Genomic DNA, 72,089 nt, shown 5'->3' on the forward strand with positions numbered 1-72,089 from the left:
GTGTGTATCGAAGGACTTCACGTTTCGTTCGTTGTTTTGATCGGGTGATCTGTTTAATAAATAATATGTACGCATTCAACGCTGCGCATTGGTCCTCCTCCTTAAGCGATCGTGACAGGCGCAAACCCAACACCTCTCATCACCCCGAGAACACCATCCCCACAGTGAAGAATGGTGGTTGCAGCATCATGCTGTGGGGATGTTTTTCATCGGCAGGGACTGGGAAACTGGTCAGAATTGAAGGAATGATGGATGGCGCTAAATACAGGGAAATTCTTAAGGGAAACCTGTTTCAGTCTTCCAGAGATTTGAGACTGGGACGGAGGTTCACCTTCCAGCAGGACAATGACCCTAAGCATACTGCTAAAGCAACACTCGAGTGGTTTATGGGGAAACATTTAAATGTCTTGGAATGGCCTAATCAAAGCCCATACCTTAATCCAATTGAGAGTCTGTAGTATGACTTAAAGATTGCTGTACACCAGCGGAACCCATCCAACTTGAAGGAACTGGAGCAGTTTTGCCTTGAAGAATGAGCAAAAATCCCAGTGGCTAGATGTGCCAAGCTTATAGAGACATACCCCAAGCTCTACAAAGTATTGACTTTGGGTGGGTGAATAGTTATGCACACTCAAGTTGTAAGTTTTTTTGTCTTATTATTTGTTTGTTTCACAATAAAAAATATTTTGCATCTTCAAAGTGGTAGGCATGTTTTGTAAATCAAATGATACAAACCCCCCCAAAATCCATTTTAATTCCAGGTTTTAAGGCAACAAAAAAGGAAAAATGCCAAGGGGGGTGAATACTTTAGCAAGCCACTGTATTCCACACCCAGCTTTAGGGACACTCTGAAACAATGACAGTTTTAAGGTTGTCACCTCCCCTTCTCTAAGAAACAGTCTCATTGACATGTCAACATATGAGGTTGAAGACATCTGATTATGTCTATTTGCCAGTGGGTAATTGATTCTAAAAGGTCTATTCATTATGTTCCAGCTAGTAGTGTTTTAAATGAAATAATACAGTGGGAGAATACAGCTGAAAAATGCAACTGAATAATACAGTGGGAGAATACAGTGGGAGAATACAGCTGAATAATACAGTGGGAGAATACAGCTGAATAATACAGCTGAATGATACAGCTGAATAATACAGTGGGAGAATACAGTGGGAGAATACATCTGAATAATACATTGGGAGAATACAGCTGAATACTACGGCTGAATGATACAGTTGGAGAATACAGTGGGTGAATGCAGCTGAATAATACATTGGGAGAATACAGCTGAATAATACAGCTGAATGAAACAGTAGGAGAATACAGCTGAGTAATACAGTGGGAGAATACAGCTGAATATTTCAGTGGGATAATGCAGCTGAATAATACAGTGGGATAATACAGTTGAATAATACAATAGGAGAATACAATTGGAGAATGCAGCTGAATAACACAGTGGGAGAATACAGCTGAATAGGAGTTATGACATAACTGTCATTGTTACAACATTCAAATGAATGGGGCACAATCACTCACCAGAGAATAGAATGTTCTAGGCCTATTTATCGTGCTCGCCGTGTTTTACCTCTAGACACCGCCCTCACAAAGGTCAATGGCAACAGAGATGTCTATTGAATCGACCTGACAAGATATTTAGCCATGAGCTTTTCTCTCTCACACAGTGGAATTTGCAACTCCACTCGATGTACCCTTCTCTTCACCTGCCTTAGTCCCCTCAGCGTCAGCACAGGCAGGCTTGATAAGCACAAGGCTGCGGGCCAATCAAAATCAGAGCTCTAGTTACAAATTGAGGTCATGGCTGGGATAGGGATGGAGGTGTGTGTGTGTGTGTGTGTGTGTGTGTGTGTGTGTGTGTGTGTGTGTGTGTGTGTGTGTGTGTGTGTGTGTGTGTGTGTGTGCGTGTGTGTGTGTGTGTGTGTGTGTGTGTGTGTGTGTGTGTGTGTGTGTGTGTGTGTGTGTGTGTGTGTGTGTGTGTGTGTGTGTGTGTGTGTGTGTGTGTGTGTGTGTGTGGGTGTGTGTGTGTGTGTGTGTGTGTGTGTGTGTGTGTGTGTGTGTGTGTGTGTGTGTGTGTGTGTGTGTAAAGATGGCACCGACAGTGATTTTTATCTTATTTATCTTGACTTTATCTTGACTTTTGTACAGAAAGTTCATACTATTATCACATATTACCGTCAAGCACTTCTGGACATTAGATCGACAGTTACTAACCTCGATTTCGACTTCAAATATGACTCAGCTGTTTCTCTGTTCATACCGGACCCTATTCCTTTGATCCATGGACCAAAACACTGCAGGTGTAGACATGGGAGATGAGGTGGAGTCCTGGTGAAACTGAGGCAAAGAGAAAACCGGCACTGCCCTCCGTTCTATTGGCAAATGTCCAGTCACTCGAGAATAAGATGGATGAGCTTCGCTCGAGAGTCTCCTATCAGAGAGACTTGACAATCTCCAATAGTGTGTCTTACTGGAACGTGGCTGGATGACGATGCTATGCACATAGTACTCAGTGGATTCTCCATGCAGCAGCAGGATCAGACAGCGGCTTCGGGAATGTCTAAAGGAGGAAGAGTGTTTTTCATAAATAACATCTGGTGTGCTGCTTCCTGTGTGAAGGAAATCTCAAGCTTTTGCTCACCTGATATAGAATACCTCATGGTAAGCTGCAGACCCTTTATCTACAAAGAGAGTTCTCCTCCGTAATTATAACGTCTGTCTACATCCCTGAACCAGCCAACACCACTCTGGCACTCAATTAACTGTATGTGGCCATAAACAAACAAGAAACCGCTCACCCAAAGTCAGCGTTTCTGGTCGGCGGAGACTTTAACACGGAGAGACTTAAAACAGTCCTACCTCACTTCTACCAATGTGTCTCCTGCGCCACGAGGGGCGCTAAAACCCTAGACCACACTTATTCTACCCACAGAAATGCATACAAGGCCGTCCCTCATATTCCCTTCAGCAAATCTGACCATGACTCCATTCTCCTGCTTCCTGTTTACAAACAAAAGCTCAGACAGGAAGTACCAGTGATGCGCTCAGTATAGAAGTGGTCGGGAAAAGCAAATGCAAGGCTGCAAAGACTGTTTTGCTAGTGCATACTAGGATATGTTCCGGGATTTATCCGATAGCATTGAGGAGTTTACCACAACAGTCATGGGCTTGATCAATAAGTGCATAGACATTGTCGTTCCCACAGTGACTATAAGAATGTTTCCAAACCAAAAACCAGGGATTATGAGCAACATCCCAGCTGGGCTAAAGGCTAGAGCTACTGCTTCCAAGGAACGGGACATGGCATGGACGCATACTAGAAAGCCCGCTATGACCTCTGACAAGACATCAAACATGCAAAAAGACAATATAGAGTGAGGGAAAAAAGTTTTTGATCCCCTGCTGATTTTGTACGTTTGCCCACTGACAAAGAAATGATCAGTCTATAATTTTAATGGTAGGTTTATTTGAACAGTGAGAGACAGAATAACAACAAAAATATCCAGAAAAACGCATGTCAAAAATGTTATCAATTGATTTGCATTTTAATGAGGGAAATAAGTATGAGGTGAGAAGTTGACAACAGTTGGTGCAATTATTTGCAAATGGAAGAAACACAAAATAACTGTCAATCTCCCTCGGCCTGGGGCTCCATGCAAGATCTCACCTCGTGGAGTTGCAATGATCATGAGAACGGTGAGGAATCAGCCCAGTACTACACGAGAGGATATTGTCAATGAGCCCAAGGCAGCTGGAACCCTAGTCACCAAGAAAACAATTGGTAACACACTACGTTGTGAAGGACTGAAATCCTGCAGTGCCCACAAGGTACCCCTGCTCAAGAAAGCACATATACAGGGCTGTCTGAAGTTTGCCAATGAACATCTGAATAATTCAGAGGAGAACTGGGTGAAAGTGTTGTGGTCAGATGAGACCAAAATCGAGCTCTTTGGCTTCAACTCAACTCACCGTGTTTGGAGGAGGAGGAATGCTGCCTATGACCCCAAGAACACCATCCCCACCGTCAAACATGGAGGTGGAAACATTATGCTTTGGCTGTGTTTTTCTGCTAAGGGAACAGGACAACTTCACCGCATCAAAGGGACGATGAACGGGGCCATGTACCGTCAAATCTTGGGTGAGAACCTCCTTCCCTCAGCCAGGGCATTGAAAATGGGTCGTGGATGGGTATTCCAGCATGACAATGACCCAAACCACACGGCCAAGGCAACAAAGGAGTGGCTCAAGAAGAAGCACATTAAGGTCCTGGAGTGGCCTAGCCAGTCTCCAGACCTTAATCCCATAGAAAATCTGTGGAGGGAGCTGAAGGTTCGAGTTGCCAAACGTCAGCCTCAAAACCTTAATGACTTGGAGAAGATCTGCAAAGAGGAGTGGGACAAAATCCCTCCTGAGATGTGTGCAAACCTGGTGGCCAACTATAAGAAACGTCTGACCTCTGTGATTGCCAACAAGGGTTTTGCCACCAAGTACTAAGTCATGTTTTGCAGAGGGGTAAAATACTTATTTCCCTCATTACAATGCAATTCAATTTATAACATTTTTCACACGCGTTTTTCTGGATTTTTTTTGTTGTTATTCTGTCTGTCACTGTTCAAATAAATCTACCATTAAAATTATAGACTGATAATTTCTTTGTCAGTGGGCAAACGTACAACATCAGCAGGGGATCAAATACGTTTTTTCGTAAAAAAAATAGGAGAAAAAAAGGAAGGTGGAATCCTTTTACACCAGCTCCGACACTCATCGTACGTGGCAGGGCTTGCAGACAATAACAGATTACAAAAGAAAACCCAGCCGTGAGTTGCCCAGCGATGCAGAACTCCCAAAACGAGCTAAATGCTTTTTATGCTGGCTTCAAGTAATATAACACAGTGCCTTGTGTGAAAGCCCCTGTTTTTCCAGATGACTGTGTGATCTCGTTTGCCATGGCCGACGTGAGCAAAACATTTAAACACGTCAACAATCAGAAGGCCAGAATACCAGAGTGCATTCTCAAAAGGTCTTCATGGACATTTTGAATCTCTCGCTGTCCCATTCTTTAATCCCAACGTTTCAAGCTGACCACCATTTTCCCTGTTCCCAAGATCTCCAGGGTAACCTGTCTACATGACTATAGCCCTGTAGCACTCACATCTGTAATTAAATCAATTCAAATTAAATCACATTTTATTTGTCACATGCGCTGAATAAAGCGAAATGCTTACTTACAAGCCCTTAACCAACAATGCAGTTTTAAGAAAGAATAACTAAAACGTACAAAAAAATAAAAGTAACAAATAATTAAAGAGCAGCAGTAAAATAACAGTAGGGAGGCTATGTACAGGGGGTACCGGTACAGAGTCAATGTGCAGGGGCACCGGTTAGTCGAGGTAATTGAGGTAATATGTACATGTAGGTAGAGTTATTAAAGTGACTATGCATCTTATTCTCAAATGACTGGACATTTGCCTCAGTTTCACCAGCACTCCACCTCGTCTCCCACGTCTACACCTGCAGTGTTTTGGCCCATGGATCAAAGGAATAGGGTCCGGTATGAACAGAGAAACAGCTGAGTCATATATGATGTCGAAATCGAGGTTAGTAACTGTCGATCTAATGTCCAGAAGTGCTTGGCGGTCATATGTGATAATAGTATGAACTTTCTGTACATCACTAAATAGCAAATGTAATTATGAAGTGCTTTAAAAGGCTGGTCATGACACACATCAACACCATCATCCCAGACACCCTGGACCCACTCCAATTCACATACCGCCCCAACAGATCCACAGATGATGCAATCTCAATTGCACTTCTCACTGCCCTTTCCCAACTGGACAAGAGAGGAATAACTACAGCTCAGCGTTTAACACCATAGTCCCTTCTAAGGTCATCACCAATCTAGGGACCCTGGGACTGAACCCCTCCGTCTGCAACTGGATCCTCGAATTCCTGACAGGCCAGCCCCAGGTAGTGAGGGTAGACAACAACGCCTCCGCCACACTGACCCTTAAAACAGAAGCCCCTCATGGGTGTGTGCGTAGTCCTCTCCTGTACTCCCGGTTCACCCACTACTGTGTGGCCACGCATGACTCCAGCACCATCATTAAGTTTGCTGATGACACAACTGTGGTAGGCCTGATCACCGACGGCAATGAGACAGCCTACAGGGAGGAGGTCAGAGACTTATCAGTGTAGTGCCAGGACAATAACCTCTCCCTCAATGTCAGTAAGTCCAAGGAGCTAATCGTGAACTATAGGATAAAGAGGGGAGAGCACGCCCCCATCCACATCGACGGGGCTGTTGTGGAGCGGGTCGAGAGCTTCAAGTTCCTTGGCGTCCACATCACTAAGGACATAACATTGTTCACACAAACCTGCAGTGTCATGAAGGGAGACTGAAAGATTTGGCATAGGCCCTCATATCCTCAAAAAGCTACAACTGCACCATCGAGATTATCTTGACTGGCTGCATCCCCGCTTGGTATGTCAAATGCACCACCCTTGACCGCAAAGCGCTACAGACGGTGGTGCGGAAAGCCCAGTACATCACTGGGTCCGAGCTCCCTGCCATCCAGGACCTCTATAGTTGAAGTCGTAAGTTTACATACACCTTAGCCAAATACATTTAAACTCTGTTTTTCACAATTCCTGACATTTAATCCTAGTAAAAATTCCCTGTTTTAGGTCAGTTAGGATCACCACTTTATTTTAAGAATGTGAAATGTCAAAATAATATTAGAGAGAATGACTTATTTCAGCTTTTATTTCTTTCATCACATTCCCAGTGGGTCAGAAGCTTACATGCACTCAATTAGTATTTGGTAGCATTGCCTTTAAATTGTTCAACTTGGGTCAAACGTTTCGGGTAGCCTTCCACAAGCTTCCCACAATAAGTTGGGTGAATTTTGGCCCATTCCTCCTGACAGAGCTGGTGTAACTGAGTCAGATTTGTAGGCCTCCTTGCTCGCACACGCTTTTTCAGTTCTGCCCACACATTTTCTATAGGATTGAGGTCAGGGCTTTGTGATGGCCACTCCAATACCTTGACTTTGTTGTCCTTAAGCCATTTTGCCACAACTTTGGAAGTATGCTTGGGGTCATTGTCCATTTGGAAGACCCACTTGCGACCAAGCTTTAACTTCCTGACTGATGTCTTGAGATGTTGCTTCAATATATCCACATAATTTTCCTTCCTCATGATGCCATCTATTTTGTGAAGTGCACCAGTCCCTCCTGCAGCAAAGCATGATGCTGCCACCCCGTGCTTCACAGTTGGGATGGTGTTCTTCGAGTTGCAAGCATCCCCCTTTTTCCTCCAACATAACGATGGTCATTATGGCCAAACAGTTCTATTTTTGTTTCATCAGACCAGAGGACATTTCTCCAACAAGTACGATCTTTGTCCCCATGTGCAGTTGTAAACCGTAGTCTGGCTTTTTTAAGGTGGTTTTGGAGCAGTGGCTTCTTCCTTGCTGAGCGGACTTTCAGGTTATGTCGATATTCAGGTTACGGACTCGTTTTACTGTGGATATAGATAATTTTGTTTCCTCTAGCGTCTCCTTCCTGAGCAGTATGACGGCTGCCTGGTCCCATGGTGTTTATACTTGCGTACTATTGTTTGTACAGATGAACGTGGTACCTTCAGGCGTTTGGAAATTGCTCCCAATGATGAACCAGACTTGTTGAGGTCTACAATTGTTTTACTGAGGTCTTGGCTGATTTATTTTGTTTTTCCCATGATGTCAAGCACAGAGGCACTGGGTTTCGAAGGTAGGCCTTGAAATACATCCACAGGTACACCTCCAAATGCCAAAGACTCCAGCCACCCAAGCCCTAGACACTTTGCCACCATCCGGCAAACGGTACCGGAGCATTGGCTCTTGGACCAACAGGCTCCCAGACAGCTTCTACCACCAAGCCATAAAACTGCTAAATAGCCAGACTGCTAAAAAGTCAATTAATTTTACCGAAACTATCTGTACTGACTCTATCTTCCACTGACCCTACGCACACTCACTAGACTATACAGTGCCTTCATAAAGTATTCACTCCTGTTGACTTTTTCCACATTTTGCTTTGTTACAGCCTGAATTTAAAATTGATTGAATTGAGATGTTCTCTCATTGATCTACACACAATACCCCATAATGTCCAAGTGGAATTATGTTTTTAGAAATGTTTACAAATTAATTAGAAATGAAAAGCTGAAATGTCTTGAGTCAATAAGTATTAAATCCCTTTGTTATGGCAAGCCTAAATAAGTTCTGTAGTAAAACATTATTAACAAGTCACATTATAAGTTGCATGGAATCACTCTGTGTGCAATAATAGTGTTTAACATGATTGTTGAATGACTACCTCATCTCTGTAGCCCACATATACAATTATCTGTAAGGTCCCTCAGTCGAGCAGTGAATTTTGAGCACAGATTCAACCATAAAGTCCAGGGAGGTTTTTCAATGCCTCGCAAAGAAGGACACCTATTGGTAGATAGTTTTTTTTTAAAGCGTTTCCATTTGAGCTCGTGTTGCCGTTTTATTTATTTTAATGTTTAAACTCTGCATCGTTGTGAAGGGCTCTTAGCAAGCGTTTCATGGTAAAGACTACACCAGTTGTGTTTGGCGCATGTGACAAATAACATTTGATTTGATCTGTGTGAGTATGTATCTACATAGTATATAACACATATTTAAAACTGTGGTAGCCTCTAACCCCATCTCACCTCTTATTTTGCAGGTTTGGAAATGAAAATGCAAAACTTGCACAAGAGAGTGGTTCGCTGGCACCGCACCAAATATTGAATCATAATTACCCAAACAATTACAACCTAATTGTAATTGGTGAGATGGGAACACTGGAGAGAGAAATGTCAGGTGTATTGGCAAGAGACTTCTCTTTCTCTCTTCCGCTCTCCTCCTCCCTGCAGTGTTTTTATCCTCCCATGTTGAACCCTTGGACCCTCTGTGAAGTTTTCTCTTGCCTGAGTGTCTTCAAACTCCCCTCTCTCCCTTTACATCCCTACTTCATTCCCTCCCGCCTCACCCCCTTTCCTCACCCTGTCCCCAATGCCCGCGGGGGTGCTTTAGTAATTGGTGGGGAGCTAATTAGGCCCACTGCCACCTCTCTACACTGCAACCTCTCTACACTGCATCCTCTCTACACTGCAACCTCTCTACACTGCAACCTCTCTACACTGCAACCTCTCTACACTGCATCCTCTCTACACTGCAACCTCTCTACACTGCATCCTCTCTACACTGCAACCTCTCTACACTGCATCCTCTCTACACTGCAACCTCTCTACACTGCAACCTCTCTAGCACTGCAACCTCTCTACACTGCCACCTCTCTACACTGCAACCTCTCTACACTGCCACCTCTCTACACACTGCAACCTCTCTACACTGCATCCTCTCTACACTGCAACCTCTCTACACACTGCAACCTCTCTACACTGCAGGCTCTCTACATTGCAACCTCTCTACACACTGCAACCTCTCTACACACTGCAACCTCTCTTCACTGTATCCTCTCTACACTGCCACCTCTCTACACTGCCACCTCTCTACACTGCCACCTCTCTACACTGCCACCTCTCTACACTGCCACCTCTCTACACACTGCAACCTCTCTACACTGCATCCTCTCTACACTGCAACCTCTCTACACTGCAACCTCTCTACACTGTAACCTTTATATTGCAACTTCTCTACACTGCAACCTTTCTACACTGCATCCTCTATACACTACAACCTCTCTAGACTGCAACCTCTCTACACACTGCAGCCTCTACAGTCTGCAGCTTCTACACACTGTGGCCAAAGAGAGAGAGAGAGAGAGAGAGAGAGAGAGAGAGAGAGAGAGAGAGAGAGAGAGGGTCAGAGCGATGTATTTCTACAAGTACAGTCTTGGTATACCGCATAATGTTAGCCATATTTTATTCTTGGCACTGATACACCATTAACACATGTGATTCATCTTCAAAGTTGGATATCATCAAAAAGTCACCCACCCACAGCAATAAGTTTACTAACACAATGAGTTGTTTCCAACTGGTAAGAAATCTTGCCAGCTAGCCAACTTTTAACCATTATTCCGGCCGCTGGAGCACTTGTCCAATCATAGCTAAAGCAGAACACGTACAATTGCTGTGGCACAGAACGTGTCAGTGTCCCAGAGTTGGGCAGAATGTGTCTGTACCCTGGAGTTGGGAAGAATGTGTCTGTACCCTGGAGTTGGGAAGAATGTGTCTGTACCCTGGAGTTGGGAAGAATGTGTCTGTACCCTGGAGTTGGGAAGAATGTGTCTGTACCCTGGAGTTGGGCAGAATGTGTCTGTACCCTGGAGTTGGGAAGAATGTGTCTGTACCCTGGAGTTGGGCAGAATGTGTCTGTACCCTGGAGTTGGGAAGAATGAGTCTGTACCCTGGAGTTGGGCAGAATGTGTCTGTACCCTGGAGTTGGGCAGAATGTGTCTGTACCCTGGAGTTGGGCAGAATGTGTCTGTGCCCTGGAGTTGGGCAGAATGAGTCTGTACCCTGGAGTTGGGCAGAATGTGTCTGTACCCTGGAGTTGGGCAGAATGTGTCTGTACCCTGGAGTTGGGAAGAATGAGTCTGTACCCTGGAGTTGGGCAGAATGTGTCTGTACCCTGGAGTTGGGCAGAATGTGTCTGTACCCTGGAGTTGGGCAGAATGTGTCTGTGCCCTGGAGTTGGGCAGAATGAGTCTGTACCCTGGAGTTGGGCAGAATGTGTCTGTACCCTGGAGTTTGGCCAAATGTGTCTGTGCCCTAGAGGTGGGCAGAATGTGTCTGTACCCTGGAGTTGGGCAGAATGTGTCTGTACCCTGGAGTTGGGCAGAATGTGTCTGTGCCCTGGAGTTGGGCAGTATGTGTCTGTGCCCTGGAGTTGGGCAGAATGTGTCTGTACCCTGGAGTTGGGCAGAATGTATCTGTACCCTGGAGTTGGGCAGAATGTGTCTGTGCCCTGGAGTTGGGCAGAATGTGTCTGTGCCCTGGAGTTGGGCAGAATGTGTCTGTACCCTGGAGTTGGGCAGAATGTGTCTGTACCCTAGAGGTGGGAATCGTTATACCACACTTTGTCCCTGTTCCTCTCTGCACCAGATGTGTGCCCTGCAGCAGGGAAGAAACGCAATTACGATGAAAAGAAGGGAAAAAGGGTGAAGGAGAGAATGAAAGAAGGTTGTGTACGGTCATGATGATTGCTATTTAGCACAGAGAGGGGATTAGCTGAAACTCAGAGGTTTCACAGGACCAGTCCTTGAGGCCAGGTGGCCTTTAGACAGTGTGGATAGTGTAGTGCTGCCTGTACTTCTCAAGGGGAAAGAGGGATTTCATGTTTGTTTCAGACTCTTCCCCCCTCTTTTGATAACTTTCTGGGTTCTCTTGGATATACACTTGTACTTTCAACCGTAAAAAAGCGAAGATTTTTTAAACATGATTAATGAGATAGGTGGAAATGACAGCTGCCAGGGCGCTTTAAGATTGGAGAAAAAAAAGCCTATCGCAGTTACCTAAAATTATCTCCCGCAACATCATTCACTGTCTCTTTCCTGCAAATTCACCCGTTGTACTGAAGTAGCACACAGGCTTCTCACGATGCATCAAAAATGTCAAGTCTATATCTTTTCATCTCTGTTTCTCCTCCACTCCCTGCTCTTAGGCTCAGTTGAGTCACAGCGCAAGAAGAAGAGGCGTTAAAGACACCACAAAGGCCAAGGTGAAACAAGAGGCCTTTGCGTCCAGACATTGTGTTACAAAGCAGTTGAGAGGTAGAGTGCAATCACTCAGCAGGGCTGATATGCCTTGAAAGGATGTCTTTCAAAGATGTGACCCTCGGTTACATAAAAAAAAAATAATGTTTAGTCATTTAGCAGACGCTCTTATCCAGAGCGACTTACAGTTAGTGCAAACATTTTCATACTGGCCCCCCGTGGGAAACGAACCCACAACCCTGGCGTTGCAAGCGCCATGCTCTACCAACTGAGCTACAGGGGACTACGTTCCTGGTTACTGGTTCCTGTGATAGTGAGAGGCTTTTCTACAGATAGGCCTCACTCCTCCACAAACTCATCTGATGCACGGGCCTACTCAATCTTAAAATCTTCACACTTTCAAAAGTGTAAAAATTAACTATTGTGTAGAGTAAGGCAATATAAACGCTTACTGGGTGTTCAATTTAACACATATTGTCCAACACAAACATTTCTCAATCTCTCGCCTGACATAATGTATGCACTCACTAACTGTGAGTCGCTCTGGATAAGAGCGTCTGCTAAATGACTTAGATGTAAAAAATGTAATAATACAAATGTTGTGTTATTCAACGTTTGAAAGAGATTGGAGAATAGTAGTAGATGTTTAGATTTCTAATTCACTCTGTGAGATACAGGTTGTTTAATAGGATCAGTGCCAAACCTACATCTAGACTTTTAAAACACCTGAATGCGATTTAAATTGAGTGTAATTGTGATTAATAAACCACATAGATATGGATGTCATACTAATACTAATACACTCATGTAAACAGTCTGAGCACGTAGCCTAATGGAAACAGTCTGAGCACGTAGCCTAATGGAAACAGTCTGAGCACGTAGCCTAATGGAAACAGTCTGAGCACGTAGCCTAATGGAAACAGTCTGAGCACGTAGCCTAATGGAAACAGTCTGAGCACGTAGCCTAATGGAAACAGTCTGAGCACGTAGCCTAATGGAAACAGTCTGAGCACGTAGCCTAATGGAAACAGTCTGAGCACGTAGCCTAATGTAAACAGTCTGAGCACGTAGCCTAATGTAAACAGTCTGAGCACGTAGCCTAATGTAAACAGTCTGAGCACGTAGCCTAATGGAAACAGTCTGAGCACGTAGCCTAATGTAAACAGTCTGAGCACGTAGCCTAATGTAAACAGCGGTAATTACACACTGTCGCTACTGTACTCTAAGATGTGGCCATTGTGATATAACCCTGAGATAAAAAAATATATTCAACCATCAGTGTGTTGGTTTATGGCTCACAGCACTGTCACTAGTTTATATGATTAGCAACGGACTGTAGTTTACAACCATGTGGACCTCTAATGAACTATGAGGAAACCTTGAACGCTAGGTTCATTCTGTTTATCATGGCCTCATGTTTTCTATATACCTATGTACCTGTACTGTAATGTATCACTCCAGTGCTGCTTTGGTTAAGGTTGGGGTTAGGGATAGGTTTAGGGATCAGGACAGGGTGACCGGGATAGGGTGACGGGTAAGCCATACAGTGAGGGAAAAAATAATTTCATCCCCTGCTGATTTTGTACATTTGCCCACTGACAAAGCAATGATCAGTCTATAATGTTAATGGTAGGGTTATTTGAACAGTGAGATACAGAATAACAGCAAAACAATCCAGAAAAACACATGTCAAAAATGTTATAAATTGATTTGCATTTTAATGAGGGAAATAAGTATTTGACCCCTCTGCAAAACATGACATAGTACTTGGTGGAAAAACACTTGTTGGCAATCACAGAGGTCAGACGTTTCTTGTAGTTGGCCGCCAGGTTTGCACACATCTCAGGAGGGATTTTGTTCCACTCCTCTTTGCAGATCTTCTCCAAGTCATTAAGGTTTCGAGGCTGACGTTTGGCAACTCGAACCTTCAGCTCCCTCCACAGATGTTCTATGGGATTAAGGTCTGGAAACTGGCTAGGCCACTCCAGGACCTTAATGTGCTTCTTCTTGAGCCACTCCTTTGTTGCCTTGGCCGTGTGTTTTGGGTCATTGTCATAATGGAATACCCATCCACGACCCATTTTCAATGCCCTGGCTGAAGGAAGGAGGTTCTCACCCAAGATTTGACAGTACATGGCCCCGTCCATCGTCCCTTTGATGCGGTGAAGTTGTCCTGTCCCCTTAGCAGAGAAACACTCCCAAAGCATAACGTTTCCACCTCCATGTTTGACGGGTGGGGATGGTTTTCTTGGGGTCATAGGCAGCATTCCTCCTCCTCCAAACACGGCGAGTTGAGTTGATACCAAAGAGCTCGATTTTGGTCTCATCTGACCACAACACTTTCACCCATTTCTCCTCTGAATCATTCAGATGTTCATTGGCAAACTTCAGACGGGCCTGTATATGTGCTTTCTTGAGCAGGGGGACATTGCGGGCGCTGCAGGATTTCAGTCCTTCACGGCGTAGTGTGTTACCTATTGTTTTCTTGGTGACTATGGTCCCAGCTGCCTTGAGATCATTGACAAGATCCTCCCGTGTAGTTCTGGGTTGATTCCTCACCGTTCTCATGATCATTGCAACTCCACGAGGTGAGATCTTGCATGGAGCCCCAGGCCGAGGGAGATTGACAGTTCTTTTGTGTTTCTTCCATTTGCGAATAATCGCACCAGCTGTTGTCACCTTCTCACCAAGCTGCTTGGCGATGGTCTTGTAGCCCATTCCAGCCTTGTGTAGGTCTACAATCTTGTCCCTGACATCCTTGGAGAGCTCTTTGGCCTTGGCCATGGTGGAGAGTTTGGAATCTGATTGATTGATTGCTTCTGTGGACAGGTGTCTTTTATACAGGTAACAAGCTGAGATTAGGAGCACTCCCTTTAAGAGTGTGCTCCTAATCTCAGCTCGTTACCTATATATATATATATATAATCTTTCTGATTGAGAGGGAGTCAAATACTGATTTCCCTCATTAAAATGCAAATCAATTTATAACATTTTTGGATTTTTTTGTTGTTATTCTGTCTCTCACTGTTCAAATAAACCTACCATTAAAATTATAGACTGATCATTTCTTTGTCAGTGGGCAAACGTACAAAATCAGCAGGAGATCAAATACTTTTTTTCCCTCACTGTATGTTAATCTCACTACAATGGAGTTGTGGATTATCACCAGGTCAAAGTTTGTAACCATGCAATTGCACTAATGGGGGAGGGGCTAATTGTTTGTCAACCTTGGAGAACGGAGACGTGAAGAAAGAAAATAGGATAAAGGTTCTGTTCGAGGCTTCTAGTCATGTCAGGGTTTTACCCATTCTACTCTTATAATGACTCTGGTGCTGTTGTTGTTGTACTTACTGAGGTAAAACAGTTCTGTTGTACTAATCACAGTTTGCAGTTAGAGTGGTTTCCCCCTCCAACTGCCATTCTCCTGGAACCTGTGATTATTCCTCCATTCATTTAGTCAACAATCTCTTTTTCACAATGTTGCTGAAAAAAAAATACTATCACTGAGAAACAATTTGCTGGGGCTCAGAATCAACAAGAGAGAGATTTAAACATACAATTAATTAATTCAGTGTTGTTTCGCTGCCTCACGTGGAATGTTAACTATATAGCTATTGACCGTTTGCTGATGTACACGCTGATTAGTTTAGTTTTCTCCCGTTAGTTTGTAATTAGTAGATCCTACTTTCAACAGCTTTTCGAGCGCTGCACATCGACCACATTTCAGAGCCAATGTACAGTGTGCCCATGTACTTTAACCATGCATAATTTCACTCAATACACTAGAGAGGGTTTTTGTGGACATGAGGGGTGTAGGAGGGCTGATCAGGAGAACAGATCTTACTGAGAAATGTAGGATTTCGTCTTGATTATGAGTTAATACTCCATATGCTCCTCGCAATTAAGCTGACCATGGATAACCTTCCACTAATTTGTGAGGAGTTCAATGTAGCATAAAATCTGGGGCAGGTCAGTCTCCTGTGTTTAATCTGTTCTTCAGAAAAACCAGGGCTCCCCATGCAGGCTAAGTAGCCAGCCCGATCATAGACGAGCGAGTACATAACGCCTTCAACTTTCCAACCTGGTCGCTCCCCCCATTCAGACACTTACAATTATAATCTCACCCAACACTCATAGCTTTTCTCATCTGCTTGCTTGCCTCCTGCGTTTAAAGGCCTGTCAAATGTAATAGATGTACTGCTGAGTTCTATATACCTTGAGGAGTGTGTGCTGGAAAGTCTACGTATACTGAACAAAAATAAATGCAACAATTTCAAAGATTTGACTGGGTTACAGTTCATATAAGGAAATTAGGCCCTAATCTATCGATTTCACACGACTGGGCAGGGGTACATCAATGGGTGGGCGTTGGTGGTCATAGGCCCACCCACTGGGGAGCCAGGCCCAGCCAATCAGAATGAGTTTTCCCCCACAAAAGGGCTTTATTACAGACAGAAATACTACTCCCTCAAAATGTTAGACATTTACATTTTAGCAGACGCTCTTATCCAGAGCGACTTACAGTTTTTTCATACTGGTCCCCCGTGGGAAACGAACCCACAACCCTGGCATTGCAAGCGCCATGCTCTACCAACTGAGCTACAAAGGGCCCACGACAGCTATGGCATTGTGTTGGGTGACAAAACTGCACATTTTAAAGTGGCCTTTTATTGTACCCAGCACAAGGTGCACCTATGTAATGATCATGCTGTTCAACCTCTTAAGGATCGGACCCTTTTTTTCAATTGTTTTCTAAAATGACATACCTAAATCTAACTGCCTGTAGCTCAGGACCTGAAGCAAGGATATGCATATTTTTGATACCATTTGAAAGGACACACTTTGAAGTTTGTGGAAATGTGAAATTAATGTAGGAGAATATAACACATTACATCTGGTAAAAGATAATACAAACAAAAAAAACATGCGTTTTCAAAAATGTTTTTGTTCCATCATCTTTGAAATGCAAGAGAAAGGCCACAATATAATATTGCAGTTTAGGTGCAATATAGATTTATGCCACTTGATGGCAGCAGTGTGTGTGCAAAGTTTCAGATTGATCCAGGGAAGCATTGCAATACTGGACTATTTTGTATCAAGTCTGACCAAATGTGCCGAATTGGTCAATTGATGCATTTTCAAGTACATAACTAAAGAGAACATACAAAAATGATATGATAATACAAAATGTAAGTATACACACTCCCAGGAATATCATACATGATGGATCATTAGCTTATACACTAACTTTCACACATCTAGATGGCCGGCTGGGGTGGGTGTGGAACCAGAGACAGCGAGGGTTCAAACTGTAGAACCCAGTTCCTACATTTTAATATAAAAATTGATTTTATCAAACAAAACTATGCTAAATTTTATCTCTGGGACCCTTAGGATGACAAATCAGAGCTAGATTACTGAATGTAAGTACATTATTTACCTTCAGAGGTGAATGTATCAAACCAGTTGTCATGATATGTTTTTTGTTGTTGTGCACTCTCCTCAAACAAAGGCATGGTATTTGTTCACTGTAATAGCTACTGTAAATTCGACAGAGCAGTTAGATTAACAAGAATTTAAGCTTTCTGCCCATATAAGACATGTCTATTTCCTGGAAAGTGTGCTGTTACTTACAACAGTCATGCTAATCACATTAGCGCACGTTAGCTCAACTGTCCCTTTATGGGACACCGATCCTGTAGAGGTTAATCAGCTTCTTGATATACCACACCTGTCAGGTGGATGGATTGTCTTGGCAAAGGAGAAATGCTCACTAACAGGGATGTAAACAAATTTGTGCACAACATTTGAGAGAAATAAGCTTTATGTGGGTATGGAACATTTCTGGGATCGTTTATTTTCAGCTCATGAAACATGGGAACAACCCTTTACATGCTGCGTTTATATGATTGTTCAGTGTAGTTAGCTTGATCCAGCAGCACTGATTGTAACAACCACCTTTGAGTGTGGTACACATCAGCTGAAGTTCCTCTCGCCAATATAAAAAATCAGACTGTCATTTGGCAATGAGATATTGAGCTGTCGGATAATATGTGGCTATAACATGTTTTCTAAAGTGTCCAAAGAGTTTGAAATAAGGAGTGGAGTTGTCGTTTAATCAAGGTTATGAGTTACATTTGATAGTTTGAATATCAAGAACCACCGCTGTTAGCTTTTACCTTGATTAAAATGATAGAGTGGGGAAAATGTTGGATCTCAAAATCAATTTACATGAAAGATTCAATTTTGTACCTGCGAGACTTTGATTTGGGTAACCTCGCCCTTGCACCGACACAGATTAATCTAATGCAGCTGTTGGCTGAGATGTTTTTTTTTCATTTTCATTTTTTCAATGAAATTATCCAAAGATATGTTATATAGTATAATCATCCGTATAATAATTTACAGTATAATCATTTTCCACAGAGTTAAATACCCTGTCACAAAACATATCCACCAGCATGATATGAACTTTAACTTGTTGTTAGCATATACTCCAACCACCATCATAAATCTTCCCGAGCCCGGGAAAGGGTTAGTTATTGGGAAGGAAAATAATGGGAGACAAATCAATGGTGAAAGCTGAAGGAGACCGAGCTGAGACCTGGACGGTACACACACCACAGGCCCATACACTACATCAAGAACTTACACTAAATGTACACATCCATGGGGAAATATCTGTTTTAGAGCAGTCTCAATGACTTATCGATTCGGGAATTAAATTACGCTAGCACACCTCCAGCTACTATTACACTCTACACCAGGGCTCTCCAACCCTGTTCCTGGAGAACTACCCTCCTGTAGGTTTTAACTCAAACCCTGTTCCCGGAGAGCTACCCTCCTGTAGGTTTCCCCAGTTGTAATTAACCTGATTCAGTTTATCAACCAGCTAATTATTCAAATCAGGTGGGCTAGATTAGGGTTGGAGTTAAAACCTACAGGAGGGTACAGTCTCCTGAGTGGCGCAGTGGTCTAAGGCACTGCATCGCAGTGCTAACTGTGCCACTAGAGATCCTGGTTCGTATCCAGGCTCTGTCGCAGCCGGCCGCGACCGGGAGACTCATGGGCGGCGCACAATTGGCCCAGCGTCGTCCAGGGTAGGGGAGGGAATGGCCGGCAGGGATGTAGCTCAGTTGATAGAGCATGGTGTTTGCAATGGCAGGGTTGTGGGTTCGATTCCCACGGGGGGCCAGTATAAAAAAAAAATGTATTCACTAACTGTAAGTCGCTCTGGATAAGAGCGTCTGCTAAATGACTAAAATTTAAAATGAGTTAAAACCTACAGGAGGGTAGCTCACTAGGAACAGGGTTGGAGTTAAAACCTACAGGAGGGTAGCTCTCCAGGAACAGGGTTGGAGTTAAAACCTACAGGAGGGTAGCTCTCCAGGAACAAGGTTGGAGTTAAAACCTACAGGAGGGTAGCTCTCCAGGAACAGGGTTGGAGTTAAAACCTACAGGAGGGTAGCTCTCCAGGAACAGGGTTGGAGTTAAAACCTACAGGAGGGTAGCTCTCCAGGAACAGGGTTGTAGAGCCCCGCTATACAGACATAGTTGTAGTTGTTGTTGTTGTTTATTAAACTCAGTCTCAGTGTTTCATTGGTTTATACGTATTACATAACAAATAATTACAAACTGTGTTTATGTGACATTCAATTGTGCTGTTAGATTGGTTTCTGCTGATTGTAAGCCCATTCTGAATTAGTTGGGTCCAGGCTGCTGTTGAAGATGTTTGGGATTCATTAGGAAGAAAATGTGATGCCGTAGCTTTTGGCAAGGGCACCCACTTAAGCTTTACTATCAGGCTTCAGACAGTGAAGCAATGTCCTTTCTCTAGCTCCAACACAACAAATCAGACAAGTTTGGTTCATCAATAACGTCATTCATGAAATCAATCAAACTTTATTGTTAGTTCGATGCCCAGTGTGGATCAAGCTGGGGGAATTGCAGCAATACCTTACCATCTGTGTCAATGTTGTGCAATCAAATTAATACCCCAAGTGTTAGTCACCCCCAAAGCAACTAATAATGAATCTTCAAATAACTAAATATTCAATTTCCTCCCAGATGTCAGCACAGTTAAAGGGATGGTTTGACATTTTCTCAATCAAGCCCTCCTTTCTACCCAGAGTCAGATGAACTCATGGAAAGCTGCTCCCATAGACTTCAAGTCATTGCGCTAATGCCAGTTAGCAATTGCTCCAGAAACTACCTTCAACTTCCTTCAAACTGCATGCAGAGACATACAAATGGTATCCATGAGTTGATCTGACTCTGGGTAAGTAGAAAACATTGCTTGATTGCCAAAATGTTGAATGTTGTACTACGACAAAATAAAACATGAAACAGTCACCTTACTGAGGATGGATAAACATTACTTTCAATACCTTATGAAGTCCTGTTGTGTATTCACCACTATGCGAGACAGAATAAATGACTGATTGAATCCATGGAACAAGTGCCCCACACAGAAGCCATGCTGCATATTGATATATTGAGGAGGGGATCTTCGAACTTAAAATAGGCCACCCGGAATATTAATTGAATCATTATCATTCAACACAGCTATGAGGAAATGAAATGGTGTGTCTTACTTAAAGGCCTAATTGAAATGAGCAAAGCCATTTTGAGTGTAGGAGTCTTAGAAATGTTAATTGCTATGTTTAGAAAATTAATAACGTAATTAAGAGATGATGAAAATACATTTGGCAAGTGAGCAAGTTAAATTGGGTGTTTGATTATGTTCTAAATGTAGCAGATCTTACTAATGTGCCATCATTGGCACTCAGTGTGCCAGGCGAGAGTGTGAGGAGGATATTTGGTGATACTTTTGAATGGTCTACCATATACACCTGCTGTAAGAATTGGGCATCAAGTCTAATTCGTATGAACGCTATCCCACCCTTATGTACCACACCAACAGCTTGGCTTCCATCCAAGAGGATAATTCTAAAGTTATGCCTCACCATAGCAAATACTTGCCAGTGTTAAATCAACTCTAAATGTGTTAGATTTAACAATTCAGAAACATCCACCGCCTATTAGAAATCAACTTGATCAAACGATCTGTCACACACACACATCCTTTTCTTTCTGCTGACATGGACAATCGGAGGGATTTCAGTAAAGGGAGAGAGAGTGCTGACTTCAAGAATGTCAAAGGATGGGAGGAGGAAGGTGTTTACTGTATGTCTGTCTGCCAGAATCAATACATACATCAAAGCCATTGGGGATGTTTCACTCTCCTTTTCACTGTTTTATTTATTCATCTCTTGTTTATCTCTAAGAAGCCTTTGGCTTACACTGCCAAAAAATAAAAAATAAAAAAAGCTGACAGACAATTGTCGGAGCAATTCAATGCTGCAATGTCTTTATTTGCTTTGAATCAAAATGGCTGCCGCCACGAAGGTCCAAAAAGTACAGCCGCAGCAGTGACCTCTGTCATTTGCGTACCTGGGTTGACCCACAGTATGAACCTGTCCACATCAGGGAAAACAACTGATTCCAGGGCCTTGTTCAGTAGGGCCCAATGTAGTGAAACATTTTGCAACAGAAAATGAGAGAGAGAGATGGGGGGAGAGAATGAGAGAGAAAGAGGAGGGGAGAGAGTGAGAGGGGGAGAGAGAGAGGGCGAGAGGGGGAAGAGCGAGAGGGGGGAGAGCGAGAGAATGAGAGCGAGAGAAGGGAGGGGGAGAGAATGAGATGGTGAAGAGAAAGAGAGGGAGAGAGAAAGGGGGAGAGAGAGAGAGAATGAGAGGGGAGAGAGCGAGCGAGAGAGAGAGAGCGAGAGAGGAGAGAGAGAGCGAGAGAGAGAGAGAGAGAGAGAGAGAGAGAGAGAGGGAGAGAAGGGGGTAGAGAGAGTGAGAGGGGGAGAGAGAGCGAGAGAGAGAGAGAGAGCAGAGAGAGAGAGAGAGAGAGAGAGAGAGAGAGAGAGAGAGAGAGAGAGAGAGAGAGAGAGAGAGAGAGAGAGAGAGAGAGAGAGAGAGAGAGAGAGAGAGAGAGAGAGAGAGAGAGAGAGAGAGAGAGAGAGAGAGAGAGAGAGAGAGAGGTTCATATTGTTCGACTTATTATGGCATGGCTAAAGTATAAACATCACTGATTGGTGACCGCTGTCTTTCCGAGTAATGCAGGATAGGTCAATAGACAGTCATACACAAGATACAGAAAACAATGACTAAGTCAAGGTCTGGTAGCATATGGATTTTCATTATCTCTTCTGAGAGACAGGGCAATCAATGGTGTTTTGACCAATCAGATTAGAGCTTTTGCCATCAATTGGTTTAAAGTTCAGAATTGGGCTGCCTGTGTAAACGTAGCCACTGGGTATGGTTTATTGAAAGGGGGTGCTCCTTTGATTTCGAGACCTTGGGACTATAAGGTTCTATCTGACATTTTTGTCAAAAATTAGTTAGTCACATATAATTGATCTTAAGATGGTTCTTCATGTATCTGTGAAGTTCTGGGGCGGCAGTTAGCTTAGTGGTTAAGAGCGTTGTGCCAGTAACCGAAAGGTCGCTGGTTCTAATCCCCGAGCCGACTATGTGAAAAATCTGTCAATGTGCCCTTGAGCAAGGCACTTAACCCTAGTCACTCTGGATAAGAGCGTCTGCTAAATGACAAAAAAAAAAATTTAGGTGAAATTTTCTGCAATCCAATCACAAGCCTGAACAAATACAGACGGACCAATCAGATCTAATTTATTTGCCATCTCCCTCTAAGTATGTTCCAGGCTAGTCTAGCCAGCAATAATTGCTCGCAAACAACAAAACAACACTTTCAGAAATCTTAAAGTAAATTATGTTGTAACATCGTTGTTCATTGATGACAGTAATTCGTCTGATGATCATAATACATTTCTTAATGTATTTTATGTTCTTTGACTCTATCTTTTATTTATATTTTTTTGGGGGGTATATTTCCCTATATTACTTTCCAACCCCACCTGCCCATCCCTAATTGGAGTAAACTAGTGAACAACAACGCTTAGGCCTCTACTTCCAGCCCATACATACTATATACATTTTATGGACACAGTCAATTTTACAATAATTATAATAATAATATAATATGCCATTTAGAAGACGCTTATATCCAAAGCGACTTACAGTCATGCGTGCATACATTTTTGTGTATGGGTGGTCCCGGGGATCTAACCCACTACCTTGGCGTTACAAGCGCCGTGCTCTACCAGCTGAGCTACAGAGTGTTGAATGGAGTTTTTGGTCACAGGTCCAGGAATTATATTTTGTATGTTTTTACTCATGAACTTCCTCTACCCTCAACCTCTCCGATCATTTTCATGATGTCCATCCGGTTTGCTTCTATATGCCATATCTTTCTAACTGTGCTCTTTCACAAAAGCTCTCAACTGTAAGTATGCTTTACATTAGTTATCTTGTTGTTATTAGTTGTTGTTAGTTGTTATTAGTCCCATCCTTCAGCGCCATTCAACACCTCCCATCTATCTCTTAACACCATCCATATTGTATTTCTATTTGCCATTTATTTTTCAACTGTATTGTGATTTTCAGAAAAGTTCTGAACCCTTCTATTTTCATTGTTTCTACAGATTGTAAATTCAAAATAAACATTTTTGCTAAAAGTGTTATTATATTATTGATCGATTGACTATGACTTTTCAGATCACCCAGTAGTGCTATCTGCAGGGTTAGCTCCAGGTAAATATTGCAATCCTTCAGCCATTCCTGGACCTGTGACCAAAAACTAGCTACAAATGGACAGTACCAAAACAAATTGTCTAATGATTCTGTCTCTTCGCAGCAAAATCTGTAGAGCTGGGAAGAATATATCCCCCAACTAAATAACATTCTGTTGGTAGCAAGAATTTTGTATATTAATTTAAATTGAAAAATTGTACGTTTTGTATCCGGCGTCATTTTGCGTATCAGTTCATAAACACTATGCCATGGAATCGGTACCTCAAAAATCTCTTCCCAACTATTTTGCAATCTATATGGGACGGCTGTCAATCCTTTGGTGCTAAAATGAAACTGGTATTCTGTTTTATTTATCACAATTTTCTTTAACCAATTATGTTCTTTAATGCAGGGCCTACAGACAGGTTCCTTACTTTTTCCCCCTTCCACTTTCCTCTTCCATTTTTGCAATTAGTATATTTAAGTTTAACCACAATATTTGTTGCATTATTTGTTCTGTCTTTTCTGGAGGATTATATTGAAATTGCAACCAACTTTCTATGGCTTGTTTTAGAAATAGTGATATTTGGGAGATTATTTCCTTTTCAAATAACTGAAAGTGAGAGGTTGTAATTTGAATAAAGGGTGAGACATTCTTACTAATTTGATAGAGAACCAGTTCGGATTTAAATATAACTTTTGTATGACTGAAGCTTTTAGTGATAGGTCTAATGCTTTAATATTTAATAATTTCTGTCCTCCGAATTCATATTCATTATATAAATAGGCCCATTTAATTTTGTCTGGCTTGCCGTTCCAAATAAATTGGAATCTTTTTTTCTAATATTTTTTAAAAACTGTTCACTAGGCTTGGCAAGACCGTAAGCAAATAGGTAAACTGGGATAATACTAAAGAGTTAATCAGGGTGATTTTTCCACAAATAGACAGGTATTTACCTTTCCATGGTAGCAAGATCTTATCTATTTTTGCTAACTTTCTATTAAAATGTATTGGAGTGAGATCATTTATTTCATTTGGGATATGTATTCCGAGTATATCCACGTCACCATCAGACCATTTTATTTTTAAACTACATGGTAATGTAATAATTGTATTTTTTTGTGATCCAATACGTAATATAGTACATTTATCATAATTTGGTTGTAATCCAGAGAGGTTAGAAAATGTATCTAGATCCTCTATGAGGCTGTGGTGGTCCTCTGTAGCTCAATTGGTAGAGCATGGCACTTGTAACGCCAGGGTAGTGGGTTCAATCCCCGGGACCACCCATACGTAAAAATGTATGCGCACATGACTGTAAGTCGCTTTGGATAAAAGCGTCTGCTAAATGGCATATTATTATTATTCAAGTTGTGGATTTAAAAGAAAAAATGAATCATCAGCGTATAATGACACCTTTGTTTTTAAGCCCTGGATTTCTAATTCCTTGATATTATTGTTGGATCTGATTTTAATAGCTAACATTTCGATGGCAATAATAAATAAATATGCCAATAGTGGACAACCTTGTTTTACTCCTCTTGACAGTTTAAAACTTTCGGAGAAATAGCCATTATTTACTATTTTACACCTAGGGTTACTATACATGATTTTAACCCATTTTATAAGAGATTCTCAAAAATGTAAATGCTCCAGGCATTTATATATAAACTCCAGTTGTACTTTATCAAATGCCTTTTCAAAGTCTGCTATGAATAGCAGGCCTGGTTTCCCATATTTTTCATAGTGTTCTATTGTTTCCAGTACTTGCCTTATATTATCTCCAATGTCCATGTAAAAAACCTGTCTGATTAGAATAAATAATGTCCGACAATACCTTTTTAATTCTATGCGCTATACATTTTCCTAGAATTTTTGCATCACAACACTGAAGTGTAAGGGGCCTCCAATTTTTTCAATGGACTGGATCTTTATATTTCCCACTTGTATCCTGTTTCAGTAATCTTGAAATCAAACCTTCTTCTTGAGTGTCTGATAATCTACCATTTACATAGGAGTGGTTAAAACATGCTAATAACGGTCCTGTGAGCATATCAAAAAAGGTTTGGTATACCTCGACTGGTATGCCATCCAATCCTGGAGTTTTCCCAGATGTTCCTCCTCTGTAATTTCACCTTCACATGAGTCTTTCTGTATGGCTGTAAAATTTACATTATCGATAGAAAGAAATCCCTACAATTAGCTTCAGTTAGAGGAGATGGAGGCGACTGAAACAAAAACATATGCTTAAAGTACTTTGCTTCCTCCTTCAAAATATAATTTGGTGAATCATGGGTGACTCCGTCATTTGTAACCAGTTTCAGTAAATTCTGTTGGAAGCATTTCTGTGTTGAAGATAAAAAAAATAATTTGGTGCATTTTTCCCCATATTCCACCAGTTTGCTTTATTTTTATAATATATTACACTTGATCTTTCTTGAATAAGTTTCTCCATTTATTTTTGTTTTTCCTCTAATTTATTCTGAGCCTCTATGTTACAGTTTTTATTGCTATCTATTTGTTCTGTTAGACCTTCTATTTCCTTTGTTAGTATGGACTCTTTTGACCTAAATTGCTTTTGTTTTCGAGATGAGAACTGAATTGCATAGCCTCTAAAGGCACATTTAAAAGTGTCCCATACCATAAGGGGATTTGCTATACCTATCAGAAAAAATCTGTTATAAATTCCTCTGTCCTAGTTAAAAATGTGTTATCATCCAATAGGCTTTGATTTAATTTCCAATATTCTCGCCCACGTGGAAATTCAGTAAGAGTAATGTATATGCCAATTATATGATGGTCCGACTGCATTCTGTCCCCTATCAACACTTTTAACTATTGGTGCCAACGAGAATGACATAAGAAAGAAGTCAAGACGACTAGCTTGATTGAGTCTCCGCCATGTATATCTCACTAGGTCAAGATATTTAAGCCTCCATATACAGTGGCTTGCGAAAGTATTTACCCCCCTTGGCATTTTTCCTATTTTGTTGCTTTACAACCTGGAATGAAAATTTCTTTTTTGGGGGTTTGTATCATTTGATTTACACAACATGCCTACCACTTTGAAGATGCAAAATATGTTTTATTGTGAAACAAACATGTATATAACAAAAAAAAAACATTTTTGCCCATTCTTCAAGGCAAAACTGCTCCAGCTCCTTCAAGTTGGATGGGTTCCGCTGGTGTACAGCAACCTTTAAGTCATACCACAGATTCTCAATTGGATTGAGGTCTGGGCTTTGACTAGGCCATTCCAAGACATTTGAATGTTTCCCATTAAACCATTCAAGTGTTGCTTTAGCAGTATGCTTAGGGTCATTGTCATGCTGGAAGGTGAACCTCCGTCCCAGTCTCAAATCTCTGGAAGACAAACAGGTTTCCCTCAATAATTTCCCTGTATTTAGTGCCATTCATCATTCCTTCAATTCTGACCAGTTTCCCAGTTCCTGCCAATGAAAAACATCCACACAGCATGATGCTGCCACCACCATGCTTCATTGTGGGGATGGTGTTCTCGGGGTGATGAGGTTTGCGCCAGACATAGTGTTTTCCTTGATGCCAAAAAGCTACATTTTAGTCTAATCTGACCAGGGCACCTTCTTCCATATGTTTGGGGAGTATCTCACATGCCTTTTGGCGAACACCAGACGTGTTTGCTAATTTTCTTCTTTAAGCAATGGCTTTTTTCTGGCCACTCTTCAGTAAAGCCCAGCTCTGTGGAGTGTACGGCTTAAAGTGGTCCTATGGACACATACTCCAATCTCCGCTGTGGAGCTTTGCAGCTCCTTCAGGGTTATCTTTGGTCTCTTTGTTGCCTCTCTGATTAATGCCCTCCTTGCCTGGTCCGTGAATTTTGGTGGGTGGCCCTCTTTTGGCAGGTTTGTTGTGGTGCAACAATTTTTTTTATAATGGATTTAAAAGTGCTCCGTGGGATGTTCAAAGTTTCTGATATTTTCTTATAACCCAACCCTGATCTGTACTTCACCACAACTTTGTCCCTGACCTGTTTGGAGAGCTCCTTGGTCTTCATGGTGCCGCTTGCTTGGTGGTGCCCCTTGCTTAGTGGTGTTGCAGACTCTGGGGTCTTTCAGAACAGGTGCATATATACTGAGATCATGTGACAGATCATGTGACACTTAGATTGCACACAGGTGGACTTTATTTAACTCATTATGTGACTTCTGAAGGTAATTGGTTGCACCAGATCTTATTTAGGGGCTTCATAGCCAAGGGGGTGAATACATATGCACGCACCACTTTTCCGTAATTTATTTTTTTGAATTTTATGAAAGAAGTAATTTTTTTCAATTCACTTTTTTAAATTTTTTTCAATTCACAATTCACAGGTTGTGATGCAACAAAATAGGAAAAACGCCAAGGGGGATGAATACTTTTGCAAGGCACTGTATCTACTTGTTCTAACGTATCCATGACATTCATGATTTCCTTAAGAGCATGAGGGTGACAGTTTGTAGTGTGATTTCCTTTACGGTCCATTGAGCTATTTAAAACAGCATTGTAATCTCCCAGCATAATAATAGAGTCTTGCATTGCTTGCAGGGTTGAAATGTGGATCATCATTATTTGGTCCGTAAAGGTTAATGAGCCATAAGATCCAATAACATATGTAAAAACATCTCTCTACCTTGCAGATCTGTTTGGACAATTTGCACATTCGGATCGAAATTACTGTTAATTAATATCATCACCCCTTTTGAGATTCTTTGCCCATGGGAGAAGTATATTCCGACCCCCCCCAGTCCTTTTTCCACACAACTTCATCTAGAATTGTTGAATGATTTTCCTGTAAACAATAAATATAATATTCCTTCTCTTTGAGCCATGTAAATATTGTTCTTCTTTTGTTATTATCTGACTCTATCTTAGTGAAATATAGTTATTCTATCATGTATGTATTCAAATAGTTACAGTCTTCTTAAAAACGGAAGATGTCTAATTCAGTAGTGTAAGATAGAACCTTATGGCTCAACCCAGATTTAAATTTTTAGGTCATAAGGTTCTATCTGCGATTGGACCCCCCTAAAATAACGGATTTACAAATTGTCACACCCTGGCTCTGGGACTCTATATGTTGAGCCAGGGTGTGTTCATTCTATGTGGTTTATTTCTATGTTGGGGGTTCTAGTTTGTCGTTTTCTATGTTTGCCTTAGTGACTCCCAATCAGAGGCAACGAGTGTCAGCTGTTGGCTGGTTGTCTCTGATTGGGAGCCATATTTAACGTTCTGTTTTTCACTTTGTGTTTGTGGGTTTTTGTTCCGTGTTCGGTCATTGTCACCGTGGACTTCACGAGTCGTTTCTTGTTTTGTATTTTGTTTGACACTTTAACTATTAAAGTATGTTCGTTCAACACGCTGCGCATTGGTCTACTTCTCTCCCTGACGATCGTGACACAAATGCCTAAGGGTTTTGATACTCTGTACTTTAGGTACCTTTAAGGTGAAATCTTAATGGGTTATGAAAGAGAACTTTGATGCTCAATATCTCAGAACTATGCAGACAGAACCTTCGAGTCCCAAGGTCATGATTTGCTATAATATTAATGACAAGACAGATATAATAGGAGTTCTCAACTCATACCACTGTTTCCTCTGTGTTAACCTATCCATTGAATGTCCTTGTTTGTCCTTGCCATTACAGCTGAAATCAGAGCAGGCGAAATCAGCCTCCATTGACTTATAATTAGGGGGACCTTTGAAATCCATTTCTCTCTCTATCTGGGTTCGGGCTAAAAGGAAACCAATTGTTTTTTTTTCTTTCTCATCTACAATAACCCCTCCCCCTGATCCATCCTCCCTATTTCCCTCCCTTCCATCCATCCCTCTCTTTTGCCCAGCTGAAAACTCTACAGTTTCCCCTACGGTTATCAATAACAATATATAAATAAATAATCTAAAGCAAATTAAGCTCCAGTCAACAGCTGTTTCACTCCCTTATAACTGTTACTATATTCTGACAAAGGGAAAGATTAGCATTCTAGCTGGTAACATTTTTAAAAAAAATAGTCATTTTAGTTTAATAATCCAACCAGAAATATGCATCAAAAGAAATTATTGTCTAACAATCTAACAATCCCAAAAGCAAGAACCGACTCCTTCATTATAACTTGCCTTCGAGGGGAGAAATCAGACTTCAAAGCGATTTTTTATTTAGTGGAGAGATACTTTGGAAATTCTAGGTCCAACAGTGTAGTTTGGGGGTTTGAGAGGAGAGTGATATTGATGGTATCTAGTCTAATGTGTCCAGTCCTATCTTTTTTACCGTCATCTTCAACCCAAATCCTTGAGATCTTTCAATAGATTTGAGGTATGAAGAATAGTATAATGGTGCTTAACCTTGGCACTTAACCAGATTGGCTTTAACAAGCTAGTATTGACGTAGTTTTGTCTAATCGTGCACTATATATAGCAATAATTAAATACCCAACTCAGGTCATATAACAAAGTATCTCATTAAAATGTACTATGGATTTACTTTATGGGCTAAAATTCCAAGGGAATTCTGAAAATAATTGTGTGACTTATAATATCACAAAGTTATATTATGTCAGCTATTGATATTAGAATTTTACTGAAATGTACAAACTGTCAAGTATCTTTTGTAACTTTCAGTTGAGTAATATTTCCTTTTCATCATTTGCTTGTCTCTTATTAGTGTAATGTTTCTTTGGCAGTACCTTGTTGCACAACGAGGTGGCACAACTTTCCTCCACTTTTTTTCCGATTTTGTTTTCATGTCACTTGAATTTGCATTTCACAGAGGCCTCGGCATCCCGGCTCTCAGATCTGCTTTTCCTTTCCTGTAAAAGAGGAAACAAAATGATTTGGTTGGATCGGATGTTAATCTACTCGCATCGCAATTTACTTGTGTTTTGAGCTTTTCGTTTGAACCACATTTTTTGCCTTTGATTTTTTGCTGTAGAAATAAAAATGGGGAAAACAGAAAGTCTTATATGAAAGTCGGTCAGGAGACGATAAGGGAAATTGATCAACCTAAAGGAGAGAGGGGAGTAATTGCAACGGTGTATGAAACTAAATTAAAAATGAAAGATTTTATCAGATCTTTTATCAGATTAGCTATAGAAGCCGTTTTTGAGATGGACCAAATTCCTTTTAACACACACACACAGCTATATGAAATGTGAATATAATGAGTGCTTGAATGTGATGATGTATTGACGCCTCTACTCCTTTGACTGTACAGAGGAGAGACTTTCTCTCTGTGTGTGCTCTCTGTGCTCTCTCTCTCTCTCTCTCTCAACTAAATTAATAAATTATTGACGCCTCTACTCCATTGAGAGGAGAGACTTTCTCTTTCTGTGTGCTCTCTCTCTCTCTCTCTCTCTCTCTCTCTCTCTCTCTCTCTCTTTCTTTATCATCGCTCTCTCTCTTTCTTTATCATCGTCTCTCTCTCTCTCTCTCTCTCTCTCTCTCTCTCTCTCTCTCTCTCTCTCTCTCTCTCTCTCTCTCTCTCTCTCTCTCTCTCTCTCTCTCTCTCTCTCTCTCTCTCTCTCTCTCTCTCTCTCTCTCTCTCTCTCTCTCTCTCTCAACTCAATTAAATTCAAAGGGCTTTATTGGCATGGGAAACATATGTTTACATTACCAAAGCAAGTTAAATAGATGATAAACAAAAGTGAAATAAACTATCAGAAATGAACAGTATCTTTTAGAACTCTCACTCTCTGCCCCTGAACAGGTCACAACCAACTGTGAAAGAATCTTCCGACCGGTTGAGCTCTCAACCTCTTTTTCCGCCGTCTCTGAGATCCTGTCTTTATTGTAACATAGAGAAGCGTGCCCCGTTAGCCTGAGCTTTGGCTCTGCTACTCAGTTTGTGGGCCAAACCTGCCATGGTGGCCGAGGTTGACACACTATGGTTTTGCTCCTGTCACGAAAAACTGACAGGATCCCCTGTTTGGGGCGCCATGACAACCAAACCCCCTGCCATGCCAATAACCTTACCCCCATCCATGGGAGATAGGGCTCTGTCTCTGCTCGGAGCTGTCTGTTTGACGCTTCCCCCGCTGGTCTGAAGTACCAAAGAGGCATGTGCCCTCTACAAGGCAGAAGTCACACTGTCAACACAGTGTAGCCAACAGTAGACACAAAATAGTGTTTTTACATCAATAGAATATTTCCTATCTGATGCCTGTTTACCTCTCACCATGTTGGACTATGATTAAATGGATGCCGTTTCACCTCTGTGGAATACGTTTGAGAGGGTGAGTGGAACGCGTGGACGGTTAAAGGTCACAGTTGAGTTGTACAACAGCCTCTGCCACTGTCTCCTCATTGGCAGGGATATAGGTAGAAAAATACTACAGCGGTTACAATGACCTACAGTGTCTTTCTTCATCTGTGGCTTTAGGACGATACCTGTGGGTTATCTGCAGAATCTGTGACAGTGAAGACGCCTACTGCCATTAAACTCCAAAACCAGTGCACCATCATGTCTCCATCTAAAATCAAGTACCTGTCAATATACTGTACGCTGGCACCTCTGCCAAATCCCTCCATTTTAGGGCTAGCTGTCTGCTTGAATGAGAGGGGAAAATAGCAGTATGTTCTGACGAATATTCCTTTATGACAGAAATCCAGAAAATATGTGAGGTGTGTGTGTGTGTGTGCTCGCTTGTGTGTGTGCATGTGTGTGTGTGTGTGTGTGTGTGGGGGGGAGGGGGTAGAAACATTTTTTAACCTCTTGGAGCTGCTGTGGTGTGCGGTGTCAGATTTTTCACCCAGGGACTGTGGAGCACTTAACTCTGCGCTGTCGTGATTCCTCCAATTACGGGTGACAGCTTCCCTTCGGCGTAGGAGGTGGATCACCCCTGTAAGTGACAGGCAGAATACGAAGCCACCACAACATTAATAATTCAATGGCGGTGCATTCATATTCAGCCCTAACCTCCACACTTTGGGCCCCCATTAGAGATCTAAGTCAACAGTGGCTCAACGCTCAATACTTTCCGACTCTGTGTTTTATCGTGCCGCATTGGAACGCGTTTAATGTTTTATATTTTTTACGACGTCGTCGAATGCTTTTAGTTCATTGAGTTTGAGGATAGAGGATGGGCTACTTAACTAAACTGTATGACGGTATTTCTGGTTTTCAGAGCTCCAGTCATAGAGGTTTGAAGTGTTTTGTTTAGCTATTTTTCATTCAGTTGACGTAGGTGTTGTGGTGGTAGGCGTTGTCATGATTACCACTAGTCACATGTTCTCATATAAGTGTGTTTTTTGGGCAGCAGCCTGCCACGCATGACTAATGGAATCATTTAGACTGCCAGAACAACATAGGATCACAAACAGAGTGAGTAATGAGGAAAACAGGAACAGAAACAGAGAGAATTGGATGAAAAAATACAAGGACATCAAGAGAGAAAGAGAGGCAGCGGCTACGTTTACACAGGCAGCTCAATTCTGATCTTTTTTTTTCACTAATTGCTCTTTTGACCAATCAGATCAGCTCTGAAAAATATCTGGTGTGATTGGTCAAAAGACCAATAAGTGGAGAAAATATCAGAATTGGGCTGCCTGTGTAAACGCAGCCAGCGAGACAGAGAGAGGAACTCACATGTAGCCAGAGCAAACCATCGCTAGAGATAATTACATTCGACCAATGCCAGGCAATAAAGGAGCTCACCAAGCACAACATGTACTCAGCCAACCAACCGCCCAGCAGCCTCAGGCACGCGCTGCTTTCTGAGAAAACACCCAAAATGAAATACAACAGTGCAATCAAATGTTGTATAGCCTTCAAAAAAACAAATTGGACTTAGGGGGAGTCAGGGATTTGTAAGAGAAAAGGCAATGATGACAATGCTAGGGATCAGAAGGACAATGATCTGATGTGAAACAACAGGTTGACAAGATGTATTATGACAGGAGTCAACTTAAGCGAGAGATTGAGGTCATCGGAGTGGACACTGCATGGTGAGACAAACTGGAAGAGTGAGCACACGTGTCTTCTTACCTTCACGTACAAAGCAGACAAGTATCCACTTATCCTGCTACTGATTTGTGTACATTGAATGTGTGTACAAGAGAGGTAGCTAAAACTCTCACAGCCCCTGGGTCACAAGAACATTCATCTAACTATTAGTTGTGACTCTTTCCAAACACTTCACCAAGAAAACCCTATATCTTCTGCGAAAATGTCAGACCTGAGAAAGAGAATATCTGAGCACACTAGAGTAGGAGAAGGAGTGTTTTGACATGAAGAAACAGAATAAGTAATTCAGTCTTCACAGTTTTATCTCGATGGGAAGTTGGAGGGACTTTTATGGACATATCTCACTTTGTCAGGAATACAAATATGCCTTAGCTGAGAGGGGGAGGGGGGGGGAGAGAGAGAGAGAGAGAGAGAGAGAGAGAGAGAGAGAGAGAGAGAGAGAGAGAGAGAGAGAGAGAGAGAGAGAGAGAGAGAGAGAGAGAGAGAGATACCAGTTGCTGAATTTGTCTTTTTACAAATGCACCGCTTCTCTATTTTACGATAATAGTTTTCTTCAGAGCAGGGCATCGCCTATTCCATGATGCATGTACACATTTACACATTTTGACATGTTTCATTCCAGGCTAGCAGTGCTAGCATCCCCTCCAACAAGTCAGGCTACCTGTACCACTGTCATCATACAACACCAGGCTACTAACTGGTTAATAAGATGCTACGTAATGGTTGGACCATTGGTTCCCCATGACTTCACGCTCAGTTCAGCAAGTTGCAGTCGTAGAAGTCAAAGACAAACACGTTATTACACATGTTAAAAAGCGTTATGATCGGGTTTGTTTTAATTATTATAATTTTTTTAGGGGGTAGATCAGCTTTAATATTGCAGATATATTGTAGCTTCCATCAATGTGATTGTCTGCATCATTTCCAATCCCCCATATGTTTAAATATATATATATATATATATATATATATATATATATATATATACACTGCTCAAAAAATAAAGGGAACACTTAAACAACACAATCTAACTCCAAGTCAATCACACTTCTGTGAAATCAAACTGTCCACTTAGGAAGCAACACTGATTGACAATACATTTCACATGCTGTTGTGCAAATGGAATAGACAACAGGTGGAAATGATAGGCAATTAGCAAGACACCCCCAATAAAGGACTGGTTTTGCATGTGGTGACCACAGACCACTTCTCAGTTCCTATGCTTCCTGGCTGATGTTTTGGTCACTTTTGAATGCTGGCGGTGCTTTCACTCTAGTGGTAGCATGAGACGGAGTCTACAACCCACACAAGTGGCTCAGGTAGTGCAGCTCATCCAGGATGGCACATCAATGCGAGCTGTGGCAAGAAGGTTTGCTGTGTCTGTCAGCGTAGTGTCCAGAGCATGGAGGCGCTACCAGGAGACAGGCCAGTACATCAGGAGATGTGGAGGAGGCCGTAGGAGGGCAACAACCCAGCAGCAGGACTGCTACCTCTGCCTTTGTGCAAGGAGGAGCAGGAGGAGCACTGCCAGAGCCCTGCAAAATGACCTCCAGCAGCCCACAAATGTGCATGTGTCTGCTCAAATGGTCAGAAACAGACTCCATGAGGGTGGTATGAGGGCCCGACGTCCACAGGTGGGGGTTGTGCTTACAGCCCAACACCATGCAGGACGTTTGGCATTTGCCAGAGAACACCAATATTGGCAAATTCGCCACTGGCGCCCTGTGCTCTTCACAGATGAAAGCAGGTTCACACTGAGCACATGTGACAGACGTGACAGAGTCTGGCGACGCCGTGGAGAACGTTCTGCTGCCTGCAACATCCTCCAGCATGACCGGGTTGGCGGTGGGTCAGTCATGGTGTGTGGTGGCATTTCTTGGGGGCGCCGCACAGCCCTCCATTTGCTCGCCAGAGGTAGCCTGACTGCCATTAGGTACCGAGATGAGATCCTCAGACCCCTTGTGAGAACATATGCTTGTGTGGTTGGCCCTGGGTTCCTCCTAATGCAAGACAATGCTAGACCTCATGTGGCTGGACTGTGTCAGCAGTTCCTACAAGAGGAAGGCATTGATGCTATGGACTGGCCCGCCCGTTCCCCAGACCTGAATCCAATTGAGCACATCTGGGACATCAAGTCTCGCTCCATCCACCAATGCCACATTGCACCACAGACTGTCCAGGAGTTGGCGGATGCTTTAGTCCAGGTCTGGGAGGAGATCCCTCAGGAGACCATCCGCCACCTCATCAGGAGTATGCCCAGGCGTTGTAGGGAGGTCATACAGGCACGTGGAGGCCACACACACTACTGAGCCTCATTTTGACTTGTTTTAAGGACATTACATCAAAGTTGGATCAGCCTGTAGTGTGGTTTTCCACTTTAATTTTGAGGGTGACTCCAAATCCAGACCTCCATGGGTTGATAAATTTGATTTCCATTAATAATTTTTGTGTGATTTTGTTGTCAGCACATTCAACTATGTAAAGAAAAAAGTATTTAATAAGATTATTTCATTCATTCAGATCTAGGGTGTGTTATTTTAGTGTTCCCTTTACTTTTTTGGGCAGTGTATATATACAGCACCAGTCAAAAGTTTGGACACACCTACTATTTTCTAATTCACTTTTAAGAAGTCACGTTAAGTCACGTTAATTGAAATGGGTTCCAGGTGACTAACTCATGAAGCTGGTTGAGAGAATGCCAAGAATGTGCAAAGTTGTCATCAAGGCAAAAGGTGGCTGCTTTGAAGAATCTCAAATATAAAATGTATTTTGATTTGTTTAACACTTTTTTGGTTACTACATGATTCCATATGTGTTATTTCATAGTTTTGATGTCTTCACTATTATTCTACAATGTAAAAAAAAACAGTAAAAATAAAGAAAAACCCTTGAATGAGTAGGTTTGTCCAAACTTTTGACTGGTACTGTAGATATATACACATCTTTTTAATTTTCCACTAACCCTACCACCCTTCCCCTAATTGGACTAAACGGTGTTACCCAATTCTTATTTCTCATATTCCTCTCATCCCATTTGCCTGTTTATTTATCTATTTTGAGTGAGGGGCTTTTACAATTGCAGCTAGTTTTACTCATTCTACAAATCAGATTTTCTTCTGTGGTGCTCGTGGCATTATTAATTAGAAATATAAACAAGATCAGATTAGCATATTGTGATCTTGGGATCAATGTTGTGATCTGATGTTAACATGTTGTCCCCGGTTACCTCTACCTCTCCATCCCAAACAGCACAATGAAGTCCCATCTGATCTGCTAGGTAGAATTGAATCCCTAATAATAATTTGGAACAAGTGTTCTTGGAGGTATTTGCTCAGAAAGACTAAACACCAGTGGCGGTCGGTGCAGTTTAAGATTAGGGAGAACACAAAAAAATATATATGAGCATGGCCTTATTTCTATTACAGCATATTGGATGACTGTCATTCATATTATATTCACACAGTTCAATGTAAAATCAATAGGTTTAGGCTTCTACATGATACTCCAATTTGCCCTATACCCATCATGAGGTTGACCTAGCCTATGAATGAAAGTTTACAATGTAGGTCGAGAGAAATTTGAGTAATCAAGTTTACAGACAGTGACACATTCAATACTGCCTTGAACACTCTTGCCTGTATCTAGCTGATCTAGGGTGTAATCATTAGTTCAACAGTTGCAGACAAGAGTTTCTATTGGACTAATTCAGGTATGTTTAAGTGTAAGTCTATGGAAGGGGGTGAGAACCATGAGCCTCCTAGGTATTGTATTGAAGTAAATGTACCCCGAGGAGGATAGAAGCTAGCTGTCCTCCGGCTACACCATGGAGAACCCCCCTTCTGATAACCAGGTGGCGAATCGCATCTCTGCATGTCTGGCAGACATATCAGTATGGATGACGGATCACCACCTCAAGCTGAACCTTGGCAAGACGGAGCTGCTCTTCCTCCCGGGGAAGGACTGCCCGTTCCACGATCTCGCCATCATGGTTGACAACTCCGTTGTGTCCTCCTCCCAGAGTGCGAAGAGCCTTGGCGTGACCCTGGACAACACCCTGTCGTTCTCCGCTAACATCAAGGCGGTGACCCGATCCTGTAGGTTCATGCTCTACAACATTCAGCGAGTACGACCCTGCCTTACACAGGAAGCGGCACAGGTCCTAATCCAGGAACTTGTCATCTCCCGTCTGGATTACTGCAACTCGCTGTTGGCTGGGCTCCCTGCCTGTGCCATTAAACCCCTACAACTCACCCAGAATGCCGCAGCCCGTCTGGTGTTCAACCTTCACAAGTTCTCTCACGTCACCCCGCTCCTCCGCACACTCCACTGGCCTGCTGGCTCCCCTTCCTCTGCGGAAGCATAGTTCCCGCTCAGCCCAGTCAAAACTGTTCGCTGCTCTGGCACCCCAATGGTGGAACAAGCTCCCTCACGACCCCAGGACAGCGGAGTCACTCACCACCTTCCGGAGACATTTGAAACCCCACCTCTTTAAGGAATACCTGGGATAGGATAAAGTAATCCTTCTACCCCCCAAAAAAAAAAAAGTGTAAAGTGGTTTTCCCACTGGCTATAGGGTGAATGCACCAACTTGTAAGTCACTCTGGATAAGAGCGTCTGCTAAATGACGTAAATGTGCCCTTGAGCAAGGCACTTAACCCTAATTGCTCCTGTAAGTCGCTCTGGATAAGAGCGTCTGCTAAATGACTAAAATGTAAATGTAAATGTTGAAGCTCGTATCTGCTACAAGACCATGGTGCTTGCCTACGGAGCTGTGAGGGGAACGGCACCTCCGTACCTTCAGGCTCTGATCAGTCCCTACACCCAAACGAGGGCATTGCGTTCATCCACCTCTGGCCTGCTGGCTCCCCTACCTCTGCGGAAGCACAGTTCCCGCTCAGCCCAGTCAAAACTGTTCGCTGCTCTGGCACCCCAATGGTGGAACAAGCTCCCTCACGACGCCAGGACAGCGGAGTCACTCACCACCTTCCGGTTATAAGGTGAATGCACCAATTTGTAAGTCGCTCTGGATAAGAGTGTCTGCTAAATGACGTAAATGTAAATGTAAATGTGCGACCCTACAAAGTGCTGTTGAGGCTACTGTAGACCTTCCTTGCAAAACAGTATGTTTTAATCAATAATTTGGTGACGTGAATATTTTGAGTATAGTTTTATCTAAAAAAAGATAACTTTTAAATTTGTTGTTATTTTTATTTTAATGAAATTCACTGAGGAGGATGGGCCTCCCCTTCCTCTTCTGAGGAGCCTCCACTGCTAAACACAATACGTACTGTCGGTTAAAAATGGTTATAGTTGTACTGTTGTTTGGCTCACCCAGAACTACAAAAGCTCCCCCTGAAGCTGGCTCCATTTATTAAAAAATGTCCACTGATATCTTTGTGTCCTCAGTAAGTCTTTATTTGAGATGGGAAAATAATGGTATTTCTCTTTCACAGTAAAGCCTGTGAAAATGATTGATAGGCTGCATCGTAATGGAGTGTGTGTGTGTGTGTGTGTGCGCGCGCGTGCTTGCGTGTGTGTACGTGCCTGCGAGCGTGCGTGTGTGTGTGTGTGTGTGTGTGCGTACGTGCGTGTGGATGCACGTGCGCGTCAGTGTGGTGTGTTTAAGTAGCAATGATATCCGGCTGTCACTGGGCAGGTGTGACCATGATGGGAACACACTGACCTTTTCACACTGAACCCTCACCACCGACACACAGTCAGAGAGGGAGAAAAAGGTGAGGAAAGAGTACCAACTCTGCATCAAAATGGTCGCCTCATCCAATGCCAACACTGGATTCCTAATAACATGATTTCTTCAAAGGTGCAAGCTGAGCGCATTTCCATTTTAAAAGGATAGAGATTGCCTTCATTTCAAAATGTTTTCTCCACTAAAGGTGACCTTAATTTTTTTGAAGGTTTTTGGGGTTTATCTTTCAATGGTTTTTCATCGTGTGATGTCACTTCAGCATATGTTTGGGTATTTTTGAATGTCCTTGGGTGTCATTGGGAAACAGTGACATCAAACGCTTCCGTTTGCTTCCATCACTACTCAAATAGTTTTTGGTGCAAAACATGTCAGATTTGAGCTTTCAACACATCAGGGTGATTTTCAAAGAAAGGGGAGTAGGTAGACCTGCCTGACTTAACTTATTGTAGCTATTATCATATTATCATATTATCTTATTACCATATAATCTTATTATCTTATTACCATATTATCTTATTATCATATTATCATATTATCTTATTATCATATTATCATATTATCTTATTATCATATTATGATATTATCATATTATCCTAGTATCTTATTATCATATTATCTTATTGTCATATTATCTTATTATCATATTATCTTATTATCTTATTATCTTATTATCATATTATCATATTATCTTATTATCATATTATCATATTATCTTATTATCATATTATCTTATTATCTTATTATCTTATTATCTTCTTATCATATTATCTTATTATCTTATTATCTTATTATCATATTATCGTATTATCATATTATCATATTATCCTAGTATCTTATTATCTTATTATCATATTATACTTATTGTCATATTATCTTATTATCATATTATCTTATTATCTTATTATCTTATTATCATATTATCATATTATCTTATTATCATATTGTATTATTATCCTATTATCCTATTATCATATTATCTTATTATCTTATTATCATATTATCTTATTATCTTATTATCTTATTATCATATTATCTTATTATCTTATTATCTTATTATCTTATTATCTTATTACAGTCCCAACTTGTCACCATAACCACGTCTACTCCAGAGTGCACCAGCACATCTCAACAGATCTTCACAGATACTTTAAACAAGTTAGCAACACGTTAAAATAAACAGCACCACAGGGTCTTGAACGCACCCCTGCCAGGAATAAACAGCACCCGTCTTGCACCCCGCCAGGATAAACAGCAACAAGGATTTTGACCGCCGGGGTTGAAAACAGCACCACGGGTTAATTTGTAGGAAAACACACAGGGTCTTGAACACACCCCTGCCAGGAATAAACAGCACCACTGGTCTTGAACACACCTCCGCCAGGAATAAACAGCACCACAGGGTCTTGAACACACCTCTGCCAGGAATAAACAGCACCACTCGGTCTTGAACGCACCCCCGCCAGGAATAAATAGCACCACAAGGTCTTGAATACACCCACGCCAGGAATAAACAGCACTACAGGGTCTTGAACGCACCCCCGCCAGGAATGAATACCAATGTGATCACTCGAGGTTGCAGAAGTTGTGTGGCAAAAAAAAAGAAAATGACAGAATAAATTAAGACTAATGAATCAGTGTAATCACATCACTCCAATGCCCCACTTCACCATTTACTTCCCATGCTGAGGGCTGTTCATCAAACTCAGCCAAGGAGTTAATACGTTCCTCAGACAGCCTCCGCCCCTTCTTCATTAGCATTTAGATCACAAGCTGATTAGAAAGAAGCAAACGGTTCATACTGTGACCCAATGACCAAGGTTCTGGGTGGATATACAGATCGGTGAGCAGACCTGGGTTCAAATGGTATATATTTTCTTTCAGACATTAGCTGTGATTGCCTGAGCTTAACTGGCACATTGGAAGCAATGGAATAGCCCCAAAAGTACAAACCCCATCCATCTGGTACTCCAGGCAGGCTCAATCAAATGCTCAAGGTATTTGAACAAAAAGAAATACTATATGAACCCATGTAGAGAAAGAGAGGTTAAGAAAGAATAGTTCTGAGTCTGGGTACGGAGTGAGAGGGACTGGGTGAAGGGAGAACTGGAACAAGAATGAAAGGCGGACCAAAGGGTGTTGGGAAATGAACAGGGGGCAAGAAAGCACCGTAAACAAATAAATAAACACTAGGAGCGTTCGGCACAAAGAGAGGCAAGCAGCTGCTAAGAGGGAGCAGTCGTCAGGGAAATCACCACTTTTCATTTCATCTCCTCCAGTTAAACATGTGCCCCCTCTGCCACGCAGCTCCCCGTTTGTCTTCATTCCGCCTCAGGAGCACTTTTGAAGAAACAATTATAAATGTAAACGCACACATATTATCTACTTGCAAACACACACACACACACGCACTTGAGGAATATTTGTTGTTCACAATACACACACAAGCATGGACTCAAACACACACACACACACACACACATACACACACACACACACACACACAGGGGAAAGATTATTCTTTAAACTGTAGCAGAGGTTAGCCAGGGTCAAGAGTGGCTTTAGGCCAGTCTAAATGATAATCCAATAGACAGCTCCTGTGAGAATCTTATTAATGTGAAATAATTATCATATCCCCCCACATGTTAGATCTGCATAATATCACGGTATGAAAGAGCAGAGAACATAAACTGTTGCTAGCAGAATTAATACATATCCTAAAAACCCCATCCCAATTTACTGTAATGTATTACATTTATTCTCAACCGCAAGTTCAGCATATATCCTCAGCAGCATCTAGGGTGACAACGTTTTAAATACCCACATGCGGGAAAATTTGGATGAATTTGCGGGACATTAACAGGACAGTTTAGCTACATGTTGGCAGCACCCCGATACATACACAGACATCTAATTGAAGCACACATAGCGTAGTACTATTTTGAATGAGCAACTAAAGAGCATGGAGCGCCTCACAAGTTTGACGAAATGACCTTGTATCTTTCAGTCTAACACAGCTATTTAGGCATGCTTACATGTGTAGCTCTTCGGTAGAAGCACGCTTTCTGTCAGTAGTTAACTGTCCTCTCCAAACTTAGCTGGAATTTAGCCTGAAAGTATTTGACAAAATTGATTGGTTGACTGTATGGCATCGGCCTACGTCTCGTTCAGATTATCAGATCTCAACGATTATAATATATATATGTTGCCATAAGCACAACGTGACTGCAAAGAGAGACCGGTTGGAATGTCTGACTGAAATATGGGACAAATCAACCTTTTTTTGTTTTAATTAGTTGATTAAGGTGGGACATGATTGTTTGATTGCGAAACATGGGACTTGGGCCAAAACGTGGGACTGTCCCGCACAATCTGGGACATGTGGTCACCCTATGGACAGTGTATCTCTTGCTTGTGCAACAATGGCAACATGAGGGATTGGCGATCATGATGTGAAGTTAAACAACACACCCAACCTGTTCTGGCTGCAGCTGAGTCACCGCAGTCCTCACTGTGGTGGCGTGATGTAGCCCACTGATTTGCATAGGTTAATTTCAAACAGCACCTCAAATTAGGCTTGAAAGGATAATTACTTATCCTCCCCCATCTCCCTACTTACACTCACTCTGTTTTTTTATTCCGTTCCAGGTTATGTAAATTTGTCCTCCACCCTTCCTGTTGTCCCGTGTTATGTAGTCTATAGGCCAACAGGAACTTGACCTCTCTATCCCTGCCTCTCTCTCTCTCTCTCTCTCTCTCTCTCTCTCTCTCTCTCTCTCTCTCTCTCTCTCTCTCTCTCTCTCTCTCTCTCTCTCTCTCTCTCTCTCTCTCTCTCTCTCTCTCTCTCTCTCTCTCTCTCTCTCTCTCTCTCCCTCTCTTTTTTTCCCTCTGTACTAGACATATTGATTTAGAGTTCCTTCAATTCACTCCCACTCATGTGCCTCATGGTAGGTATGAAGGATAGCAAATTGGTTACAAAACCCAGGTAATTCCTACAATAACAGTAGCCATCAGAAGTCGTTTGTATGAGCTAGCTGTGGCCCATCCCCATTCATTGTTTACATGATACATCCACACCTATGGTGGCAATCATGATACATCCACACCTCTGGTGGCAATCATGATACATCCACACCTCTGGTGGTAATCATGATACATCCACACCTCTGGTGGCAATCATGATACATCCACACCTCTGGTGGTAATAATGATACATCCACACCTCTGATGGCAATCATGATACATCCACACTACATCCACACCTCTGGTGGCAATCATGATACATCCACACCTCTGGTGGCAATCATGATACATCCACACCTCTGTTGGTAATCACTTGATTGGGATTTGTTTTGCCACAGGGACCTTTTTTCCTGCAACATTCATGCAACATTCTCACAAAGCATGTTGAACAGACTTTATATGTAATGCATAATAGTATTGTACATCAGGTGATTTATAATACATGACATATACTAGTATTGTAAGGTGAGATATCACCAGGGTTGTTGAATAATGTATCAATAAGAAAAGATGAAAAGAGAAATATAATGGTTTGAGTCATGCTCAACCATTATTGCCAAATATCTCTCCCACGCCTACTCCCACTTCAAGTTTCCTTTTCCTTGCTCTTCTCTTGATGCTAACGTGCTTTCATGTTGTATCCATTCAGTTGACCCAGGGAAAAGTAAGATAAAAGTAAATGTGTACTGTTTTATTCTACATGCACCAGTGTGTGGATAGTTGTGCACTGTGCCTCATTGTCCACACACTGTATATTGTGGTTGGTTGGCTATTCTAGTGACAATATTAGGTAACATGTTATTTGTCTTGTTTATATTTATGTTATTGTTTACATTCTGTATACTGGGCAGGAAGTTTGATACCTTAAACAAGTTTTGGTCCGATATATTGATCCAGAGAGATTGTTAACAATGCATGCTGCAAACACCTTCACACTGGGCCTTGCACGGAGAGAATGTGCATGGTGTTGCTATTCTGCAGGTAAAGCCTGTGTTCTGTATCAATCCCGTCAGTGACCCTGTTCTCTGGCCTTCCACCACTAACAGCAGGTACCCCGATCCACCCATCTCTACCCTCCCTCGGTCCATCCGCAGAATCCAAGCCTCCGGTGGTGTTGCCCTAACGAGGTGGACAGAAAATCTATGATAAAGCCCTGACATTGAATCGGACAGGTAGTGCTGCAGTTCGCTACATTGTCCATTATATCTACAGTACACTATCCAGTGCATTCAGAAAGTATTCAAACCCCTTGACCTTTTCCACATTTTGTTACGTTACAGCCTTATTCTAAAATGGATTAAGTTGTTGTTGTTTTTCCCCACATCACACTAAACACAATACCCCATAATGACAAGGCAAAAATTGTTTTTTTAGAAATTTTTGAAAATGTATTTCAAATAAAAAATGAAAATATTAAATTTACATAAGTATTCAGACACTTTACTCAGTACTTTGTTGAAGCACCTTTGGCAGGGATTACAGCCTTGATTCTTCTTGGGGTATGATGCTACAAGCTTGGCACATCTGTATTTGGGGAATTTCTCTCATTCTTCTCTGCAGATCCTCTCAAGCTCTGTCAGGTTGGATGGGGAGTGTTGCTGCTGTAATGAATGCTCAGGGAGAAAAAGGTGTAGATTCATGCGCAGAGCACGGCAGGTGTGTATTACGCCTTCGCAGAAGGCAGGAATCGTGGTCACAGGCAGTCAATGGTCAAACACAGGTAGGCAAACAGGCAGGTGAAACAAAACTAGGACGGAAGGCTAAAACTGGTTCTCACAAACGAGCTAGGAAAAGGCTTAGTGGAGTCAAAACGAACAATACCTCACAAGGCACAAACAGAAAGAACTGAACTAAATAAGGAGCTGATGAGACCAGGTGAGTAACTAACACAGGTGAAATCAATGAACAAAAATGAAAGCCAGGGCTACGTTCATGAACACATAGAAACAGGGCTATGTTCAAGAACACAAGGTGAACTAAGAAAATAAATACAGAACCTTACAGCTGCACAGCTATTTTCAGGTCTCTCCAGAGATGTTAGTACGGGTTCAAGTCCGGGCTCTGGCTGGGCCACTCAAGGACATTCAGAGAGTTGTCCCGAAGCCACTCCTGCGTTGTCTTGGCTGTGTGCTTAGGGTCGTTGCCCTGTTGAAAAGTGAACCTTCGCCCCAGTGTGAGGTTCTGAGTGCTCTGGAGCAGGTTTCATCAAGGATCTCTCTGTACTTTGCTCCGTTCATCTTTGCTTCGATCCTGACTAGTCTCACAGTCCCTGCCGCTGAAAAACATCCCCACAGCATGATGCTGCCACCACCATGCTTCACCGTAGGGATGGTGCCAGGTTTCCTCCAGATGTGGCGCTTGGCATTCAGGCAAAAGAGTTCAATCTTGGTTTCATCAGACCAGAGAATCTTGTTTCTCATAGTCTGAGAGTCTTTAGGTGCCTTTTGGCAAACTCCAAGTGGGCTGTCATGTGCCTTTTACTGAGGAGTGGCTTCCGTCTGGTCACTCTACCATAAAGGCCTGATTGGTGGAGTCCTGCAGAGATGGTTGACCTTCTGGAAAGTTCTCCCATCTCCACAGAAGAACTCTAGAGCTCTGTCAGAGTGACCATCGGGTTCTTGGTCACCTCCCTGACCAAGAACCTTCTCCTCCGATTGCTCAGTTTGGCCAGCTCTAGGAAGAGTATTGCTGGTTCCAAACTTCTTCCATTGAAGAATGATGGAGGCCACTGTGTTCTTGGGGACCTTCAATGCTGCAGAAATGTGTTGGTATCCTTCCCCAGATCTGTGTCTCGACACAATCCTGTCTCAGAGCTATATGGACAATTCCTTCGACCTCATGGCTTGGTTTTTGCTCTGACATGCACTGTCAACTGTCGGACCTTACATAGACAGGTGTGTGCCTTCCCAAATAATGTCCAATCAATTGAATTGACCACAGGTGGACTCCAATCAAGTTGTAGAAACATCTCAAGGATGATCAATGGAAACAGGATGCACCTGAGCGCAATTTCGAGTCTCATAACAAAGGGTCTTAGTACTAAATAAGGTATTTCTGTTTTTCTGTTTTATTTTTGCAAATATTTATAAAAACCTGTTTTTGCTTTGTCTTTACGGGGTATTGTGTGTAGATTGCTGAGGATTTTTTTTTTCAAATCCATTTTAGAATAAGGCTGTAACGTAAGAAAATGTGAAAAAAGTCACGGGGTCTGAATACTTTCCGAAGGCACTGTAGCACCATGCATTGGGCCTTTATAAAATGATCCAAGTGAAAATAGATATTTAAATAGCCATCATTTATTTTATTTAAATTGTGTGTATCTTTATTGTTATCGGGGTCTACAGATTTGATCTCTGTCTGCTGATTCCACCCTGTTTTTCTCTTCAGTCTAAATTCTGCTCCATTTAGATAGAGGATCTCTGCTCTGTGTGATTAAGGACATACAGCAGATAAGGAAAACAACAGCCCTCCCACACCAGAGGGTGGCCATTGTCTTGTAACACGGGGCCAAAAGCAAATGTTGTGCTAGGACAAATATTACTACTCACCTCCTGCAGATGTCTGAGCTAACACTGTGATTACAAAGGCAATGTGAACTATCACTTTCCATCACCCTCCTTTATCCTGTGCTCCCCTCCACTACCTCACAACACAACCTTTCCCTGCTAGCTAGCAGTGCTAGGCTAAAAACATCATTGATACATTCAACAACAATATACACATACTCAATCCTAACATAATCTTCTGGATTAATCTCCCTCTTTCTTTTTTTCCCATACTCTTATTTGTTTTGCTCCCTTTCAGTGGAATCCAACGTAGCACATCTTCGGCATGCCCACTTCCTCGTCTGAGACTACCCAGGATGCACTGTGTCTTAACCACCACTTAGCCCAGCGGGATGTGATGCCACTGACTGCAGATGCAGTCTATACCCTATAATCAGAGTAGCAGCTTCTCTGGACTCAGAGCTCAGGTGGTACCTACAAAACCTCTTCATAGTGTTACAGAATGGAAGTGGTTTCGCACTACAAGTATGCATGACAAAGCCAGTGGAAATGCTCGCTGTTTGTGACAGTCATTAACAAAATATTACATACAATGACCAACATTTGTTAGAGTTCTCATCACTATCTTAAAACCCGCTAGAGTCTATTGTTATTATATTAATCCTTAAAAAAAAAACATTAAAATCTGTCAGTTTAAGTTAGATATTTATTTTTTGAATGGGCTGCGTCTCAATCCACCACATCCGCCTATGGCGGCCGTCCGCATCTGCAGTGAAAGGTGGTCTACAGCGGTGTTTGCCAGAACATGAGACATCCAGAAAATCAGTATTCTCACAAAAGGATTTGACAAATGCTCTTCGACCCCCACAGGTGTCAAGGGACTCGTTTGAAGGTAACAGGTACTGGTTTAAAAAATTAATGAAAGTTTGGAGGAGGTTTTGTGCCTACTCCCCCCAAAAAATAAATATATAAAAAACACATATACAGTATCAGTCAAAAGTTTGGACACACCTACTCATTCAAGGGTTTTTCTTTATTTTAACTATTTTCTACATTGTAGAATAATAGTGAAGACATCAAAGCCATGAAATAACACATATGGAATCATGCAGTAACCAAAAAAGTGATAAACAAATCAAAACATATTTTATATTTGAGATTCTTCAAAGTAGCTACACTTTGCCTTGATGACAGCTTTGCACACTATTGGCATTCTCTCAACCAGATATGTTCGATTGGGTTCAAGTCCAGGCTCTGGCTGGGCAACTCAAGGACATTCAGAGACTTGTCCAGAAGCCACTCCTGCATTGTCTTGGCTGTGTGCTTAGGGCTATTGTCCTGTTGGAAGGTGAACCTTCACCACAGTCTGATGTCCTGACAGCTCTGGAGCAGTTTTTTATTCATCCCTCTATCCTGACTAGTCTTCCAGTCCCTGCTGCTGAAAAACATCGCCCCCATGCTGCCAACACAATGATTCACCGTAGGGATGGTGCCAGGTTTCCTCCAGACGTGACGCTCGGCATTCAGGCCAAAGAGTTCAATATTGGCTTCATCAGACCAGATAATCTAGTTTCTGATGGTCTGAGTCCTTTAGGTGCCTTTTGGCAAACTCCAAGCGGACTGGCATGTGCCTTTTACTGAGGAGTGGCTTCCGTCTGGACACTCTACCATAAAGGCCAGAGTGGTGGAGTGCTGCACAGATGGTTGTCCTTCTGGAAGGTTCTCCCATCTCCACAGAGGAACTCTGGAGCTCACTCAGAGTGACCATCGGGTTCTTGGTCACCTCCCTGACCAAGAACCTTCTCCCCCGATTGCTCAGTTTGGCCGGGTGGCCAGCTCTAGGAAGAGTATTGCTGGTTCCTAACTTCTGATTGGTGGAGTGCTGCAGAGATGGTTGACCTTCTGGAAGGTTCTCCCATCTCCACAGAAGAACTCTAGAGCTCTGTCAGAGTGACCATCGGGTTCTTGGTCACCTCCCTGACCAATAACCTTCTCCCCTGATTGCTCAGTTTGGCCGGGTGGCCAGCTCTAGGAAGAGTATTGCTGGTTCCAAACTTCTTCCATTGAAGAATGATGGAGGCCACTGTGTTCTTGGGGACCTTCAATACTACAGAGATGGTTGTCCTTCTGGAAGGTTCTCCCATCTCCACAGAGGAACTCTGGAGCTCTATCAGATTGACCATCGGGTTCTTGGTCACCTCCCTGACCAAGGCCCTTCTCCCCCGATTTCTCAGTTTGGCCAGGTGGCCAGCTCTAGGAAGAGTATTGGTGGTTCCAAACTTCTTCCATTGAAGAATGATGGAGGCTACTATGTTCTTGGGGACTTTCAATGCTGCAGACATGTTTTGGTACCCTTCCCCAGGTCTTTGCCTCGACACAATCTTGTCTCGGAGCTCTACGGATAATTATTTTGACCTCATTGCTTGGGTTTTGCTCTGACATATATTGTCAACTGTGGGACCTTATATAGACATGGGTGTGCCTTTCCAAATCATGTGCAATCAATTGAATTTACTACAGGTGGACTCCAATGAAGTTCTAGAAACATCTCAAGGATGATCAATGGAAACAGAATGCACCTGACGTCAATTTCGAGTGTCATAGCAAAGGGTCTGAATTTTTCTGTAAATAAGGTATTTCTGTTTTTCTCTTTTTATTTTTGCAAATATTTATAAAAACCTGTTTTTCGCTTTGTCTTTATGCGGTATTGTGTGTAGATTGATGAGAGATAAAAAAATAATAATCCATTTTAGAATAAGGCTGTAACGTAACAAAATGTGGAAAAATTCAAGGGGTCTGAATACTTTCCGAATGCACTGTACAATGGTACTAGAGCAGGGAATTTGATTTGAAATGGCAACCCTCTGGTCGCTGGTGTGACACTCTGGCTCCGGGACTTTTATATTTGAGCCAGGGTGTATTTGTTTTGTTGGGGTTTGGTTTGGTTATGTTGGAATTTGGGTGTATTTCTATGTTTGCAGTTCTGTGGGGTTTGTTTCTAGGTTTGGTCGATGACTCCCAATCGGAGGTAACGAGTGTCAGCTGTCGGCTCGTTATCTCTGATTGGGAGCCATATTTATTCTGTTTGTTTTCCCGTGGGAATTGTGGGTTTTTGTTCCAGGTTCAGTCATAGTCACTGTAGGACTTCACTATCGTCATTTGTTTGTTGTTTTCGTGGTTGCTTTTATTTAAATAAAGTCATCATGTTCACTCCACGCGCTGCGTATTGGTCCGTTTCCTCAGACGATCGTGACAGAAAAACCCACCACAAAAGGACCAAGCAGCGTGTCAAGCGGCAACAGGATTTATGGACGCCTATCAAGGATTCATGGACATGGGAGGAGATACTGGATGGAAAGGGTCCTTGGGCACAACCGGGAGAATATCGCCGCCCTCGTGAAGAGCTGGAGGCAGCTAAAGCCGAGAGGAGGTGGTATGAGGAGGCAGCACGGAGTCGAGGCTGGAAGCCCGTGGGTACTACCCAAAAATTTCTTGGGGGGCTAAGAGGGAGTGTGGCGAAGTCAGGTAGGAGACCTGCGCCTACTCCCTGGACTGACCGTGGAGAGCGAGAGTACGGGCAGACACCGTGTTACGCAGTTGAGCGCATGGTGTCTCCTGTACGCAGGCATAGCCCGGTTCGGTACAGTCCAGCTCCACGTATCGGCCGGGCCAGATTGAGTGTTGAGCCGGATGTCATGAAGCCGGTCCCACGCAGCAGGTCACCAGTGCGTCTCCTCGGGCCGGCGTACATGGCACCAGCCTTACGCATGGTGTTCCCGGTTCGCCCACATAGGCCGGTGCGGGTTATTCCACCTCACCGTACTGGTCGGGCGACGGGGAGCATCAACCCAGGTAAGGTTGGGCAGGCTCAGTGCTCAAGGGAGCCAGTACGCCTGCACGGTCCGGTATTTCCGGCGCCACCTCCTCGCTCCAGCCCAGTACCACCAGTACCTACACCACGCACCAGGTTTCCTGTGCGTCTTCAGAGCCCTGTGTCTCCTCCACGCACTGGCTCGATGGTGCGTGTCTCCAGCCCTTTACCACCAGTGCATACACCACGCACCAAGCCTCCTGTGTGTCCCCAGAGTCCTGTGCGTCCTGTTGTTGCTCTCCGCACTAGCCCCGAGATGCGTGTCCTCAGCCCGGTACCTCCAGTTCCGGCACCACGCATCAGGCCTACGGTGCGTCCCCAGGGTCCAGCATGCCCTGTTGCTTCTCCCCGCACTAGCCCTGAGATGCGTGTCCTCAGCCCGGTACCTCCAGTTCCGGCACCACGCACCAGGCCTACGATGCGCCTCAGACGGCCAGAGTCTGCCGTCTGCCCAACGGGGTCTGAACTGCCCGTCTGCCCAACGCCGTCTGAACTGTCCGTCTGCCAAGCGCCGCAGGAACTGCCCGTCTGTACTGAGCCTGCAAAGCCGCCCGTCTGCCATGAGCCTTCAGAGCCGTCCGCCAGACCGGAGCCGCTAGAGCTCTCCGCCAGACAGGAGCAGCCAGAGCCTTCCGCCAGACAGGATCAGCCAGAGCCTTCCGCCAGACAGGAGCAGCCAGAGCCTTCCGCCAGACAGGATCAGCCAGAGCCTTCTGCCAGACAGGATCAGCCAGAGCCTTCCGCCAGCCAGGATCCGCCAGAGCCATCCAGCCAGGATCCGCCAGAGCCGTCCAGCCAGGATCCGCCAGAGCCAGCCAGCCAGGATCTGCCCCTCAGTCCGGTGCTGCCCCTTAGTCAGGTACTGTCCCTTAGCCCGGTGCTGCCCCTTAGTCCGGTGCTGCACCTTAGTCAGGTGCTGTCCCTTAGCCCGGTGCTGCCCCTTAGCCCGGTGCTGCCCCTTAGTCCGGTGCTGCCCCTTAGTCCGGTGCTGTCCCTTAGTCCGGTGCTGCCTCTTCGTCCGGAGCTGCCCCTTTATCCAGGTGGGTTAGTTTGGAGGGTGGTCAGTGGGAGGAGGCTACTTAAGCAGTTTGTGACTGTGGTGGGGTGGGGATCACGACCGGGGCCAGAGCCGCCACCGTGGACAGACGCCCACCCAGACCCTCCCCTAGACTTTATGTTGGTGCGCCCGGGGTTCGCACCTTTAGGGGGGGGTACTGTCACGCTCTGGTTCCGGGACGTTGTTTATGAACCAGGGTGTGTTTGTATTGTTGGGTGTTGTGTGGGTTAGGTTGGGTATAGGGTATGTTCGTTTTGTTGTGTGCTGTTTGGTTGGGGTGTCTAGGTGGTTGTCTTCCTTGTTTGTATTCATGTGACTCCCAATCGGAGGTAACGAGTGACAGCTGTCGGCTCGTTATCTCTGATTGGGAGCCATATTTAAACTGTGTGGTTTCACCTTGGTTTTGTGGGTTTTTGTTCCTTTTCAGTCAGTGTTACTGTTGGACTTCATTGAGTCGTCTTTTGTTTTGGTTACGTTATTTCAATAAAGTCATGTTTCTTGGACACGCTGCGCTTTGGTCCGCTTCCTCTATTAACGACGACCGTGACAGCTGGCTGGCCTCTCCAACCGCTAGGCTACCTGTCACTAAAGATTTAACTCTACTTCAAATGTATTCTTTAGCTGCACTCTTTCTGAATGTTAAACCTGGCTATCCTCCAGGTTTCCTAATGTATGTACCGTATGTGTATATATATATATATATATATATATATATATATATATATATATATATACAGTGGGGAGAACAAGTATTTGATACACTGCCGATTTTGCAGGTTTTCCTACTTACAAAGCATGTAGAGGTCTGTAATTTTTATCATAGGTACACTTCAACTGTGAGAGAAGGAATCTAAAACAAAAATCCAGAAAATCACATTGTATGATTTTTAAGTAATTAATTTGCATTCTATTGCATGACATAAGTATTTGATACATCAGAAATGCAGAACTTAATATTTGGTAGAGAAACCTTTGTTTGCAATTACAGAGATCAAACGTTTCCTGTAGGTCTTGACCAGGTTTGCACACACTGCAGCAGGGATTTTGGCCCACTGCTCCATACAGACCTTCTCCAGATCCTTCAGGTTTCGGACTGTCGCTGGGCAATACGGACTTTCAGCTCCCTCCAAAGATTTTCTATTGGGTTCAGGTCTGGAGACTGGCTAGGCCACTCCAGGACCTTGAGATGCTTCTCACGGAGCCACTCTTTAGTTGCCCTGGCTGTGTGTTTCGGGTCGTTGTCATGCTGGAAGACCCAGCCACGACCCATCTTCAATGCTCTCACTGAGGGAAGGAGGTTGTTGGCCAAGATCTCGCGATACATGGCCCCATCCATCCTCCCCTGAATTCGGTGCAGTCGTCCTGTCCCCTTTGCAGAAAAGCATCCCCAAAGAATGATGTTTCCACCTCCATGCTTCACGGTTGGGATGGTGTTCTTGGGGTTGTACTCATCCTTCTTCTTCCTCCAAACACGGCGAGTGGACTTTAGACCAAAAAACTATATTTTTGTCTCATCAGACCACATGACTTTCTCCCATTCCTCCTCTGGATCATCCAGATGGTCATTGGCAAACTTCAGATGGGCCTGGACATGCGCTGGCTTGAGCAGGGGGACCTTGCGTGCGCTGCAGGATTTTAATCCATGACGGCGTAGTGTGTTACTAATGGTTTTCTTTGAGACTGTGGTCCCAGCTCTCTTCAGGTCATTGACCAGGTCCTGCTGTGTAGTTCTGGACTGATCCCTCACCTTCCTCATGATCATTGATGCCCCACGAGGTGAGATCTTGCATGGTGCCCCAGACCGAGGGTGATTGACCATCATGTTGAACTTCTTCCATTTTCTAATAATTGCGCCAACAGTTGTTGCCTTCTCACCAAGCTGCTTGCCTATTGTCCTGTAGCCCATCACAGCCTTGTGCAGGTCTACAATTTTATCCCTGATGTCCTTACACAGGTCTCTGGTCTTGACCATTGTGGAGAGGTTGGAGTCTGTTTGATTGAGTGTGTGGACAGGTGTCTTTTATACAGGTAATGAGTTCAAACAGGTGCAGTTAATACAGGTAATGAGTGGAGAACAGGAGGGCTTCTTAAAGAAAAACTAACAGGTCTGTGAGAGCCGGAATTCTTACTGGTTGGTAGGTGATCAAATACTTATGTCATGCAATAAAATGCAAATGAATTACTTAAAAATCATACAATGTGATTTTCTGGATTTTTGTTTTAGATTCCGTCTCTCACAGTTGAAGTGTACCTATGATAAAAATTACAGACCTATACATGCTTTGTAAGTAGGAAAACCTGCAAAATCGGCAGTGTATCAAATACTTGTTCTCCCCATTGTATATATACACTACCAGTCAAAAGTTTTAGAACACCTACTCATTCAAGAGTTTTTCTTTATTTTTACTATTTTCTACATTGTAGAATAATAGTGAAGACATCAAAACTATGAAATAACACATATGGAATCATGTAGTAACCAAAAAAGTTTTCAACAAAATAAAAATAAAAATATATTTTATATTTGAGATTCTTCAAATAGCCACCCTTTGCCTTGATGACAGCTTTGCACACTCTTGGCATTCTCTCAACCAGATTCAACTGGAATGCTTTTCAAACAGTCTTGAAGGAGTTCCCACATAGGCTGAGAACTTGTTGGCTGCTTTTCCTTCACTCTGCGGTCCGACTCATCCCAACCCATCTCAATTTGGTTGAGTTCGAGGGATTGTGGAGGCCAGGTCATCTGATGCAGCACTCCATCACTCTCCATCTTGATCAAATAGCCCTTACACAGCCTGGAGGTGTGTTGGGTCATTGTCCTGTTGAAAAACAAATGATAGTCCCACTAAGCGCAAACCAGATGGGATGGCGTATCGCTGCAGAATGCTGTGGTAGACATGCTGGTTAAGTGTGCCTTGAATTCGAAATAAATCACGACAGTGTCACCAGTAAAGCACTCCACACCATCACACCTCCTCCTCCATGCTTTACCGTGGGAAAAACACATGCAGAGATTATCCGTTCACCTACTCTGCGTCTCACATAGACACAGCGGTTGGAACCAAAAAGCTCCAATTTGGACTCCAGACCAAAGAACACATTTCTCCTCTGAACAGTTGATGTTGAGATGTGTCTATTACTTGAACTGTGAAGCGTTTATTTGTGCTTCAATTTCTGAGGCTGGTAACTCTAATGAAATGATCCTCTGCAGCAGAGATAACTCTGGGTCTTCCATTCCTGTGGCGGTCCTCATGAGAGCCAGTTTCATCATAACGCTTGATGGTTTTTGTGACGGCACTTGAAGAAACTTTAAAAGGACTTCATGTCTTAAAGTAATGATGGACTGGCGTTTCTCTTGGCTCATTTGAGCTGTTCTTGCCATAATATGGACTTGGTCTTTTACCAAATAGGGCTATGTTCTGTATACCAACCCTACCTTATCATAACAGAACTGATCGGCTCAAATGCATTAAGAAGGAAAGAAATTCCACAAATTAACTTTTAACAAGGCACACCTGTTAATTGAAATACATTCCAGGTGACTATGAAGCTGGTTGAGCGAATGCCAAGAGTGTGAAAAGCTGTCATCAAGGCAAAGGGTGGCTACTTTGAAAAATCTCAAATCTCAAATATATTTTGATTTGTTTAACACTTTTATGGTTACTACATGATTCCACATGTGTTATTTCATAGTTTTGATGTCTTCATTATTATTCTACAATGTAAAAAATTGTAAAAATGAAGAAAACCCTGGAATGAGTAGGTGTGTCCAAACTTTTGACTGGTACTGTATATAGAACTGACATACATGTATAGTCTATATAGTATACCATATATATAGAACTGATATATAGTTTATGTAGTATACCATATATATAGAACTGATACATAGTCTATGCGGTATACCATATATATAGAACTGATATATACTGAACAAAAATATAAACTAAACATGCAACAATTTCAAAGATTTGATTTAGTTGTAGTTCATATAAGGAAATCAGTCAATTTCAATAAATTCATTAGATCCTAATCTATGGATTTCACATGTCTGGGCAGGGGCGCAGCCATGGGTGTACCTGGAAGGGCATAGGCACACCCACTGGGGAGCCAGGCCCAGCCAATCAGAATGAGTTTTCCCCTACAATAGGGCTTTATTACAGACAGAAATACTCCTCAGTTTCATCCGCTGTCCGGTTGGCTGGTCTCAGACGATTCCGCAGGTGAAGAAGCCGGTTGTGGAGGTCCTGGGCTGGTGTGGTTACACGTGGCCTGCGGTTGTGAGGCCAGTTGGACGTACTGGCAAATTCTCTTACCTTGCTGTTAGAGAGGCCAGCCAGCGACTGGAGGTTTGCCATTTAAAATGAAATTAAATTCTCTGCTCTTGTACCCTTGAGCAAGGCCCCACATCAACAGCTCCCCGGGCAGCCCCCCACGCACCTCTCCCCCCACAAAAATGTGTTATGTTACAGCCTTATTCCAAAATGGATTAAATAAATAAAAGTCTGTATAAGGTCCCACTGTTGACAGTGCGTGTCAGAGCAAAAACCAAGCCATGAGGTAGAAGGAATTGGCCTTAGAGCTCCGAGACAGGATTGTGTCGAGGCACAGATCTGGGGAAGGGGACCAAAACATTTCTGCAGCATTGAAGGTCCCCAAGAACACAGTGGCCTCCATCATTCTTAAATGGAAGAAGTTTGGAACCCTGCCAAACTGAGCAATCGGGGGAGAAGGGCCTTGGTCAGGGAGGTGACCAAGAACCCGATGGTCAGTCTGATAGAGCTCTAGAGTTCCTCTGTGGAGATCGGAGAACCTTCCAGAAGGACAACCATCTCTGCAGCACTCCACCAATCAGGCCTTTATGGTAGAGTGGCCAGATGGAAGCCACTCCTCAGTAAAAGGCACATGGCAGCCTGCTTGGAGTTTGCCAAAAGGCACCAAAAGACTCTCAGACCATGAGAAACTAGATTATCTGGTCTAATAAAACCAAGATTGAACTCTTTGTCCTGAATGCCAAGTGTCATGTCTGGAGGAAACCTGGGGCCATCCCTACAGTGAAGCATAGTGGTGGCAGCATAATGCTGTGGGGATGTTTTTCAGCGGCAGGGACTGGGAGACTAGTCAGGATCGAGGAAAAGATTAACGGAGAGAGATCCTTAATGAAAACCTGCTCCAGAGCGCTCAGCACCTCAGACTGGGGCTAAGGTTCACCTTCCAACAGGACAACAACCCTAAGCACACAGTCAAGACAATGCAGGAGTGGCTTCGGGACAAGTCTCTGAATGTTCTTGAGTTGCCCAGCCAGAGCCCAGACTTGAACCTGATCGAACATCTCTGAAGATACCTGAAAATAGCTGTGCAGCAACGCTCCGCATCCAACCTGACAGAGCTTGAGAGGATCTGCAGAGCAGAATGGGAGAAACTCCCCAAATACAGGTGTCAAGCTTGTAGCGTCAAACCCAAGAAGACCTGATGCTGTAATCGCTGCCAAAGGTGCTTCAACAAAGTACTGAGTAAAAGGTCTGAATACTTATGTAAATGTTATATTTCCGTTTCTTATTTTTAATAAATTAGCATTTCTAAAAAACAGTTTTTGCTTTGTTATTATGGGGTATTGTGTGTAGATTGATGGGGGGGGGGGGACAATGTAATCAATTTTAGAATAAGGCTGTAACCTAACAAAATGTGGAAAAAGTCAAAGGGTCTGAATACTTTCCGAAGGCACCGTAAGTATCAATGTTTTTTTCTAATTGGAATGTAACTTTCTTTAATCGAACTTGTATGTAGACTATAGGTTATCTGTAGTTATATTAATATAAGTATCAATGTGTTTTTCTAATTGGAATGTAACTTTCTTTAATTGAATATGTATGTAGACTATAGTTTGTCATCACCCTCTTCTTCTTCTATTCAAAGTTATACCTTTTCTCGAGGTGAGCTCGAAAACAACAATGTGCTTTTCAGAGTTCAAAATCCCACTCTACCATTTTCTTATCTCTCTGACATGTACAAATAGAATAATGCCCGCTGACTTTCATTATCGACTCTTTTGATGTCTGCTCAGAAGAAGAAAAAACTCTCAAGGTAAACCTATCACCGGCCACAATGACCAACTTTCTTTCTCTTTCTTTGTTTACATAACTTACTTTGCTTACTTTGGGCATCATTGCACCAAGTGGCACATAAAGACTCTACAAAGTCTCCACAAAGCTGTATACATAAACCTTTTATGAAATTCAGCCATTTTCTCTAGTTACAGACAATAAAGGAAAAAAAAAATCCTCTGCAGACTTCTCTCATATCTTGGTCTCAATACTCCTAAGTTCCAAACTGCTTCCATTTAAGAATGATGGAGGCCACTGTGTTCTTGGGGACCTTCAATGCTGCAGACATTGTTTGGTACTCTTCAACCAGATCTGTGCCTCGACACAATCTTGTCTCGGAGCTCTACGGGCAATTCCTTCGACCTCATGGCTTGGTTTTTTGCTCTGACATGCACTGTCTACTGTGGGACCTTACATAGACAGGTAGTGCTTTTTGGTTCTTGAAGAAGAGCAGTTTTATTTTGGCAAACCAGATGGCAACATTTTCATGTTTTTTTTATTTACGGAAAGCCAGGGGCACACTCCAACATTCAGAAATAATTTACAAACTTAAGCATACTGTATTGTGATATTTACTAAACACAGTATTGTTGAAAAAATTGCTAAATCAAGGTGTGAGTGTACTATACACACAAATATAGTCAGGTTCAAATGAAGAGAGATTAATTGTGATCAGATAAGGTGTTTTAATACAGCCCTATGAAATGTGAACCACCTACACTATAATTGAGAAGGCTTTACTTTGAAGGTAGATGTGTATTGAGGTGCTGTATGGATTTTTTGCTGAGTGTGTGGGCCTATGCCTCAGCCTTTTTCATCTTGATGTTGAAAGCAAAAAAATCTGCTAAATAGGCCGAAGCAATCAGAGAGAGAGAGAGAGAGAGAGAGAGAGAGAGAGAGAGAGAGAGAGAGAGAGAGAGAGAGAGAGAGAGAGAGAGAGAGAGAAAGAGAGAGAGAGAGAGAGAGAGAGAGAGAGAGAGAGAGAGAGAGAGAGAGAGAGAGAGAGAGAGAGAGAGAGAGAGAGAGAAGCTCAAGGATGCTTTCATACTATTTATTTTCTAAAATGTCCTCAATGTGCTGCGATAAAACCTTGGTTTGTTCAGATTGGCAACCAACCTTGCTAATACGTCTAATCCCATGACAAAGCGTTGAGTTGCCTTAGTAACAGCACGTGACTCCCCAGCCGGTCAAAACTTCCAGCGCGAAATACGGTAGGGTATTACGCTCTGTCATACCACCTTCAAAGGGCTACACCGCTATCTTATTTTAACAGAGACAATCAGAGGATTTATACAAACGCAGGTGGGACATCTTTCCCCACCCCCAAAAAAATAAATAATCCCCCTGTATATTTCTGAGTTGGGTTTGAAGAATTCAAGGTGCTCAAGGAAGGGAAGTCTCTCACTTGGACCTGCAGATAAAAGTAAAAGCCAGTGGAGGAACTAATCTTTTGGTAATTTACACAAAACCTTTTTACCGGGGCGCATCTCCCGGCACGATTAATGCAGGGACTTATTTTGTTTTCACCGGGACAGAATTAATATATGTCTCCCCGAACCAGCATTGTGTCAGTTTGAGCTGATAAGTGTTTGAGCACTGTAAGTTTTCCTTATCTTTTTCCCCCCCTCTTTTTTAATGGCAGGAAGGCAGTAATCTCGTTCTTTCACGGGTTTAATGACGTGAATTTACTGGACAATTTATGAGTTTTCTAATGAAATGTCAGTTTTTTTTTTTTTTAAAGGTTTAGCGCCGATAAGGCGGTTCCCTCTCCCTCTTATTGACTGTTGAAGAATGTGTCACTTTGGAGATATACTGTATGTCTATTGACATACCGTTTGGTGGTGAGAATTCTCACAGCTCTTAAACCTTGGACTTCCACATCAATACCTGACTTCTCTCCTTCACCACAGACTTTGAGGTCATGTTTCCTACTCAGAGCACAGATCAGATATGAGTCAGTCATTTGTTTAACCTTTTACTGCAGTGGGCTTAATCAGGGTCACACAGAGTGTTTATTGGTAGTCTTAAACAAATCTACTTTGAAACAAAGGTTTACTCCTCACAGACATGGTTATGGGCTTAAAAGAAGAAGACACCTGTACAATGTCCGATATAGAGTTGAAATGTATAGAATTTTGAGTTTGCATCCCAACATTACACTTTGTATACGTCACAGAAGACTGAACTATAACTAAACCGTTCGACATTGAACCACCGGACTTTCAACTGATTTTTATTTATTTAAAAAACAAACAATTATGGAATTATGAAAAATACTAAGAACATTCCACCGATGAGGCCACTAGGTCATTTGATTGCAGGATACGAGGGACTGGCTTTATTAACATGACGAAGGATTATCTCCAGCATCAGTCCTGTTTACGCATTCAGAGTGTTTGTTCCCCCTGTCAGACTTACATCTGCAGAGATCTCCTAGATGATGCCAATCTTCATCATTGAAAGAGTTCTGGAGCTCCAGGCTAGTCAGGGAGAGAAGTCCTCAGTTCACCTCATCATGGTGGTGGAACGAGGGGGGAAAGAGGGTAGGAAGAGGGAGAAGGGGTGAATGGCGGAGCAAGGCCCTTCAGAGCTGTGGAAACAGGGTTGTGTAACAATTACGCTCCAGGCTGTGTGCGTTTGCATGTGTGTGTGTGTGTGTGGGTGTGTGCGTGCGTGTGTGTGTGAACATAATAATGAAGCAACATAGAAGTACAGTATATGGTCACATTGAGAGGACAAGGGGACATCCATGGCCTGTGGTGGTAGAAGAAAATTATACACTAAACTGGACCCAAACTGGACAAACTCAAGAGTTAGTGGAGGATGGCATAAAAATAAGTGAATACTGGTCAGTGTGATAATGATTTAAAGGAGTTAATACTGGTCGGTGTGATAATGATTTAAAGGAGTTAATACTGGTCAGTGTGATAATGATTTAAAGGAGTTAATACTGGTCGGTGTGATAATGATTTAAAGGAGTTGGTACCAGTCAGTGTGATAATGATTTAAAGGAGTTGGTCTCTGGTCAGTGTGATAATGATTTAATGGAGTTGGTACTTGTCTGTGTGATAATGATTTAAGGAGTTGGTACTGGTCAGTGTGATAATGATTTAAAGGAGTTGGTACTGGTCAGTGTAATAATGATTTAAAGGAGTCGGAACTGGTCAGTGTGATAATGATTTAAAGGAGTTGGTACTGGTCAGTGTAATAATTATTTAAAGGAGTCGGAACTGGTAAGTGTGACAATGATTTAAAGGAGTTACTGTAATACTGGTCAGAGTGAATAACTATTTAAAGGAGTTGGTACTGGTCAGTGTGATAATGATTTAAAGGAGTTGGAACTGGTCTGTGTGATAATGATTTAAGGTGTTGGTACTGGTCAGTGTGATAATGATTGAAATGAGTTCATGCTGGTCAGTGTGATAATGATTTAAAGGAGTTGGTACTGGTCAGTGTGATAATGATTTAAAGGAGTTGGTACTGGTCAGTGTGATAAGGATTTAAAGGAGTTGGTACTTGTCAGTGTGATAATGATTTAAAGGAGTTGTTACTGGTCAGTTTGATAATGATTTAAAGGAGTTGGTACTAGTCAGTGTGATAATGATTTAAAGGAGTTTGTACTGGTCAGTGTGATAATTATTTAAAGGAGTTGGTTCTGGTCAGTGTGATAATGATTTAAAGCAGTTAATACTGGTCAGTGTGATACAGATTTAAAGGAGTTGGTTCTGGTCAGTGTGATAGTGATTTAAAGGAGTTGGTTATTTTCAGTGTGATAATGATTTAAAGGTCTTGGTACTGGTTTGTGTGATGATGATTTAAGGAGTTGGTACTGGTCAGTGTGATAATTATTTAAAGCGGTTAATACTGGTCAGTGGGATAATGATTTAAAGCGGTTAATACTGGTCAGTGGGATAATGATTTAAACGAGTTAATACTGGTCAGTATGATAATGATTTTTGTGACTGGTGTGCAGGTGGATGTTTATCTATGTCATATATCTTACACACACACAAATAGCAGACACACACACACACACACAAACTAGGCCCGTGCTCTAATCCTTAACATGGGGATTTATTAGAGAAGAAGAGGAATGAAGGTGAGGGAGGAAGGGTGAGGAGGGAGGAGGAATGGAGGAGGGAAACCATGCTACCTGGGGCAGAACCATGGATGCACCACTGTGACACCTGGAGAATCTTTCCCATGCAGCACACGTCGGCTTGAACCCCGCTAAAAGCGATATGCCCAAGATATATAAATGTTTATTGGAGACATATGAATGTTCAATGTGCTGGAGATATGTCAATGTTTAATGTATTGGAGATATATCAATGTTTCATGTATTGGAGATATATTCATGTTTAATGTATTCGATATATATTCATGTTTAATGTATTGGAGCTATATCAATATTTAATGTGTTGGAGGTATATCAATGTTTAATGTACTGGAGATATATCCATGTTTAATGTATTGGATATATACTAATGTTTAATGTATTCGATATACAGTACCAGTCAAATGTTTGGACATACCTACTCATTCCAGGGTTTTTCTTCATTTTTACTGTTTTCTACATTGTAGAATAATAGTGAAGACATCAAAACTATGAAATAACACATATGGAATCATGTAGTAACCAAAAAAGTTTTAAATAAATCAAAATATATTTTATATTTGAGATTCTTCAAATAGCCACCCTTTGCCTTGATGACAGCTTTGCATACTCTTGGCATTCTCTCAACCAGCTTCATGTGGTAGTCACCTGGAATGTATTTCAAATAACAGGTGTGCCTTGTTAAAAGTTAATTAGTGGAATTTCTATCCTTCTTAATGCGTTTGAACCAATCAGTTGTGTTGTGACACGGTAGGGTTCGTATACAGAAGATAGCCCTATTTGTCACGATCGTCTAGTAGCGAAGTAGACCAAGGCGCAGCGTGTGAAAGAAACATGACTTTATTATATCGAAGTTTCTTATAAACAAACAAAACACGACTCGTGAAGTCCAAACGGTTAACTAACCGAACACGGAACAAAAACCCACAAACACAAGGTGAAGACACACAGTTTAAATATGGCTCCCAATCAGAGATAACGAGCCGACAGCTGACACTCGTTACCTCCGATTGGGAGTCACTCAATACAAACATAGACATCGACAACCTAGACACCCAACATAGAACATGAACACATAGAATACACACACCCTGGCTCAACATAATGAGTCCCAGAGCCAGGGTGTGACAGTACCCCCCCCTAAAGGCGCGGACTGCGACCGCGCCTCAAAAAAACCCAAACAGGGGAGGGCTGGGCGGGCATACCTCCTCGGTGGCGGTTCTGGCTCCGGCCTTGACCACCACCCTACAATACACCCCCCAATGCACCCCTGGTCCTGTCTAGCCCCGCTGGCCGGAGCCGGACTGACGACACTTGCCCCTGGCTTGGTGCGTGGAACAGGAATGGACCGGAATGGGCTGGCGACGCGCACCACAGACTTGGTGCGGAGAGCAGGAACGAGCCGGACAGGGCTGACGACGCAACCCGTAGGCTTGGTGCGTGGAGGAGGAACGGGCCTTACCAGGCTGACGACTCGCACCCCCTGGCTTTGTGCGTGGAGGAGGAACGGGCCTACCAGGCTGACTTCTCGCACCCCTGGCTTAGTGCGAGTGGCAGGAACAGGCCGGACCGGGCTGGCGACGCGCATCGTAGGTTTGGTGCGAGTGGCAGGAACAGGCCGGGTCGGGCTGGCGACGCGCACCGTAGACTTGGTGCGGGTGGCAGGAACAGGCCGGACCGGGCTGGCGACGCGCATCGTAGGTTTGGTGCGAGTGGCAGGAACAGGCCGGGTCGGGCTGGCGACGCGCACCGTAGGAGTGGTGCGGGTGGCAGGAACCGGCCGGACCGGGCTGGCGACGCGCACCGTAGGTTTGGTGCGAGTGGCAGGAACAGGCCGGGTCGGGCTGGCGACGCGCACCGTAGACTTGGTGCGGGTGGCATGAACAGGCCGGACCGGGCTGGCGACGCGCACCGTAGGTTTGGTGCGAGTGGCAGGAACAGGCCGGGTCGGGCTGGCGACGCGCACCGTAGACTTGGTGCGGGTGGCAGGAACAGGCCGGGTCGGGCTGGCGACGCGCACCGTAGACTTGGTGCGGGTGGCAGGAACAGGCCGGACCGGGCTGGCGACGCGCACCGTAGGTTTGGTGCGAGTGGCAGGAACAGGCCGGGTCGGGCTGGCGACGCGCACCGTAGACTTGGTGCGGGGTGGCAGGAACAGGCCGGGTCGGGCTGGCGACGCGCACCGTAGACTTGGTGCGGGTGGCAGGAACAGGCCGGACCGGGCTGTGGAGACGGATAGGAGGCCTGGAGTGAACAGCGGCCACCACCCGTCCTGGCTGAATGCCTACCCTCACACACTCTGTGTGAGGCATCCGCACAGGATGTACAGGGCGGTGTACCCCTGGCCTGGTGGCCTCCTGGATTCGCCCCATCTTTGCCTCCGTCAGCCCCGTCGTCCATGCCGTGTGCCCCCCCCCTAAAAATTTCTTGGGGTTGCCTCTCGACCCTCCGACGCTGCTCCCACGTCCAGGTTGCCTGTTCCTGGACACGCTGCTTGGTCCTGGTATGGTGGGTTTTTCTGTCACGATCGTCTAGTAGCGAAGTAGACCAAGGCGCAGCTTGTGAAAGAAACATGACTTTATTATATCGAAGTTTCTTATAAACAAACAAAACACGACTCGTGAAGTCCAAACGGTTAACTAACCGAACACGGAACAAAAACCCACAAACACAAGGTGAAGACACACAGTTTAAATATGGCTCCCAATCAGAGATAACGAGCCGACAGCTGACACTCGTTACCTCCAATTGGGAGTCACTCAATACAAACATAGACATCGACAACCTAGACACCCAACATAGAACATGAACACATAGAATACACACACCCTGGCTCAACATAATGAGTCCCAGAGCCAGGGTGTGACACTATTTGGCAAGAACAGCTCAAATAAGCAAAGAGAAAGGACAATCCATCATTACTGTAAGATATGAAGGTCAGTCAATCCGGAAAATGTCATCCATCAAGCGCTATGATGAAACTGTCTCTCATGAGGACAGCCACAGGAAATGAAGACCCAGAGTTACCTCAGTAGTTGAGGATACGTTCATTAGAGTTAACTGCACCTCAGAAATTGCAGCCCCAATAAATGCTTCACAGAGTTCAAGTAACAGACACATCTCAACATCAACTGATCAGAGGAGACTGCGTGAATCAGGCCTTCATGGTCGAATTGCTGCAAAGAAACCATTACTAAAGGACACCAACAAGAAGAAGAGACCTGCTTGGTTCAAGAAACACGAGCAATGGACATTAGACCGGGGGGAATGTGTCCTTTGGTCTGATGAGTCCAAATGTGAGATTGTTGGTTCCATCCGCCGTGTCTTTGTGAGATGCAGAGTAGGTGAACGGATGATCTCCGCATGTGTGGTTCCCACCGTGAAGCATGGAGGAGGAGGTGTGATGGTGCTTTGCTGGTGACACTGTTGGTGATTTATTTAGAATTCAAGGCACACTTAACGAGCATGGCCACCACAGCATTCTGCAGCGATATGCCATCCCATCTGGTTTGCGCTTAGTGGGACTATCATTTGTTTTTCAACAGGACAATGATCCAAAACACACCTCCATGCTGTTTAAGGGCTATTTGACCAAGAATGAGAGTGATGGAGTACTGCATCAGATGACCTGGCCTCCACAATCACCCGACCTCAACTCAATTGAGATGGTTTGGGATGAGTTGGACCGCAGAGTGAAGGAAAAGCAGCCAACAAGTGCTCAGCATATGTGGCAACTGCTTCAAGACTGTTGGAAAAGCATTCCTCGTGAAGCTGGAGAGAATGCCAAGAGTGTGCAAAGCTGTCATCAAGGCAAAGGGTGGCTACTTTGAAGAATCTCAAATATAAAATATCTTGATTTGTTGAACACTTGTTTGATTACTACATGATTCTATATGTGTTATTTCATAGTTTTGATGTCTTCACTATTATTCTACAATGTAGAATGAGTAGGTGTGTCCAACTTTGGACTGGTCCAGTATATCAATGTTTAATGTATTGGAGCTATATCAATGTTTAATGTATTAGAGATATTTCCATGTTTAATATATTCAGACACTTTAGTCAGTACTTTGTTGAAGCGCCTTTGGCAGCAATTACAGCCTCGGGTCTTCTTGTTTTTTTTAGTTGTTTTTTTAGGGGGTAGATCAGTTTTAATATTGTAGATAGATTGCAACTTCCATAAATGTAATTGACTGCATAACTTCCAATCCCCCATATGTTTTTTTTCTCTCGTATATACAGTGGGGAGAACAAGTATTTGATACACTGCCGATTCTGCAGGTTTTCCTACTTACAAAGCATGGAGAGGTCTGTAATTTTTATCATAGGTACACTTCAACTGTGAGTGATGGAATCTAAAACAAAAATCCAGAAAATCACGTTGTATGATTTTTAAGTAATTAATTTGCATTTTATTACATGACATAAGTATTTGATCACCTACCAACCAGTAAGAATTCCGGCTCTCACAGACCTGTTAGTTTTTCTTTAAGAAGCTCTCCTGTTCTCCACTCATTACCTGTATTAACTGCACCTGTTTGAACTCGTTACCTGTATAAAAGACACCTGTCCACACACTCAATCAAACAGACTCCAACCTCTCCACAATGGCCAAGACCAGAGAGCTGTGTAAGGACATCAGGGATAAAATTGTAGACCTGCACAACGCTGGGATGGGCTACAGGACAATAGGCAAACAGCTTGGTGAGAAGGCAACAACTGTTGGCGCAATTATTAGAAAATGGAAGAAGTTCAAGATGACGGTCAATCACCCTCGGTCTGGGGCTCCATGCAAGATCTCACCTCGTGGGGTATCAATGATCATGAGGAAGGTGAGGAATCAGCCCAGAACTACACGGCAGGACCTGGTCAATGACCTGTAGAGAGCTGGGACCACAGTCTCAAAGAAAACCATTAGTAACACACTACGCCGTCATGGATTAAAATCCTGCAGCGCACGCAAGGTCCCCCTGCTCAAGCAAGCGCATGTCCAGGCCCGTCTGAAGTTTGCCAATGACCATCTGGATGATCCAGAGGAGGAATGGGAGAAGGTCATGTGGTCTGATGAGACAAAAATAGAGCTTTTTGGTCTAAACTCCACTCGCCGTGTTTGGAGGATGAAAAAGGATGAGTACAACCCCAAGAACACCATTCCAACCGTGAAGCATGGAGGTGGAAACATCATTCTTTGGGGATGCTTTTCTGCAAAGGGGACAGGATGACTGCACCGTATTGAGGGGAGGATGGATGGGGCCATGTATCGCGAGATCTTGGCCAACAACCTCCTTCCCTCAGTAAGAGCATTGAAGATGGGTCATGGCTGGGTCTTCCAGCATGACAACGACCCGAAACACACAGCCAGGGCAACTAAGGAGTGGCTCCGTAAGAAGCATCTCAAGGTCCTGGAGTGGCCTAGCCAGTCTCCAGACCTGAACCCAATAGAACATCTTTGGAGGGAGCTGAAATTCCGTATTTCCCAGCGACAGCCCCGAAACCTGAAGGTTCTGGAGAAGGTCTGTATGGAGGAGTGGGCCAAAATCCCTGCTGCAGTGTGTGCAAACCTGGTCAAGACCTACAGGAAACGTATGATCTCTGTAATTACAAACAAAGTTTTCTGTACCAAATATTAAGTTCTGCATTTCTGATGTATCAAATACTTATGTCACGCAATAAAATGCAAATTAATTACTTAAAAATCATACAATGTGATTTTCTGGATTTTTGTTTTAGATTCCGTCTCTCACAGTTGAAGTGTACCTATGATCAAAATTACAGTCCTCTACATGCTTTGTAAGTAGGAAAACCTGCAATATCTGCAGCATATCAAATACTTGTTCTCCCCACTGTGTGTATATATATATATATATATACATACTCATATATATACACATACAGTGAGGGAAAAAGTATTTGATCCCCTGCTGATTTTGTACGTTTGCCCACTGACAAAGACATGATCAGTCTATAATTTTAATGGTAGGTTTATTTGAACAGTGAGAGACAGAATAACAAGAAACAAATCCAGAAAAACGCATGTCAAAAATGTTATACATTGATTTGCATTTTAATGAGGGAAATAAGTATTTGACCCCCTCTCATTCAGAAAGATTTCTGGCTTCTAGTTGTCTTTTATACAGGTAAAACATTTATATTAGGAGCACACTCTTAAAGGGAGTGCTCCTAATCTCAGCTTGTTACCTGTATAAAAGACACCTGTCCACAGAAGCAATCGATCTATCAGATTACAAACTCTCCACCATGGCCAAGACCAAAGAGCTCTCCAAGGATGTCAGGGACAAGATTGTAGACCTACTCAAGGCTGGAATGGACTACAAGACCATCGCCAAGCAGCTTGGTGAGAAGGTGACAACAGTTGGTGCGATTATTCGCAAATGGAAGAAACACAAAATATCTGTCAATCTCCCTCGGCCTGGGGCTCCATGCAAGATCTCACCTCGTGGAGTTGCAATGATCCTGAGAACGTTGAGGAATCAGCCCAGAACTACAAGGGAGGATCTTGTCAATGATCTCAAGGCAGCTGGGACCATAGTCACCAAGAAAACAATTGGTAACACACTACGCCGTGAAGGACTGAAATCCTGCAGCGCCCGCAAGGTCCCCCTGCTCAAGAAAGCACATATACAGGACCATCTGAAATGTGCCAATGAACATCTGAATGATTCAGAGGAGAACTTGGTGAAAGTGTTGTGGTCAGATGAGACCAAAATCGAGCTCTTTGGCATCAACTCAACTCGCCGTGTTTGGAGGAGGAGGAATGCTGCCTATGACCCCAAGGACACCATCCCCACCGTCAAACATGGAGGTGGAAACATTATGCTTTGGGGGGGGTTCTGCTAAGGGGACAGGACAACTTCACTGCATAAAGGGACGATGGACGGCACCATGTACCGTCAAATCTTGGGTGAGAACCTCCTTCCGTCAGCCAAGGCATTGAAAATGGGTCGTGGATGGGTGTCCCAGGATGACAATGACCCCAAAAACACGGCCAAGGCTACAAAGGAGTGGCTCAAGAAGAAGCACATTAAGGTCCTGGAGTGGCCTAGCCAGTCTCCAGACCTTAATCCCATAGAAAATCTTGGAGTTGAAGGTTTGAGTTGCAAAATGTCAGGCTCAAAACCTTAATGACTTGGAGAAGATCTGCAAAGAGGAGTGGGACAAAATCCCTCCTGAGATGTGTGCAAACCTGGTGGCCAACTACAAGAAACGTCTGACCTCTGTGATTGCAAGTCATGTTTTGCAGAGGGGTCAAATACTTTTTTCCCTCATTAAAATGCAAATCAATTTATAACATTTTTGACATGCGTTTTTCTGGATTTTTTTGTTGTTATTCTGTCTCTCACTGTTCAAATAAACCTACCATTAAAATTATAGACTGATCATGTCTTTGTCAGTGGGCAAACGTACAAAATCAGCAGGGGATCAAATACTTTTTTTCCCTATATGCATTCATATCTTTTAAACATATATATATTTCCCTTTATTACTTTCCAACCCCACCATCCCCTCCCTAATTGGAGTAAACTAGTGAACAACAATGCTTAGGGCTCTACTTCATGCTTATACAAAAAAGTATTTAGTCAGCCACCAATTGTGCAAGTACTCCCACTTAAAAAGATGCATTTTCATCATAGATACACGTCAACTATGACAGACAAAATGAGAAAGAAAAAAATCAGAAAATCACATTGTAGGATTTTTAATGAATGTATTTGCAATTTATGGTGGAAAATAAGTATTTGGTCAATAACAAAAGTTTCTCAATACTTTGTTATATACCCTTTGTTGGCAATGACACAGGTCAAACGTTTTCTGTAAGTCTTCACAAGGTTTTCACACACTGTTGCTGGTATTTTGGCCCATTCCTCAATGCAGATCTCCTCTAGAGCAGTGATGTTTTGGGGCTGCCGCTGGGCAACACAGACTTTCAACTCCCTCCAAAGATTTTCTATGGGGTTGAGATCTGGAGACTGGCTAGGCCACTCCAGGACCTTGAAATGCTTCTTACAAAGCCACTCCTTCGTTGCCCGGGTGGTGTGTTTGGGATCATTGTCATGCTGAAAGACCCAGCCACGTTTCATCTTCAATGCCCTTGCTGATGGAAGGAGGTTTTCACTCAAAATCTCACGATACATGGCCCCATTCATTCTTTCCTTTACACGGATCAGTCGTCCTGGTCCCTTTGCAGAAAAACAGCCCCAAAGCTGTTTTTCTTTGGATGCAACTCAGCATTCTTTGTCCTCCAAACACGACGAGTTGAGTTTTTACCAAAAAGTTATATTTTGGTTTCATCTGACCATATGACATTCTCCCAATCCTCTTCTGGATCATCCAAATGCACTCTAGCAAACTTCAGACGGGCCAGGACATGTACTGGCTTAAGCAGGGGGACACGTCTTGCACTGCAGGATTTGAGTCCCTGGCGGCATAGTGTGTTACTGATGGTAGGCTTTGTTACTTTGGTCCCAGCTCTCTGCAGGTCATTCACTAGGTCCCACCGTGTGGTTCTGGGATTTTTGCTCACCGTTCTTGTGATCATTTTGACCCCACAGGGTGAGATCTTGCGTGGAGCCCCAGATCGAGGGAGATTATCAATGGTCTTGTATGTCTTCCATTTCCTAATAATTGCTCCCACAGTTGATTTCTTCAAACCAAGCTGCTTACCTATTGCAGATTCAGTCTTTCCAGCCTGGTGCAGGTCTACAATTTTGTTTCTGGTGTCCTTTGACAGCTCTTTGGTCTTGGCCATAGTTGAGTTTGGAGTGTGACTGTTTGAAGTTGTGGACAGGTGTCTTTTATACTGATAACAAGTTCAAACAGGTGCCATTAATACAGGTAACGAGTGGAGGACAGAGGAGCCTCTTAAAGAAGAAGTTACAGGTCTGTGAGAGCCAGAAATCTTGCTTGTTTGTAGGTGACCAAATACTTATTTTCCACCATAATTTGCAAATAAATTCATAAAAAATCCTACAATGTGATTTTCTGGAGAAGAAAAATCTAAATTTGTCTGTCATAGTTGATGTGTACCTATGATGAAAATTACAGGCCTCTCTCATCTTTTTAAGTGGGAGAACTTGCACAATTGGTGGCTGACTAAATACTTTTTTCCCCCACTGTATACATTTTATGGACACAGTCAATAATTATATTTAGTTTGTTTGTACTTCCTCTGATCATTTTCATTATGGCCATCTGGTATGCTTCTAAATGCCATATCTTTCTAACTGTGCTCTTTCACAAAAGCTCACAATATATAACCTATATACTTATTATGGACACAGCATGTCTTACACTAGTTATCTTGTTGTTATTAGTTGTTGTTATTAGTCCCATCCTTCAGCTCAATTCAACAACTCCCATGTATCTCTTAACACCATCCATATTGGATTTCTATTTGCCATATATTTTTCAACTGTCCTGTGATGTTTTACAAAAGTTCTGAACCTTTCTATTCTCATAGTTTCTAGTTTGTGAATTGAAAATAAACTTCTTTGCTAAAAGTATTATTATATTATTGATCGATTGACTATGACTTTTCAGATCACCCAGTAGTGCTATCTGCAGGGTCAGCTCCATGAAAATATTGCAATCCTTCAGCCATTCCTGTACCTGTGTCCAGAAACAAGCTACAAATGGACAGTACCAAAACAAATGATCTAATGATTCTGTCTCTTCACAGCCAAATCTGCAGAGCTGGGAAGATTGTATCCCCCATACAAATACCATTCTATTGGTAGCAAGAATTTTATAAAATAATTTAAATAGAAAATTCTATGTTTTGAATCTGGCGTCGTTTTGCGTATCAGTTCATAAACACTATGCCATGGAATCTGTTCGTCAAAAATCTCTTCCCAACTATTTAGCAATCTATATGGGACGGCTGTCAATCTTTTGGTCCTTAAATGAAACTGGTAAACGTTTTTTATTTATCACAATTTTCTTTAACCAATTATGTTCTTTAATGCAAGGTCGACAGACAAGTTCCTTACTTTTTCCCCCTTCCACTTCCCTCTTCCATGCTGCAATTATTTGGTTGTAATTTTGGGTAGAGCAGACATTTCCATATGTTTTTGTTAGCTGCATGTGCGACATAACTCCACCATTCCTACCGATAATATCATTTACGAAGATTATACCTTTTTTAAACATTTTCTCAAAAAATAACTTTTTTTTTATCAATTAGTATATTTGTGTTTAACCACAATATTTGTTGCAATATTTGTTCTGTCATTTCTGGAGGATTAAATTGAAATTGCAACCAACTTTCTATGGCTTGTTTTAGAAATAGTGATATTTAGGAGATGATTTC

Source organism: Coregonus clupeaformis, chromosome 8 (genome assembly GCF_020615455.1).
Source record: "Coregonus clupeaformis isolate EN_2021a chromosome 8, ASM2061545v1, whole genome shotgun sequence".
Lineage (NCBI taxonomy): Eukaryota > Metazoa > Chordata > Actinopteri > Salmoniformes > Salmonidae > Coregonus > Coregonus clupeaformis.